The 55,114-nt window shown below is 34.3% G+C and overlaps 9 protein-coding genes and 1 non-coding gene across 16 annotated transcripts in view; 6 read left to right on the plus strand and 4 right to left on the minus strand.

Moving 5' to 3' along the window:
* The first annotated feature begins 7,147 nt into the window (after positions 1-7,147).
* On the plus strand, positions 7,148-13,316 carry LOC126664227 (cellulose synthase A catalytic subunit 5 [UDP-forming]-like). Its single transcript, XM_050356511.2, has 14 exons — positions 7,148-7,524; positions 8,073-8,268; positions 8,533-8,741; positions 8,869-8,965; positions 9,065-9,248; positions 9,411-9,677; positions 9,762-10,107; positions 10,299-10,436; positions 10,714-10,839; positions 10,924-11,136; positions 11,417-11,684; positions 11,778-11,974; positions 12,072-12,422; positions 12,526-13,316. The coding sequence occupies exons 1-14, from the start codon at positions 7,444-7,446 to the stop codon at positions 13,105-13,107; spliced, it is 3,255 nt and encodes a 1,084-aa protein (XP_050212468.1). The 5' UTR covers positions 7,148-7,443; the 3' UTR covers positions 13,108-13,316.
* Positions 13,317-13,331: 15 nt separating this feature from the next.
* On the minus strand, positions 13,332-23,431 carry LOC126664226 (uncharacterized). Of its 3 annotated transcripts, none has more exons than XM_050356509.2 (10): positions 23,073-23,430; positions 19,961-22,796; positions 19,389-19,874; positions 19,230-19,280; positions 18,936-18,971; positions 17,478-18,821; positions 16,122-16,580; positions 14,476-15,216; positions 13,929-14,297; positions 13,332-13,793 (listed from the first exon to the last, which is right to left on the minus strand). In XM_050356509.2, exons 1-10 carry the CDS (start codon positions 23,190-23,192, stop codon positions 13,495-13,497), a joined length of 6,741 nt encoding a protein of 2,246 aa, XP_050212466.1. In that variant the 5' UTR covers positions 23,193-23,430; the 3' UTR covers positions 13,332-13,494. The 3 variants fall into 3 exon arrangements, with proteins under 3 accessions (XP_050212466.1, XP_050212467.1, XP_055960340.1); XM_056104365.1 differs by having other exon boundaries at positions 13,757-13,797; positions 23,073-23,431; XM_050356510.2 differs by lacking the exon at positions 18,936-18,971.
* A 2,070-nt stretch (positions 23,432-25,501) lies between these two features.
* LOC126669679 (uncharacterized) lies at positions 25,502-26,407 on the minus strand. Its single transcript, XM_050363249.2, has 2 exons — positions 26,169-26,407; positions 25,502-25,967 (listed from the first exon to the last, which is right to left on the minus strand). Exons 1-2 carry the CDS (start codon positions 26,319-26,321, stop codon positions 25,680-25,682), a joined length of 441 nt encoding a protein of 146 aa, XP_050219206.1. The 5' UTR covers positions 26,322-26,407; the 3' UTR covers positions 25,502-25,679.
* Positions 26,408-28,762: 2,355 nt separating this feature from the next.
* On the plus strand, positions 28,763-31,478 carry LOC126657792 (60S ribosomal protein L3-1). Its single transcript, XM_050352571.2, has 6 exons — positions 28,763-28,871; positions 29,345-29,441; positions 29,661-29,771; positions 29,992-30,296; positions 30,497-30,906; positions 31,036-31,478. The coding sequence occupies exons 2-6, from the start codon at positions 29,357-29,359 to the stop codon at positions 31,292-31,294; spliced, it is 1,170 nt and encodes a 389-aa protein (XP_050208528.1). The 5' UTR covers positions 28,763-28,871; positions 29,345-29,356; the 3' UTR covers positions 31,295-31,478.
* Positions 31,479-32,476: 998 nt separating this feature from the next.
* Positions 32,477-38,340, plus strand: LOC126685484 (polypyrimidine tract-binding protein homolog 3). 4 transcript variants are annotated; one of them, XM_050379569.2, is made up of 15 exons: positions 32,477-32,619; positions 33,117-33,187; positions 33,916-33,987; positions 34,098-34,174; positions 34,323-34,404; positions 35,359-35,482; positions 35,810-35,874; positions 35,970-36,019; positions 36,252-36,293; positions 36,389-36,440; positions 36,563-36,608; positions 36,727-36,740; positions 37,073-37,180; positions 37,271-37,414; positions 37,580-38,340. In XM_050379569.2, the coding sequence occupies exons 2-15, from the start codon at positions 33,131-33,133 to the stop codon at positions 37,976-37,978; spliced, it is 1,332 nt and encodes a 443-aa protein (XP_050235526.1). In that variant the 5' UTR covers positions 32,477-32,619; positions 33,117-33,130; the 3' UTR covers positions 37,979-38,340. The 4 variants fall into 4 exon arrangements, with proteins under 4 accessions (XP_050235526.1, XP_050235525.1, XP_050235523.1 ...); XM_050379568.2 differs by lacking the exon at positions 32,477-32,619 and adding an exon at positions 32,668-32,795; XM_050379566.2 differs by lacking the exon at positions 32,477-32,619 and adding an exon at positions 32,844-33,025.
* A 709-nt stretch (positions 38,341-39,049) lies between these two features.
* On the plus strand, positions 39,050-41,604 carry LOC126685540 (5-formyltetrahydrofolate cyclo-ligase-like protein COG0212). The gene is made up of 6 exons (XM_050379571.2): positions 39,050-39,507; positions 39,631-39,721; positions 39,805-40,040; positions 40,350-40,425; positions 40,734-40,859; positions 41,143-41,604. Exons 1-6 carry the CDS (start codon positions 39,067-39,069, stop codon positions 41,292-41,294), a joined length of 1,122 nt encoding a protein of 373 aa, XP_050235528.1. The 5' UTR covers positions 39,050-39,066; the 3' UTR covers positions 41,295-41,604.
* TRNAN-GUU (transfer RNA asparagine (anticodon GUU)) lies at positions 41,442-41,515 on the plus strand. Its single transcript has one exon. It is a non-coding gene; the product is annotated as a tRNA-Asn (tRNA).
* A 735-nt stretch (positions 41,605-42,339) lies between the features above and the next one.
* Positions 42,340-45,901, minus strand: LOC126660045 (protein LIKE COV 2). 2 transcript variants are annotated; one of them, XM_050353373.2, is made up of 8 exons: positions 45,714-45,901; positions 45,534-45,586; positions 45,329-45,438; positions 45,062-45,229; positions 44,011-44,108; positions 42,856-42,982; positions 42,661-42,763; positions 42,340-42,619 (listed from the first exon to the last, which is right to left on the minus strand). In XM_050353373.2, the coding sequence occupies exons 1-7, from the start codon at positions 45,834-45,836 to the stop codon at positions 42,663-42,665; spliced, it is 780 nt and encodes a 259-aa protein (XP_050209330.1). In that variant the 5' UTR covers positions 45,837-45,901; the 3' UTR covers positions 42,340-42,619; positions 42,661-42,662. The 2 variants fall into 2 exon arrangements, with proteins under 2 accessions (XP_050209330.1, XP_055960342.1); XM_056104367.1 differs by having other exon boundaries at positions 42,340-42,763.
* Positions 45,902-52,493: 6,592 nt separating this feature from the next.
* LOC126660034 (protein SLOW WALKER 1) lies at positions 52,494-54,347 on the plus strand. The gene has a single exon (XM_050353364.2). It carries the CDS (start codon positions 52,530-52,532, stop codon positions 54,138-54,140), a length of 1,611 nt encoding a protein of 536 aa, XP_050209321.1. The 5' UTR covers positions 52,494-52,529; the 3' UTR covers positions 54,141-54,347.
* A 698-nt stretch (positions 54,348-55,045) lies between these two features.
* The window catches only part of LOC126679020 (abscisic stress-ripening protein 5-like), a 1,557-nt gene continuing 1,488 nt past the window's right edge, over positions 55,046-55,114 (minus strand). Inside the window, exon 2 of the mRNA XM_050373959.2 lies at positions 55,046-55,114. This exon is cut by the window's right edge and continues 274 nt beyond it. The gene's annotated coding sequence lies outside the window, so the exon portion shown is untranslated.

Genomic DNA, 55,114 nt, shown 5'->3' on the forward strand with positions numbered 1-55,114 from the left:
CCTGGTTACAAAATAAAATTCAAGTATATTATTGGTAAATTTAAAATTGTTTTCATTCAACTACGATCGAGATGATAAAAGTTTTAATTAAGTAAAATTGTATGCTTTCATTATCCTCTACATCCAAAGTCTCCTGATTAGGTTCCAAATAACATTTGATATCTCATTTGGTTTCCCGGCTGCTCTCTTTCAGTACACCACAAATCACAGCGTTCATCATCTTAAAATCGGTATCCTCTTTAACCAAAATTTCTTTGATTTTGTAATTCGAGTAATTGAAACTATCATCCCATACTCCATTGCAGTAAACAAGTATTTGCAACGTTGTCATTCCTGCAAAATAACAATTGTAAACATTTAATAAAATCAGTTAAAATCATTATTATTATTTACATGATCTGATAATTGTACTGGTATACTGGTAGAATACATTTCGACTATTAATAGTTAACTAATACTGTTTTAATAAACTATTTCAAATCAAAAAAATTACTGCTAATATATTCAATAAATAAAAAAGAGTCCATCATAAACCTGTTTCTAATGATAACCTTAAGTCAATGGTAAACCTTCAAATTGTAGTCAACAAAATATTAAAATATTGATTTATATTGATAATCTTAAGTAAACTATTAGTACAATATATATCAAGATTAACATTTTGATATTCCTCATTGAGGTTTTGATAAAATTTCCAATCAATTTTTATCATTGTTATTTAATAATGAGCTGAATATAAACTATATAGTGTTCATCAATATAAAAGATACAGTGTTCAATTTTTATCATTAAACAGTGTTCATCCATAAACAATTCATGATTCCAAATATATAATTGAATATCAGAACTAAATATTACACAATTCAATACAATAGCGATCATCATCGATTGTAACTTTTTTCTAATTTAAATCTCAATGCAAATATGATGATCTTCTTTAAATATGATGAGATGAATCTCGAATTACCTGATTTCAATTCTTCAAACCTGGTCTTCTTCTTCTTGGATGAGCTGATTTTTGAATTACCTAATTGCAATTGATTTCATGCGATAGAAACAGTTTCTTCTCTTTGATGAGATGATTTTTTCTATGATTTTTTGCTTTTGAAATTCGGAAGATCAAGAACATTGATTGAATGAAGATTTCATAAACTTGGAAAGATTTTCTTTGCATTTGAATTTGAGAGGAAATTTAGGAGATTCTCCTTTTTGAGCTGAATGTTTCTCTCATCATTAATAACCGTATAATTTTAAATATAAAAGCTTAGTTTTGCAAAACATAACCTCTTCATCGTATTTGTCAAAAACAAAACGCGGCACCGTAAGTTTGAAATTATTTATGGTAAAAATGGGTAATTGTCAATTTTTCTCTTGTTTGTAATTGATCTCATGTATTGTTTTTCCATTTATCACTCTGGAAAACGTTATAGCAAATGATATTTCATGTTGATGTAAAAATAAAAAATGATATGCACTTAAATTTATGAAGTATGTAAATTATTTTAATTTGATTGCATTTTATAAAAATTAGTAAATATATATTTTCTTCGGATTATAATATTTTTGCGTTTGAAAAAAAAACAGTACATAAAATTTGTCACTTCAAAATGTCAAGAGAGATTTATTATTATTTTTAAAATTTATTCCTACCAATAAATAATTTAATGAGACTAAAAAAACTACTCAAACATAAAAATAATACTAATTAATATGAATAATTTAGTAAAAGTGTATATAAATCAGAACATATTATTATTTTCTTAAGCTATTGTTAAATAGTTAAAAACGAAAAAATATTATAAATCAAAAGAAGTATCAACTAATGTTTTTTGATAAATGGGTCCATTGATCGAATATGCGGTGAAAATTGATGATGTGAAAGTCAAATTGGCCAAAGTCATTCGCATATTAAAATGTACTACCATTTTAAAAATTTGACTTTTATGTAATCCATTTTCACCGAATTTATAATTAGTATATCGATTATCAAAATGTAGGCGGTATCACGAGATTATTAATTTTTATAAAACGTTATTAAATTGTAAAAAGTTACAATATATACTAGCTTGTGATTATACCTTAAAACCCAGAAATAAAATGATCTCCATGTGCATGATCAAGCACTAAAAATTGTTCAGAAATTTTGTCGGTGTATTAATGGACAAATAAATTGTTGGTATATCTCGTCATTGGATTATCAAACTATTCATATCGTCAATAGTGATAATGAAATCTCATCTACTTGTAAAGTGAATGAATCCTAACTTGGTTAGTTGGTTTATATTTAATAAATTATTCAATAATCATGTTTGATTAAGTGTCCCAGCTCTATTGATAAATCGTCACTTGGTTTTTACTATATTTAAATCTTTTTATTATAATTAAAAGGAAAAATTAAACCGATGCCTGAATTTATTTTAAATTTATTATTTAAATATCTGAATTTTCATTATTTCAAAATTAGTATTTTAATTTTTAAAAATTTATCAAAAAAGTAACTTTAACCCTTTTTTCAGTCACCAAATAATAAAGGACAAAAATAAGCCTCATATTTATTTAAGTTTCACTATGCTATTAGCAAGGATTTGATGATAGTATGTGAAAATTATAAAAGGGTAAATGTCAAAAAAAATCACGAACTTTAAACGTTTTCTCATTTTAATCACTTAGTTTAAATTTTCTCATTTTTATGCACGAACTACCACTTTTTCTCAAATTCATGCATGGTGCTGAGGTGGCACTCATTTATTGGTGTAAAATGTCCTCCACCTCAGCAAATTATACCAATGGAGCTGTGACACCTCAGCACCGTGTATGAATTTGAGAAAAAAGTGATAGTTCGTGCATGAAAATGAGAAAATTTAAACTGCGTGATTAAAATGAGAAAACGTGTAAAGTTGGTGAATTTTTATGAGTGAAGGTTCAAAAAACCCCCTGAACTTGGCACGAAGTATCAAATAAGCCCAACCTCGCAAAAGTGGATCAAACCACCCCAGAACTATGCAAAAACGTATCAAATACCCCCTTCCCCACTCTCACCCTTGAGAGTGAACACACTCTCCGGTTTTAAATGACTTTATGTGGTTTTAGAGGGTTAAAAGATTAAAATAGTTCTTAATATTTAGATCATTCACAAAATTAACATTTAATATATTTTTATAACTTATTACATTTTAATACTTTAAAAATCAAATTGATTTCAAAATAAAATCAAAGGGATCTTTTTATGCTTTTTTTCAACTATCATCTTCTTCTCCGGCCACATATCCACCACCGCCGCTACTCCACCGTCGCCGCTACTCCGCCGCTACTTCCCCGGCGTCTCCGCTCCAGATCCCGTCTGGGATCTGTTTTCAGCTGAAGAACAGATCCCACCTGGGATTTGTCCTTCTTCGTGAAGGACAGATCCCACCTGGGATCTGTTCTTCATTTGATTATTCCGGAGGTGGGTCGGGGAGCGGTGGCCGGAACTATTCCGGAGGTGGTCGGCGGCTGGTTTAGTATTTTCAGTTTAGTAATTAGGATTAATTTTAGTTGATTATGAGAGTGATTAGAAAAAAGGTAGAAAAAGCCCCCAATTATATATTACTTAAATTTTAAATTAAATAAATCAATTAGTGTTTTAATTAAGATTAATTAGGGTTAATTTTTAAAATTAGCTTATTCCACTCTCTTTTTTGGTCAAAAGGGTGAAACCGATCCGGTTTTGACAAGTTGTGGGGTGGTTTGATCCGGTTTTGTGAGGTTGACCTTATTTGATACTTCGTGCCAAATTCAGGGGGTTTTTTTGAACCTTCACTCATTTTTATGATATTAACTCATTATAAAATTGTCTACATGTTAGTAAATTTAATATTATGTCTCGCTTGATTAAAAGTCTGGTGATCGAAAAAAATGGCTATACTTAGAGAAAGTTGAAACATTCATTTAAAAAAAAAATCAAAAACTCATATAACATATTCTAAATAATTAAAATTCTATTAATATTTGTTTTCCTAATTTAAAATAAGTTGAATAGTGTCAAAAGTCTAACATTTTGTATTTTTCTCAAATCTATCAAAAGTTTTTAAAATTTGCAAATCTGTCTCAATGTGATAATTTTACAAAAAAAATTCAATCAATATAATTGTTCAATTATCAATTGAATATCAATACTAACTCATTAGTTAACACAATTTGTTTTAGAATTGCAAAATTTAAGTTCCAATTCAAAATAAATTGAAAACAGCATTAAAATTCAATTTCAAACTCTCTGCTTTTATTGATTAAAGCCAAACAAAAATAAATAAATTAGAATTTCGAAATTAATGAAAAAGACAAATAGATACTACACTGATGTAAAAAAATTTTGAGAATATTAAATTGATTTTAAAAGTTGGATGGAATCGCAATAAAATTATCAAATTGTGATAAATTTACAAATTTTAATTTTTTAAATAAACTAAAAATAATACTTTTGAAATCATTAGACCTCAAAATAAATAGAGTCAAATTGAATTTTTTTATATTTAAGTATATCACTTTTATCGGTGAATTAATTAAGTGACAACCTATTGAATCTACTATATATAAGAAGTTAATAACTATAACTATTACTGTCATGTGTGTGTATCGGTCGGTTGACCGAATCGAGCTGAAACCAAAATAACCAAAACTAAAATTTAATGATTTTCATAATTGGATTGTGACTGAATTATTTTAAAACTGGATTGTTATCGAACCAAGATAAAAAAGATTTAAAATAATATTATAAATACATATAATTCGGTTAGTTTAAAAGTTTAATACCTAAAATCTAATCAAATCGAATTAACAAAAAAAATAAAAATTATTAACCGTAGCCGAATCAAACGTGGTCAAATAATTCGGTTATAACCGAATATTATATATCCTAATTTACTATCACATAGATGGGTTGTTGTATTCCAATTATGCTACATCTTTATTATATATCCTAATTTACTATCACATAGATCGGTTGTTGTATTCCAATTATGCTACATGTTTATTATATAGGTGATTAATTGAGGCAGCATATTTGTGTTTATTCATTTTTACTATAATTTGTGAAATTAAATAATAGCAGCCACTTGTTTTTGGCTATAAATGTATAACCCATTATGTGATAGAAATACACAAATCTTTAGTTGCTCAATCACTTTCATCACCATATAAGCATTGACAACAGATTTTGGATTATGTATTTCTGCCTTTTAATTGAGTTGTTAAGATACAAATTTATGTTGCTACCGACACTTTTTTGGTTAGTCATCCGATCATTATTATTGGCACTCTCTAATTCGGAGTTAACCAGTCCAATAATTATCTTGGCACTCACTAATTCGGATTTGATATGGGTTCTTAATATCAGTAAGAACCGACACTATTTTTTCATAATAACTTAGTGTTGACTAATTCAGATTTTGAGACGGATATTTTTTTTATATAATATATTAAAATTAAAATTTATTAAACTTAAGTTAAAGGGGTCATCATGCAATATTTACTAAAATAACACAATAAATTATAATTAATCTTATAATTTAAAGAAATTAAGGACGCACATATCCCCCTTATCCAATATGTGGCTACATCCAGGGGCGGATTTAAAAAGAGTTTATGGTGGTCAGTTGACTACCTTATTATTTTAAATTTTTGACAAAAATATGAATATACAAGTTAATATTATAGTTTTCCGCCTTGAAATTTGTTGCACTGTGCACCTTATAATTTATATTTTGTTAATTTTGTTCATCTTACAAACTTTCGATATAATCTTACCCACCTTATAAAAAAAAAAATTAGATCCGCCATTGGCTATGCCACTTGATACAACAGTAATTAAATATTTGAAAATGTAATTGTGTTTTGAAGAGTTTAAAAGAAAGTATATTTCTGAATCATTTTTAAAAAAAGTAAATGTCATTATATATTTAAACTATCTATTAAAATATTCTTAATATTCAGAATATAATAAATTAAAATAAAATATTATAATAGGAAAGAGAGAATCAAACTAAAGTTTTAGTTTGAATTATAATATTTGATATTTCTACTACTAAAAAGTAAAAATTATAACTGAAAAAACTGATAAAAAATAAGTTAACTAAAAGTGGTTTAATTGTATATTTAAACTCCAACTAATTTTCTTGTTAAACCATGAATTATAACATGTAGGCTTAAATTTATAATTACGTCATTTAGGAAAATTTAAATTTACCAAAAACAAGAAACATATACAGTATTCAAAATCCACGTTTGCTAAAATTGGATAGATAAAAATAAAACAAATGAGAAACCTGTCCATATGCACTCAAGTACATGAACTAATATATACTTTCTTCCCCACTATGGTATCCAAATAGAAAAGAACTCGTAATTAAATAAATAAAAAACTTTAATTAATTGTTTTTTGTTTACTACTGCTAAAATAGAAATGCATGCAATATGTATGTACGCATAGTTTTTTGGTCAATAAAATGAGTTCAGTTATTAGGGTTTTATCGGTTAGTAGCATCATTAAATTCAGCAAATTTTCTTAATAATAACATAAGAAACGTATACACAAGATAGAAAGCTGAGCTAATCGTCTCCTTTAAGCTTTGGTTTTTTGGTTATCAATCCACTCAGCGATTTGATTCAAATCCCATCACTAATGATTCATTTAAAACGACTATTCTATAATAGTAATTTTATTTTTTTTAAACTGTGTCATAAAGATAAAGTGAACAACTCTATTAGAACAGAGGTAGTAATATTTTAGGAATGAGAGAGTATAAAAAATAAATTGAAATAATTAAAGTGTTAGAAAATACTAATAAAAATCACATATTTTAATTTTTAAGTATAAGAGATAAATGGTAAATGTTAGAGGCATCAGGATAATTCGTTTAAAATAATATATTAATTTATTAAATTATACTAGAAAATTAAATGAATTAAAATGCTATATGAAAATGGAGAGTGTGGTTGGTTTGAAATGCTTTAATGAGGTAAAAACAGTAATAATAGTCTTTAATATCCTCCTATTGTTTTTCCCTTGTCACCCATCTGTTTTTACCTTGAGTTGAATTTTCTATTCTCTTTCAAGTCTCTAAAAATATTTTATTTTGCTTACAGTGCACATAGTAATTTTGAAGTCACACGACACAAAGAACCCACCTGGGTATTTGAAGAAAGCAACCAAAAATGCAAACGGAGCATTTTGTTTTTGTTATATATAACATGTCTTTGTTTAATCTCTAATTTTCATTTCTCAAATTCTCTTTTCTGCTCCTATATTTTATTCACTGTATAATGTGATGAGTGAAGGTTGGTAATGGCAGCTGGTTCTGGTGGTATAAATATATACACATAAACATTCATAAAGAGAGACAAAACTAAAGCTGTGTGCTTTGTGGGTATTCGAGCAATGAGAGTTTGGAGGGTTGTGGTGTAGTTTCCATGGAAACTAAAGGCAGACTCATTGCTGGTTCTCACAATAGAAATGAGTTTGTTCTTATCAATGCTGATGAAATTTACAGAGTAATTACTTCTTCTTCTACTTTTACTTCTCTTTTTTATTTTTAGTTTCATAACTCTGTTGTGAATTTTGATGTGTGGTGTTTTTGGTCTTTTTGAAGTTGTTTTCTTTACCTTATTTCTGTTGTTTCACAAATTCCATTTGCTCATTCTTAAGTTATTAACACAATAAAGCTAACTTTTGTGATCACTTCAGTTTAAAAGCTGCAAATATTGGATTTTGATTCTTTTCCTCTTCTTGCATTGCCACTTTGAAAGAAGAAAAAAAAGGGTTAAGCTTTTATTTGTCAACACTTGCTGTATTGTTGCCAAAAAAAAATCATTGATTAGTTAATTTTTATTTTTTCCTTTCTGGTTTCTAATTTTGGAGCTAGTTAATGCAAAAGATTGTAACTTTGACTTTGCATGAATAGTATCTGATTATCAGTTCTTTTTTCAGTGAAATGAACAGTTAAAATTCACTTAGTAGCTTCAATTTTGACATGTTGGTTTTCAGTTTGATGGTTTAGAATGTGATTGAGTTTACAAGTCCATTTGGTTGTTGTTTCCAGGTAAGTTGTGTTAAAGAACTGAGCGGGCAAATTTGCCAGATTTGTGGGGATGAGATAGAGATTAGAGTAGATGGGGAGCCATTTGTTGCTTGCAATGAATGTGCTTTCCCTGTATGTAGACATTGCTATGAGTATGAAAGAAGAGAGGGCAACCGAGCCTGCCCTCAATGCAAGACCATATATAAACGCATCAAAGGTTGGCATCTCCATTCCTTTTTTTTAATTTCTCACTTTATTTGTTGTTGTCCCTTATAACCTATGTTGCATGAAAATTTACCGAGTTACATATTTCCTAAAATGTTTCCGAAACACCGAAATTTCATATTTATGTCCATTCTTGTAGAAAATATTGTTTCGTCATTTTCCATTTTAGTGTTTTCTGTTCAAGCGTTTCCGTTCTCAAGCAACATAGCTTATAAAAATGGTTACTATTGTAACTGAGAAACCTGAGCTATTACAGGGAGTCCAAGAGTCGAATGGGATGAAGAAGAGGAGAATACAGATGATTTAGAGAATGAATTTGATATTTCTGGCCCTCACAGCTTTGCCGAATCTATGTTTAACGTTGGTCGGGATTGGCAAGCCAATGTTTCAGGGTTTACTGCACCATCTGAGTTACATTCTGCTCTTGTAGCTTCTGAGGTTCCTCTTCTGACTTACCATGAAGAGGTAAATTGAGTTTTTTTGGAAACTTTGATACCTTTTCCATTCCCTAAATATACCTGTATTTATAACTGCTTATAGCCACTCTGTGTTGGCCATTCATTCAATGTTATAGTGGCTCTTTTTGGTGTAGGATGTTGGGATTTCACCTGATAAGCATGCTCTTATTATACCCCCATCTCGCACTTCATGGATACAACCGATGACATATCTTGATTCTTCCATGTCTTGTAAGTTTGTTTAACCTGAATGACTGACGATTATATTCAACTTTAGAGGCTACTGTTCCGTCTACTTTGCTTAATGGTTGATTTTTCTTGATGCTGTAGTGCAACCCAGAGCTATGGACCCTAAGAAAGATTTGGCAGTGTATGGCTATGGAACAGTTGCATGGAAAGAGAAAATGGAAGAGTGGAAGAAAAAGCAAAATGAAAAACTTCAAGTTGTGAAGCACCAAGGTGGGAAGGATGGTGGATATAATGGAGATGAGTTGGATGATCCCGACTTGCCCATGTAATTAGCCTTCTTAACTAACTTCTTCATTACTGGACCTTCCTTCTCAACCTTTTGTTTCGTTTTGCGTTTTCTCAGAGCCATGAATGGTTTAGTCATTAAAAGAGTTAAAAAGAGACATTATTATACTTAGAGGAACTCACTAGGTACATACTTTGGCAGGATGGATGAAGGGAGGCAACCTCTTTCAAGGAAGTTACCAATTTCTTCGAGCAAGATAAGCCCATACAGATTGATAATTATAGTCCGACTTGTAATTCTTGGCCTCTTCTTCCACTATAGAATTCTTCATCCAGTCAACAATGCCTATGGATTATGGCTAACATCAACCATTTGTGAAATATGGTTTGCTGTATCATGGATATTTGATCAACTACCAAAGTGGTACCCAATTAAACGAGAAACATATCTCGATCGATTATCGTTGAGGTAATCTCTTTGTTCTCTCTGATAACTGTTTGTAATTTTCGGCAATTTCACATATTAATGTGCAGAATTTGTGAATACTTGTAGGTATGAGAAAGAGGGGAAGCCATCTGAATTAGCCGCTGTAGACATATTTGTTAGTACGGTTGATCCAATGAAAGAACCTCCACTTATCACAGCAAACACAGTTCTATCCATCCTTGCTGTAGATTATCCGGTCGAAAAAGTGGCATGCTATGTCTCAGATGATGGTGCTGCTATGCTCACTTTTGAAGCACTCTCAGAGACTTCTGAATTTGCAAGAAAGTGGGTCCCTTTCTGCAAGAAGTATAAAATTGAACCCCGGGCTCCAGAATGGTACTTTGGTGAAAAGGTTGATTATTTGAAAGACAAAGTAGATCCAGCATTTATCAGGGAGCGGCGCGCCATGAAGGTTTGTTGCTTTTCCCTGTTGCTTTAATGTTCTTTTGTTTGGTTATATGCAGATGAATATAAAACATCATCTTGCTTTGGAGTAGGGAAGTATCAAAAATCACATTAATGACAGTTTTCTCATGATAATTAAAATTTTGGCTTGGTTAGAAATAATAATGTACAGTATTCTTTTGTTGCATGCTGATAAAGAGAGAATACGAAGACTTCAAAGTTCGAATAAATGGACTGGTTGCCACCGCACAGAAGGTTCCCGAGGAGGGATGGACAATGCAGGATGGAACTCCATGGCCAGGGAACAATGTCAGAGATCATCCTGGAATGATTCAGGTAAAAGAAGTTATTTGGATGTATGAGTAGTATCATCACATGATGGTAGGGTTGTGCAAACTGAACCAAATTGAAATAATAATAAAAATCGGGTTGTCTGATTGGTTCCTTTTGAAAGTATGAAAACTTCAGCTCCTTTTTGGAGCAAACCGAACTGAAAAATCCCAAACATAGTTTAACAAGAACCTAATGCACACCCCTACACGTCATGTATCGTCTCACCCTTCTAAGGAGGTGAAAACTTAAGCGATTCTAAGCTTGTTATAAACTTGTTCAGGTTTTCCTGGGGCAACATGGTGTCCATGATGTTGAAGGGAACCAACTGCCTTGTCTAGTTTATGTGTCTCGTGAGAAGAGGCCAGGACATGATCACCACAAAAAAGCTGGTGCAATGAATGCTTTGGTATAGCTCCCTGTCTCCCAAGCTTCTCTGGTATTTTATTAGTTCTCCATTTTCTCACTGTTTTCTTTTTGCTGAATAAAAAAGGTGAGGGTATCTGCAATCTTAACAAATGCTCCATACCTGCTGAATGTCGATTGTGATCACTATATAAACAACTGTAAGGCACTTCGTGAAGCCATGTGTTTTATGATGGATACAACATCTGGAAAGAATATCTGTTACGTACAGTTTCCTCAAAGATTTGATGGGATTGATCGCCATGATAGATACTCCAATCGCAATGTTGTGTTCTTTGACGTAAGTGGATGTCTTAGTATTGTTTACGTGATAGTATAAGTTATGTTGCACGAAAACTTATCGACTCCTATATTTTCACATTTCATTTTATAGTTTCTAGAAATACTTCTGAAATTCCGATTTTTTTTTAAATGTTCATTTTACCATTTTTAGTTTCTACATTTTCAGTTCCGGCGTTTTCCCTTTCGATGGTTCCATTTTGTGCAACATAGCATACAAGCATATGCTTAATCTTTATCTGTATTGAAGAAGGGGGGAATCATGTTTCTTTCGATTGCAGGTTAACATGAAAGGATTGGATGGGATCCAAGGACCTATATATGTCGGCACTGGTTGTGTTTTCAGAAGGCAGGCACTTTATGGATATGATGCCCCCATCAAGAAGAAGCCACCAGGCAAGACATGCAACTGCTGGCCAAAATTGTGCTGCTTTTGTTGCAGATCTAGAAAGAAGAACAGGAAAGGAAAATCAAACGAGATTAAGAAGAAGAACAAGGAAGGTTCCAAGCAGATACATGCATTAGAGAATATTGAAGAGGGTATTGAAGGTAAGAAATTAAGAATCATGGATTTAGGTAATAGTAACAGGAGATTGTACGAAAAGTTGTCTGGTTGTTTGATTACCTGAACTCTGATTGCAGGTATAGATAATGAAAAAACAAAGTTAATACCCCAAATAAAATTTGAGAAAAGATTTGGGCAGTCACCGGTTTTTATAGCTACATTACTCATGGAAGAAGGTGGGATTCCAAAAGGAGCAACTTCTGCATCGCTTTTGAAAGAAGCCATTCATGTCATTAGCTGTGGTTATGAAGATAAAACCGAATGGGGTAAAGAGGTATGCTAGCCGCGTGTGACAATTTTATATTCTTAACTTGTCATTTTGTTTCCTTAACTTCAATGCTCTTCCTCGTATAAATCTCATTTTGCTATAGGTCGGGTGGATATATGGTTCTGTCACTGAGGACATATTGACAGGCTTCAAGATGCATTGTCATGGCTGGCGTTCAGTATATTGCATTCCGCAGAGGCCTGCATTTAAGGGTTCAGCTCCAATAAATCTTTCAGATCGTCTGCACCAGGTTCTTCGGTGGGCACTAGGATCTGTTGAGATTTTGTTGAGTAAGCACTGTCCTATATGGTATGGCTATGGCTGTGGATTGAAACCGTTGGAACGATTCTCTTATATAAACTCAGTTGTCTATCCTTTGACATCAATTCCCTTAGTCATTTACTGTACCTTGCCAGCTGTTTGTCTCCTTACAGGAAAATTCATTGTTCCTGAGGTATTTCCTTTGCTTTTATATATTATTCAGAATTAAATAAAGATAGCACTATCCTAATATCATTTATGTTATTTTAACGAATCTTGTTTACTTGCAATTTCAGCTTAGTAACTATGCAAGCATCATTTTCATGGCGCTCTTCATAACAATAGCACTTACGAGTGTCCTTGAAATGCAATGGGGAGGCGTAGGAATACATGACTGGTGGAGAAACGAGCAGTTTTGGGTGATTGGTGGCACGTCATCTCATCTGTTTGCACTTTTCCAGGGTCTGCTCAAGGTACTGGCAGGTGTTAGTACTAGTTTCACGGTTACTTCAAAAGCCGGGGATGACGGAGATTTTTCAGAACTCTACCTCTTCAAATGGACATCATTGTTGATCCCGCCTCTGACATTGCTTTTCATAAACATCATTGGAATTGTAGTTGGAGTCGCCAACGCTATCAACAACGGGTATGATTCTTGGGGTCCGTTCTTTGGTAGGCTATTCTTTGCAGGTTGGGTCATTCTCCATCTTTATCCATTCTTAAAGGGATTCTTGGGGAAACAAAATAGGCTTCCTACAATCATACTTGTCTGGTCGATACTTCTAGCTTCCATTTGCTCGCTGTTATGGGTCCGACTCAACCCATTCACATCGAGAGATGGTCTTGTATTAGAAATTTGTGGATTAGATTGCAATTAAGGAAACAGAATATTGCATAAACATGCTACTATTTCTCGTCGAAGAGGAAAGAAATCCCTATGACAGTGCTGAAGAAAATCCCGACGGGCAGGGATGTGTGTAAATATTATGGGCATTGACATATTGTCATCTAATTTGCCTAATTTTTATAAATTATTTGTGAAAAGTTAGTTTAGCAATAAAATGTCAATGAAACTGAATTTAAATCACTGCAAGAGGCAGTATTGTGAAAAACTCTGTACGTTCATATATTTCTTTAAGATAGTAATAATGACTAAATGGCATGAGATATGCTTACAATATATCAAACTCTAGAAGTCCATAATAAAATCCAAATGCATAAAATAAATACCTAACCTAGCTTAGAGAGCAAGCAATCTAATGAACCTAGTGATAATTCCTCACATCCTCTAGAGGACGCCTCTTAGTTAATGTTTTTGGTGCAGTCATATTACCAATTTGCTCCTCCTTATTGGTTGGTGCATTTTCTTTCATAGTATACCAGTCAGAAACTTTCTGTTGTATTGGATGAACTAAATCGATTTCAGCAGTTTTCATCTCTGAACTCAGTTCATCATTTTCCTCTACAGTTTTATCAGACTGTTCAGCTTCCTGACTTGTCAGATTGAGTTGGAATTCTTCTTCTCCCTCTCCAGAAACCAGACTCAGCTTGGAAGATTCACATTCTATCTTTCCACAAATAGCAATTTGTTATCGATTAGATAAGCGTTTCAGTTATATAAAACTAAAACATTAAAATTAATAATTATTTTCTAAAATGAAGACGAATTAACATTTCAGTCAAAGAATCAAGCACTAACCATGATCTGGAGAAGCGTCAATAGCAGACTTGATTGTATTATCAGATTCCAGCTTATGTTGGAGTTGAGAAATATCTTCGAAACTATGTGGTTCCTCGGTCTCTGCAGGAGGTGTCTTGCTTATGTTGTCAGGTGAGAATGTGTTGAGAGCAGCTAAACAGTCATTATCATCTTCAGAAACTCCTTCATTAACTGGATCTTGCTGCAAGTCAAGTTCCTCTTCAGTTACATCCTGATGTACACTTGCATTTTTTCCCAAGGTTGAACTCTCTGTAAACTTATTTAGTTCTCCACCAGCTTTCTGACCTACATCAGTTTGTTCTGCTGTAAGTACTTCATCATTCTTCATCAATTGTTCCTCAAGCTCTTCTGTGTTTTACAAGAAAAATGTTATCTACGAGTTATAACACTACAAAAATATCATGAATATTATGGCTGCATGAAGCTAAACATACAGCAGATATTGCTTATCATGTAATTAAAAACAATGGTTTGGTAAATAAGATCGAAAATTAAATATTAGATTCAGTATAATGGTGTCACTTACCATAATAAGCTTTTGTAATTTGTTGTATGGAAGAACTGCATAAATCATCTTCAGGTTTAGCACAATAGGTATCTGCAAGTGTTGAAAGTTCTGCTGGCATGTCGTCTTGCTGTTGGCTAGAACTTGAAATAACCTTATGTAGCTGATGAGTCTTTGAAATTTCAAGTAATGTATCTTCCCAAAAGTCTGATTGAACAGCCCCTCCATCTCCTTCCTCTTCTTGTATATCGATATTTTTGATGGGTATTTTCATGGAAGCACCATTGTCTTCTACACAAACATCTTCCCTGACGCCATGGCCACAATATGCAACTTCTGCTAAAACCCCTTCCTTTGCAGGAAAAACGGTATTTTCCACCTCCTTATCCTCAGGATTCTGAATATGAAGGAACTCTTGATTGATTACAGGTGCATTGTCAATTTTTTCATCAGAAACTATGTCATCTATGCCAAAATTCATTTCAGTTCCTTGTTCAACTTTTTCATCATTTACTAAATCTTGGTGTAACTGCACAAAACTCTCAGAATTATCACCTGTCAAATTGTCTTCCAAGACTTCACCAAGTTTTGCCGTTTGCTCTTGTTCTCCAGGTGTAACCTTCTCAGAGTTCTTGCTCATCAAATTCTCCTTAAAGTGTTCTTCATCAGATTTTCCAGCATCTTGTTCTCCTTTCTCATAAATCATATTCGCCTCCCAGTTGGAGTTAAGGGAAGATTCAACTTGACTTGATGATCTATTTTCTGTGAGATGCAAAAACATTAGAAACAAAAATTCAAATCAGCACACGGGAAATGAGAAAAAAGCATGGGAAAGAACTTCTTACACCAAATCAGAACTGTCTGAATAAACTACAGCAGTTTTTTTTTTCACAGGCAGGCAAAAGATTATTACACATTATGAGAATCATAAAACAATGACAGAATAAGGAATGCGTGCTCATGTTTATTTTATTTTTATTTTTTGCATCTCCCTACAACATATTTATTTATCATTTTAATCAAATTTCCAGTTCAAATTTAAATTCTTTTGAGATAGACATCTCTGAACACTTCAGTTTTAACATTTTGAGAAATCATAAAACAATGGTAGAATACAAAAAAAGAAATTCTTAAATAGCTACTTTCCCACAACTCGCGAGGTAAAACACATAAATGCTTCAACAAAGTGAGATGATAGAATAAAGCAAGAAATAAGTAAACAAAACAAAATCAAAGGCATGACACTAGATGCAATTCTAGCCTTAGATTTAACTGTCTCAGTTTTTCTGTATATACAGCAAAGGAAGAGACAAAAAGTACTAAAAAGTAACATCTTGAACTTATTTGTTTCTACAGTAGCTAGATTGAAATGAGAGGCAAAATATGTTCTATTGTTTTAATATCTTTATAGCTACATATCTATCTTCATAAATCAAAAAAATATTAATTAACCGGAAAACAAAATTCAGATTTCCAAACTGATCCCTAGAAATTGGCGAGAAAAGGAAAAAGTACTCAACTTGCTTCTTCATTAGCTACTGCTACGTACTTAAATAACATACATTTTGGTTGCAAAAGTAATTTATCAGACAATGTCTACCCAAAAATTTTAGTTCTTTCAGAATTCAAGAAAAAATTCTAATCATGCTCAAAGAAGAGAATGTCACCTGATTCCTTCTCAGCATCCTGGTTAGTACCCTTGCCTTCCAAATTATCTTCCATTTCTCCAGCACCTTTCTTTGTGTCTCCAGCTTTTGCATCTACGACACTTGTGTCCATATCTGGCACATGTTCCACACTAGGACTGTTAGGCTTAAACATCTTTATTTCAAATTGAATTTCAGCATGGTGAACTCCATCAGATGGATTCTTGAGGAATCTGGAATCAGTAAATCCAGCCTCAGACAAAGTAATCGGATCATCATTGCTCCTTTTTTGCAACCCATTTAAACAAATAGAAATCACTTTATCAGGCTTAACAGTGCTTTCTGATTGTGAAGTCCCTTCATATTGCTGCTGCTGAATATCCACTGCCATCATGCATTTTTCATCATCAGCTGCTTTTCTATTTCCAAAAGTACCGTCACAAATACTGGCAGATTCAACTTGATTCAATGATCTATTTTCTGTGAGATGGAAAAACATTAGAAGAAAAATCCATATCAGCACACAGCAAGTGACACAAAAGCATGTGAAAGAAGTTCTTATTCCAAATCAAAACTGTTAGAATAAACTACGACATTTTGTCTTCTTTTTACAGGCAGGCAAAAAAGCATTTCAGATTATGAGAACCATAAAACAATGACAATATATATAGGGTGCTCATGTGTCTTTGTTTTTGCATTGCCCTGGCAGCATAAGTAAATCATTTATATCAAATTTTCAATTGAAATATATTCCATTGCCATAGAGAACTCTGAACGCTTCAGTTTTAAAATTATGAGAAATCATAAGACAATGGTTGAAAACAGAAACAGAAATTCTTAAATAGCTACTTTCCCATGACTCGTGAGGTAGAAAACAAATGTGCTTTGACAAAAGTGATGATAGAATGAAGCAAGAAATAAGTATACCAAACAAAATAAGAGGCAGACTTCATGACACTCCATGCAACTCTAGCCTCAAATTTAATCGTCTAAGTTTTCTGTGTATCCAACAAAAGCAGTGACATCTTGAACTAGATACTAACATCTCGAACTTAGTTTTTTCGACCATTAGCTAGATTGAAATGAAAGGTTATGTTTTTCATTGTAACACCTTTATAGCTACATAACTGCCATCTTAAATAATCACCTACCATGATCGACTATTAAGAAAGCAAACAAGATTACGATTTCTTCACTGGTCCAAAGAAATTCAAAAGAAAAGGGAAAAGTACTCAACTTGCTACTTTATTAGGCTATTAGCTACAACTTCTTGATTAATTGCAAAGTAATTTATCACATAATGCCTACCCGGAAAAAAAATAGATCTTTCACGTTTCAAGCAAAAATGCTAATCATGCTGTGAGAAGAGAACGTCACCTGATTCCTGCTCAACACCCTGGTTAGTACCATTGCCATCCATATGATCTTCCAATTTTCCAGCTCCATCCTTGGCAACTTCAACTTTTGCATTTACATCACCTGTGTCCATATATGGCACATGCTCCTCATTAGGACTGTCAGGCTCAACCATCATCACTTCAAGTTGAATTGCAGCATTGTAAACTCCATCAGATGCACTACTGAGGCATCCAGAATTAGTCAATCCAGCCTCAGACAAAGTAACCAGCTCAACATTGCTACTTTTTGGTAAGCCATCGAAACAAACAGAAATTACTTCATCAGACTTAACTATGCTTGCCGTTTGTGAAGTCCCTTCATTTTGTTGTTGCTGAATATCCACTACCATCATGCATGTTTCACCAGCTGCTTTTCTATTTTCAAACATACCATCATAAATACTAGTATCAGGAACTTCTGGAGCTTCCTTAGCATCCGAGTGATCGCCCATGAAGTTTGTAGAAGAGTCAACTTCAGAATCACTTGCTTTAAATAGCATTCTTTCTTCCTCCACTCTATCGATACTATTAATGCTTTGGGTAGATTCTGAATTCAATTCAACATTCTTTGCCTCAAGAAAATTACTTTGTTGAGTGCTCTGCGGCAAAACAGTAGCTACTTCCTCGCAATCATCATAGAAGGAAAGGTTCATTATCGGATTACATTCTGCGGTTTCATTCCCTAAAACCTGACGAGACTGCTCAAACTTCAATTGTGCTTCCGCAAACTTACCAATAGTCATTCCCTTTATTGCCATTTGTGAATCACTAGATTCTTCACCTGCAGAGTTCACTTCTGCAACAACCTTTTGGGAACCACCATAATCCCCAAATTTTGCTACCAAATAATTCCCTGAAACCTCCTTATCTTCCACTTCAGGTTTTTTAATGTTTATCTCTTCATGCGTGCTTTGATTTTCAACCATATACCCCACAAGATTATAGTGAGCATCTGCCCCATCCACAACATCCTCTATACTGCTATTCTTATTGTCATATATCTCTTCAATACCGCAGTCCTTATCCTCAACCTTCTCAGAGGACAGGTCTCGGATCCTTTGAGCAGATGATGCTTCTGACAAGAATTGTTCACCGCCACTGTTGTTAAAACTATTTCCTCTTTCACTAACTATGCAATCTTGAAAATCTTCTTGGCACAAAATCTCATCACTGGAGTTTTTTGTTATTGCAGTGTTCCCAGCATTTTTATCACCCAGCTTCTCATGATTGAATTGGGGTAAAGCATCTGCTGGTACTTCTTCCAGAACTTCATTTGTGTCTTCATCAATAGAGTTAGTGGCGGTTGATGCTTTGTCTGCTACATCTACAAAAGTAGCAAAAGTTCACAGAATATGGTCAAGTTGATTCTCAGCTGGGTGTGGACATACAAGTGACAAACTAATATAAAAATATCACATGGTAGAAGTAGAAAACTGACTTTGATGTTGTTTACTGATCTTCAAAGACAAGTTACCTGAACAGCAGGATAATTTGGAGTTGGTTACAGCAGAAGAAAAAAAAATACGAGATGAAAATATCAGAAGGAAGACTGATATTAGTTACCGCCGACATGGTATTGGAAAAGGAAAAGCTTAGAATATCTTGCTTAAAGAGATCATTCAATCTCCATTTCAGAATCAGTAGTTAATTGCTTTTCCTCTTAAACAGAATTTTAATACCAGCCAAAGAACAAACACTTTAACCACAAAAAAAAAGCAACTAGTCTACTTACCTTGTTGACGTTCATCATTAATATCAGGAATGGTGCATGTAGAATGTGGGCCTGCATGAAATACAACATCCAGAATTTAGTAAAAGATGACTGAAACAAGACAATGACACATTGCAAAAGGTTCTGAATATATTGCAAGAGTTAGACATTGGTTCACACATGTTAAAGCAACTCTTGTAGAAAAGTAGTTTTGGCTCTCTTCGACAACACCACCACTTTCAAGGTGTATGTCTTTGACTTCCTCTATAAAAGTCTCAGCTTTAAAAGTGGGGGATGCTTGCGAATCATGAGGTACTCCTCCGTGCCTATTCACGTCTAGTGTATCTTCCTGTTCTTTCCTTTCCATACAATTGACGTCATCTTCTTGAACAGATGCACTTTTAACTTCAGTTGCAAAATCACTGCCACCGTCAGTTTCCTGGTCTACGTCATTGGTGCTATTCTTATTAAAAATCTCTAAACTGACTTCTTGTATTTTAATTTCAGTTTCAACATTTGTATCGTCCTGATCAGCCTCGTTTAGTTCACATCCACCCTTGTCAATAAATACAATGTCTTCACATGAATGAATACTGACATAATCATTCACTTCACATTCTTCTTCGCCTAATAACAATTCTTCCTCAGCAGGCACATTCTCCAATTCTACGAGATTAAAGCCGTCAGCTATAGATGATCAAAAACTCAGAAAGAAAAGGCCCAAAGCATTAAAAAAAATAGAAATTATTTACCTGCTGTTGACGGAGAAAGAGATGAGAAGGCATCAGAGAAAGACATCACATCACAAGTGTTTCCTTTAACCTCAGCTGAATCATGATTATCGAACTTTGCACTGACATCCAATGGCTGACATGGTGGGCTATCTACGCTGATACTGCCATCTCCAATAAGAAATTCCTCTAAAGTTGTTGAAGTATCCATTTCTACTCCAATGTCAGAAAGCAAAGCAGAAACATATACAGACTCTCCTGCAAGCTTTGATGTATCCTCTTTTGTGAAAGAATTTTTCAATGCAAGCGGTGCTGCTTCCAGAGTTTCCTCCAATTTTGATGTAATGTCCATCTGTACTCCAATGTCAGAATGTATAGTCAAAGCACCCACTGAAGCAATGTTTCTTTTTCCTCTACGTATGGTTTTGTATTTCCCTCCCTTCTCAGAGGTTTCAAAATCATTATGCCTGTTCGAGACTAAATAATTTCTTTCTCCTGAAGCTTCTTTCATAATTAATCCAGTTTCTTCAATTGGTGGTGAAGTGTTTGTTGGAATAGTTCGTTTGCTCACACTTGACATTCTTGATAAAATACTTTGTTGCTTCTTCCCAACAGATGCAAAAGGTCCAATTAAGCCAGATCTATGTACACGTCCAGTAGATTGACCTGGAGTTTTTTCAATGGAAAACTCATCAATAGCCACATCAATTTTGTTCCCTTGAACCATTTCACGAATTTTGTTCTCTAGCACAACCTTCCCACCACTTTCAGAAACCGTATTTATTTCACTGAAAGTTGCTGTCGAAAGCTGTCTAGAAGCACTCCTTGTGAACCTCCGTAGTTCATCGCTCATGCAAGAACCTTTTCCTGATATGTTTATTGGAGTAGTATCCTTCATTGTAACTGGCACTCTTATTATGCTTCTTTCCTTCTTCTCAACATGTTTACTAGATGCAGAAACTCTAACCGAGTCATTTTGTTGCTTCGTTTCAACAGATTTACTGGGTCCAAACGATCCAACCAAGTCATTGTTTAAGGCATGTTGTGTAAAATGCCTTGGAGTATTTCCAACCAACAACTCATCAATATTCACATCCATTAGTTCAGTTTTTTCATTTTGTTGCCCAAACTTCCCAACATCTATCAAATGTTGTCTAGAAGCACTTCTTGTGAATCTGTGGGGACCTTTTCCTGATATGTTTGTTGGAGTAGTTTCTTTAGTTGTAATTGGCACTGTTGATATGCTTTCTTGCTTCTTCTTCCCAACAGATTTAATGGGTGCAGAAGATCCAACCAAGTCATTTTCTGCTACATGACATGTAGAACGCTTTGGAGTATTTCCACTTAAAAACTCATCACCAGTCGAATCAATTTGTCTATCCTGAACTGTTTCAGCTTTTTCATTTTGTTGTTCAACCTTTCCAACAATATCAGCAATTTCCTCCATTTTATTAGAACTTGCTGTCATATGTAGTGCAATAGCATTTTTTTTGGACCTCCGAGGTTTATCAATCACGTGAGCACCTTTACCTGAAACAGTTTCATTCAATAGCTTCCCTTGTCCCACATCTTTACCTTTTCTTGTTGCAGCAGTATTTTTGCGTGGTTGCCCAACTTCTCCTACACACTCCACAGACTTCCTGGAAACTTTACTTCTAGTCCAGCTTGGTTCATGAGTCACATAAGCATCTTTGCCAGAAAGATGATCATTCAATCGCTTCTCCTTTAGCACAGCTTCACCTATCCCACATTCATCACTAACACCAACATTAGAGTTAAATACGGTAGTTTTGCGCCTGGACCTTCGTGGATGAACTGCAGGTATAGAAGCCTTCTCAACATCTTTTATAGTTTCTAAAGAACCTTTAGTTTCATCTTCAACCTCTCCATCTAAAACCCCTTTCCTCCTACGCTTCCTTGTCTCTTTTAACACCCCCTTTCCAATCAATTGTGTATCCTTTTGCACAGCTTCACTTATTCCTAACTCATCACTAACACCAACATTAGAGGTAGTAGCTCTATGCCTGGACCTTCGTGGATCAACTGCAGGTGTAGAAGCCTTCTGAACATCTTCTACACTTTCTAAAGAATCTTCCACTGCATCTTCAGCAACTCCCTGTAATACCCCTTTCCTCCCAGGCTTTTTAGTCTCTTGGAACACCCCTTTTCCATAACTTCCCGCCTCACCATCAAGCGGTGCACCATACTTTCCTTTAGATGCCTTTCTACCTAAGCCCTTTATGGACTCCTTTATCCCAACTTCATTTTGCCCTGTAACTGAAGAAGCTGAAGACCTTGTAACTCTACGAACTCCTTTAACGTTCATAACCTCAGAATCTTTAGAAACATCCATATTTCTTCTCGACCTCCTAACAACTTTCGGATCCTCTTTGATTTCTTCAACCACTGTTTCAGTTCTCTCCACTATGATAGAAACAGTGCCCTGGTTATCAACCACATTCCTTGACCGAGTAACCCTCCTTGAATCATTCTCACTTCTCATCTCTTCATCTCCCCTGCTTCGACCTCGTTTCTTTCTAGAAACACCATTGATTTCTTTAGATTCATTTGATAGAAGAGGATTAACTAGAGAAGTCCTCCTGGTTATTCGTTTTTCATCTTCCCCGTTTTGACCTCGTTTCTTTCCAGAAACAGCAATGGTTTCTTTAGATTCATTTGATACAGGAAAATTAACTAAAGTAGCCCCCCTGGTTATTCGACGGGCTCCCTTTCCATAAACGGAAAGCTCATACTCACGTGTTTCAACGTCAGGACTGAACTTTACTTTCTTCACTCTCTTTATCTCATCTACAGACTTTGTCTCACTAGCTTCTTCGGAAATTGAGTTTCCCTTTGCCTGCGTAAATAAATGATCAAAAAATTGCAGTTTAGAAATAAAATAAATTATACCATAATTTAAGAAAAGAAACTGAATTCGCGGTTAAATTCTCAGTTTTTGAACATCTCCAAGAAATTATGCAGACTACTCTTGAATCAACAATTTAATCAAATAAAAAACAAAAACATCAATCGAAACCCTAACTATCCAGGTCCCGCAACTCAGCAAAATAAAGTCTATAAACAGCTAAAGAAATTGAAAAGTTGTCAACAAAATTAATGATGAAAACAAAACCTGGAGAATTTGGGTCAAACGTGTCGCCATTTCGAAATTGGTTCGATTAGCAGGAAGGCCATGCTTTTTGCATAGTGCTTGCAACTCTTTTCTCTTCATACTATGATAACAATCCTCCATTGCATGTCAATTCTACTCAATTCATTTCACATCATCCAATCAATCTCGACTGTTTTTTGAATGGTTTTCACTCAGTGAAAAGATTACAAAAACATGAATGGAGGTTAAATAAAGATTATGTAAATTCAAATTCAAAAATCGCGGAGGTGTTTGGTTTTCCCGCTCATTGAATGTTTTCACCACTCGCTGTTTTTCAATGCCAAGTCGCCATTTTGAGGGAGAGAATGGTAAATTTTAGATGTTGACTGGTACAACTGCATTTTGATGGTGGTTATTTCAGAATTGGATAACAGGATAAGGCCTATTTTTTTAATGGTCTCCACCACGTGTAATACAAAACTTCTTCGGCACTCTGTTTGAAACTAAAAACTGAATTAAATCATCTTATAAATAAACGGCTTAATCACCAAAAAAAAAGAAAAAACACCTTTTAACTCTTTTTCAGTTGCACCATGACGTTGTAATTTTGTCAGTTACATCTAAATTCGCACCTTTGAGTTTCAATTCCACCCTCAAAATCAAATTGGACTTTTTTTCATTCGGAAAAAATTCATAAAAACACTTATAAAGTACTCGTTTGAACTCTTTTTCCATACAAAAAGTTAAAAATAAATGACTTATTTTAATTTTTTCCAAATGAAGAAGAGATCAATTTAGTACTTGAAGGTGGAATTGAAAACCAAAAGTGCAAATTAGGGTGTAGCTGACAAAATTGTAACGTCAGGGTGCATTTGAAAAGGGGCTAAAAGGTGGGTTTTTTTTTGTGATTAAGTTTAAATAAAAACTTCTTCGGCACTTTAGTGTATTGAATATATTAAAAAAAATCATCTTATAAATAAAGAATTATTCCACGTGGACAAGGCGTCTTTTGATGGTTTCCACGTGGAATACGAAACTTCTTTGATACTCTAGTTAATTGGACTCTATTTAAACTGTGTTAATAATCTGATTCATAATTAATTTTTTAGTACAAGGTCCATGAAGTTTCCTGAACGGGTCTCAACTATGAAACGACACCTTTAAACCTTCCACAATCACACTAATCCCCACTCGAATCATATATGTCTTTTATGAGAGGTAAACTCTGGCCCTAAGTTTTAAACGGCTGCATACATAATTACAGTTCGAACTCGCGACCTCACTCAAAATAGAATAGCGACTTACCAATTCAGATACGTCTTGGGGTTGATTTATAATTAATTTAATCTAATCTAATTAGCAGTTTAGGATAGTATGAATTTTCAGAATGGTAAAATTTGTTAGTAATCAGTTAACACTTTAAGATCGTTTTTTTTTTTTGTTGCCAAACTTTAAGATAGTATGAATATTCAGTTTTGTGGTTTTTAACCATATAAATAAAAAAAATAAAATTTAAAATAATTAAATTTTATAGAATCAAATTTTAGGTGTATTTGTTTTTTTTTTTTTTTTGAGGGGAGTGTATTTGTTTTTATAATAGTGTAGTTATATTTCATGTTTTTTAAATAACTAAGAAAATAAAATAGACAAGTATAATTAATATATACACACAATTTATAAATAAATATAAATTATTTATAAATCGATTATTCAGTTAACCACAGATTTTAAAATTTTAAATCCTAAACTAAACTATTAACCGTAAAATTTAAAAATACCAAACTAATTAAACCTAAATTATTAGACCAATTAGCCATTGTTGTCAAACCCGAACGGGACCGGCTAGTTTGACCGCAAAACCCATAAACTGGTTTCGATTTGCACTAAAAACCCGCAATCTTTCTATTAATCCGAACAGATAACTGCGGAGTTGGCATGATTAACTGAGAAACCCGAGTCCGATTCAATCAACTGTAGAAAAACCAACAAATGGCCTTACCAAGTATAAAATAATCAAACTAAACAGCCTTATAAGAATTCTAATCCTAATTTGTGTTCCTGTTTCTTATAATTATCGGTGGTTGTTAGCTCGGGTTTAACATTACTAGACCCCGGTTGAACTTTAAACCTTTAACCTTTCACCGTCAACGGTTCAAGCACCGAGCCGGGTCTAACAACATTACAATTAAAGTATATTTTTTGTTTAAGTTTTCAATTTTGATTCGTTAATTAGTTTGATAGATTTTTTATCCATCCCTAATTTGTTACTCCAAGGTACAGGACAAATACAAGGATTTTATGGAATTTTTAATAGAAATATTTGAGTTGTATTCTTCTACCCAAATCAGAATATAAATTCTTATTTAATTAATTAAAGACTAATAGATGGATATACTTATCACTTTAGAGTCCGACACAAATTAAGATATAATAGTACATGATATAAACGATCTAATATTTACAAAACTCACTTGGTGTGTAGAGCACATGACCTTTTGTGTGCTCTAATGCAATTCATTCTTCCAATTGCATTTTCTTCCGCTCAAACCTTATGAGCCAAAGATTGTAGATCACTGAAACGACATCCCTTCTATTTCCTCAACCTCTGTTTCAATTCTCTACAGTACACTATGCAGAAATCTTCTTCATTGAGCGAGTAAACCTCCTGGAATCAATGTCGTTTCTCATCTTTTCATCTCCCTCGCCTCGACGTCTTTTCGTTCCAGAAACAGCATTGCTCTGTTTAGAAGCAACAGGATTATCTAAAACGGAACTCCTGGTTAATCGTCTGTCTGCCTTTTTATAAACCGAAACCTCATATTCTCGCGTTTCAACCTCACGACTGAACCGCACTTTCTTAACATTCTTTACTTCACTTTTCTCACCAGCTTCTTCCGATTTTGAGAGTTCTTTTGCCTGTGTAAATTAATTACCAAAAAATTGCATTTTAGAAATAAAACAATTAATGAGGCATAAGCAGACTACTTTAACTACATAAAAAACAATCGAAACCCTAACTTCAAAGTCCTGCAAACCAGCTTTCCTCCATTTTCGAGGAATCATATTGCTTGTATATCCAACACAATCAGCCACAAAATGAATGATGAAAAGAAAAACCTTGAGAATTTCGGTCAAGCGTCTTGCCATTTCAATATTGGCTAAATTAGCAGGGACGCCATGCTTTTTACACAAAGCTCGTAACTTTCTTCTCTTCATAGAAAAATAATCCTCCATCATCAATTTCTCTCGATGCATTTCACTATCATCCATAAACTCAGTTTTTTTTCCAAAGATTTTGGTTTTTACTTGATACTGAGATAATAAGGGATCGAGTTGAAAATTGCGAAGAAGGTTGCTTAAAATGCAGGCGTTCGGTTTCCCGCTCATCGAGCATGGGAAGTTGAGACTCTATTATCTTTCAAAATCACCACTCGCTGTAATTATGGCCAAGCCGCTGGTTTAATACTCATCAGAGTAGTAGTAAGTAAGATGTCAGAAGAAAACGAGATAGGCAAACAGCTAATATTAAGTCTATTTCAGGGAGTGTTTATCTCATGTTAGGTCTGTCTGGCAGGTAGAAATATAGCCTGTAAATATGACGGATTATTATTTAAATCAATATCAAACCTTTGTTACTTGTATTTGTATCAAAATGGTACCTTTTTTTTGAACGTGTATATTTTATTTATGATCATTTTCTTTTTCTACAAATTCAGACTATTTTTATGACAACCGGAAATAGCTCCATATCTTAAAACAACATTCTTCCTCTGATAGTTACGTCATAGAAAAAAACATGAATTTATCAAAAAAATTGAGAAATTATGATACCAAAAAATACAAACTAAAGAAATGGTGTCATTTTAATACAAGGTACAAAAGTTTGGCAGCATTTTCGCTAATAACTCAAATATGGATATTATAATAATCAATGTTTTAAAAATTGAACCAATAGCTGAACCTGTAAAGCCACTATTTTCCTGTTCAACAGATTCAATAAATTTTTTGAAAAATTAAAAAATTAAAATTAGCGCTGGATTTTAAATTTTTAGCGACATATATTTCGTCACCAATTTTCTTCATTCGGCTTGACAGCAATCCAACCGATACGATTACCGGTTCATCCAGTTCAACCAAATGTTTAGTTTTTGGTGTTTTTATAAATCGGACCACTGGCTGGATTCCAGTATACCCAATCTGCTATGGTTAGATACTTTTCTGCAGGTGAACTGGGAATTTTTCCACTCACAGATTTGACTAAATGTGGAGTCCAAACCCTAATGAACTGGTTTCGTCGTTTCATCACACAATTAACCTCTGTTAAAATTACCGATTACATGCTTTAATTATAGCGAACTTATCTCAATTCAATCATTACCCATCTATGCCGACACAAAAATAAAACCAGCAATGGATAATTAATAATTCTCGTTTCTGTTTTTCTCAGGAAAGTAGAAGAAGAGTCAGAAATCTCGTGTGGAAAGTGCCGCTCATTGCGCCAAATAATTGGCGCTGCGTTTGCACAAAGAACAAAGACATTCATCACTCTCTTTTCTTCTTCTTCTTTGAAAACAGTATGATAATCTTATCAAAAACTTCTAAAATACTAGATCAGATACGAATCAGTTTTTGAACTTAAAAATAGTTACATAGACGAAAGCAGGGAGATCAATTCGGCGAAGAAGGAAAATCTGAATAAGGTGCGCATTTTATAGCAGCGGAGATTGGTGATGTTATTGTTAGGGTTTGTTTTTGCCCTAATTACCAGAAGTAGGGCTGCGGCCCGTTGTAAACGACGTCGTCTCGTCGTTGAGACGCAAAAGTATTGGATTTAGTGAATTTGACGCACAAAAATAAAATTATTAAAATTATATAATAAATTTAATAGTAGAAAATATTACTGTAATATAATTGTTTTAATATTATAATATAGCTTTGTAATATTTTAATTACCAAAATTTTTAATAAGTTGAAGAAAAAGATATGAAAATATGACGCTCCCTACATTTATTTACAAACTACTCCTCTATGAAATTGAAGCAGCTTTACTCTATGAAATAAATTATCCTCTAGAACATTGAAGCAGCTTATTCTATGAAATTGAGGCAAAAGGCAAAATTAGGGGTGTATATGGGCCGGGCCGAGTTTCTGTTAGGCCAAACTCGAGTTTGAGTTCGAATTTGCTATAGAAGTTCGAGCTTGAGCCCAAATTTTAAAGTTCGAGCTCAATCTTGACCAATAACTGAGCTACTCGAGCTCGAGTTCGATTCAAATTCAATAAAAAATATAGTTAATAATTAAAATTTATAATATTTGACGTACTTTTAATTATTTTGCTATTAAATATAATATTTAATAAACAAAGATGATATACATTTAAACATTAAAATATAAAAAAACCAATAGAATAAAAAAAAATTAATATTATATATATGTGGGTTCATTAAGACCCGTTTAAGCTGGCGAGCCTCACGAGCATCCTTAGTTGATGCTCAAACTCGGTTCAAGATGAAGTTTGAGTAGATCGAGCTCGAATTCGGCTCGAATTTTTCGATTGGATTTCGAGTAGCGCAACTTGTTTATGCTCATAGACAAAATTAAATTTATAAATTTTGAGTCGTATAGATTCATTAAAGAATGGTACAATACAGGCCCATTGCAAAATTAAAAGAAAATAGAGGACCTAAAGGTGGACTGTTATGCAAATAAAGAAAGTTGAGGCCGAGTTTTATAAAGTAATAAAAATACTATATAATGCTGTAGTTAGGGTTTATTGAGGGTCTCTGGAGCTAACAGACCAGTAGTAGCCGCACACACGAGGTAAGCTAGCACCTCTTCTCTTTCCGTCTTCCTTTCAATCTCACCGTATCAGTTTGGCTGCTGAAAAAAATCGAAATCTAAAGTTTTCTTTTAGATCTCTACATTGGAGTTTCGTGTTTTTATCAGTCTTCTGTTATGGAAATGGATTGCAAATATTAAAAAAAATATTTTTTTTATCTGTTTTACTTGTTATTTAGTAAATTAAAATTATATTTTCCGCGATTCATATTCATTTAGCTATCTGATGTGTTTCTGTGTCCTGTATATGGAATTATGAAGAGTGTATTCTTTAGTTTAATTTTCCGATTATTGAATTTTTAAGTAAAATATGTTTTTAGTAGTGGATCTCTTAAAATGTTGTACTGGTTGTTTAGAATCATTTAGGGAATTGTTATTATTGGGTTTTGATATTTTTATTAATTTTGAATTTGTTACTATTTTTTACAAATTTTGATTTTCTGGTGGTGAAGCAGATAAGAAGAAGAATGTCTCACAGGAAGTTTGAGCACCCAAGACACGGTTCCCTTGGATTTCTGCCAAGGAAACGAGCAGCTCGCCACAGAGGAAAAGGTAGCTCTTACTTCATTGTCATTATAGTGGATTGATAAACATTCCTTTCCTCTATTTTGCATATGTTATTTATTATATGGAGTGATGAAACGCTGTAGTGTACTGTTCAGTGTGTGTTATTTGTTTAGTTTGCCTCTTGTTTGCTTTTAGTGTAACTGTGTTTTATCTTGTATTGGAGACATTCATTGTCTAATTGTTTATTTGTTTTGGACCATACAGTGAAGGCTTTCCCAAAAGATGACCCTACCAAGCCTTGCAAGCTGACTGCCTTCTTGGGATACAAGGCTGGTATGACTCACATCATGAGAGAGGTGGAGAAACCCGGATCAAGTAAGGATTGTTAAGTACAATGTTTTTAGTTTTTGAATTTGATAGAATCCAGAATATCTGAATATAGTTTTAACTAAGAACTGAAAAATTCAGTTATATTTGCCTTTGAAGAATCCAATTTTACTTTAACTTAATTAATAGGAATCTAAATTGCAGATATGCATGAACCTTGTTATGTAGTTATATATTCTTTCTTATGTTTATCAATTGTTTTGTATAGAGCTTCACAAGAAGGAGACATGCGAGGCTGTTACCATTGTCGAAACTCCTCCTATGGTGATTGTTGGAGTTGTCGGATATGTGAGGACACCACGTGGTCTCCGTTCTTTGAACACTATCTGGGCTCAACATCTTAGTGAGGAGCTGAAAAGAAGGTTCTACAAGAATTGGTGCAAGTCTAAGAAGAAGGCTTTTGGCAAGTACTCGAAGCAGTTCGACACTGAAGAGGGAAAGAAAAGTATGCAAGTTCAGCTTGAGAAATTGAAGAAATATGCAACTGTTATTCGTGTCCTAGCTCACACTCAGGTATTATCTATTTGCTGTTCTAGATGTGTTATGCTTTTTGCTAGTAATATTTTTTTATGCTACAGTCACCTAGCACTTGTTAGTAATCAGTTGACCTAGCTTCGCTGTGTTCACTTTATGGCTTCATATGATCTTCAATTTGTTGTGGTTCTACTTTTGAAGATGGTTATAATATCTTCTGTTGTGTTATTCTGTATCAGATCAGGAAAATGAAGGGGCTGAAGCAAAAGAAAGCACACCTGATGGAGATCCAGGTCAATGGTGGCTCTATTGCCCAGAAGGTAGACTTTGCCTATGGCTTCTTTGAGAAGCAAGTCCCAATTGATGCTGTTTTCTCTAAGGATGAAATGGTTGACATCATTGGTGTGACCAAGGGAAAGGGTTACGAGGGTGTGGTCACTCGTTGGGGTGTCACCCGTCTTCCTCGCAAGACCCATAGGGGTCTTCGTAAGGTTGCTTGTATTGGTGCTTGGCATCCTGCAAGAGTCTCATTCACTGTCGCCAGGGCTGGTCAGAATGGGTATCACCATCGTACTGAAATGAACAAGAAGATTTACAAGCTTGGCAAAGCTGGCCAGGAGTCTCACACTTCTTCAACTGAGTATGACAGGTAATCTTCGTGTTTATACAGCATCTTTTTGCTAATTTTGATTTCTTTAATTTCAGTGATCATAAATTTGTTAATTTTGAAGTTTATATGTTGTGATTAATTGAAACTCTTATCTGAATAATCGGACAGGACTGATAAGGATATCACTCCAATGGGTGGTTTCCCTCACTACGGTGTGGTGAATGATGATTATCTGATGATTAAGGGATGCTGTGTTGGACCTAAGAAGAGGGTTGTTACACTCCGTCAGTCTCTGCTTAAGCAGACTTCTCGTGTGGCTCTTGAGGAAATCAAACTCAAGTTCATCGACACCTCTTCCAAATTTGGTCATGGACGCTTCCAGACTACCCAGGAGAAACAGAAGTTCTACGGTCGTCTCAAGGCATAGTCACTCCGACAAATATCAAATTTTGCTTTACTTTAGTAAATTAGTTGATAATTATTTTTATGTTGGAGGTGTTTCCTTTGGAAAGACCATGGATTACTTTGTTAGTTTGGTTGTTTGAACTTCCAAGAGTTCTAAACGGTTGTTTAATTTTATGTTTCAGTGGAATCTTACCTATTTGGAGTCATTATATGGTTTGTTTGCGATCTATTTGTAGATGCTGTAGTGTTCTGTATGCTTTTTGATTATTTTGTTCTTTCCTCGTCAAAAATGTTTTTGCTCCTATTATATCAGGCTACCTTTCACTTTTTTTTTAAAAAAATAGCACTTAAATTTATAAAACGGTCAATTTTATCCTATTTTTTAATTTTGACTTTCTAACCCTATATTAGAACAATTAAATGACTTTATTATTATAAAGATTAAAATATTTAAAGCAACTAAATGTAAGGCTCATTTATACTTTTATTAAAAAAACATTACATAGATATATAATAAATTATTTTTTTATTAAAAAATAAATAAACAAAAACCAATAGGACGAACGTAAAAATTTCATCCCTCCTAATTTGGAGTCATGATTCCGCCATTGTGTCCAGTCTATTGCCAATTTGTTCTTTCTTGGGTCTGCCGTTCTCAGTCGTAGAAAAACTGTTCGTCGCAGTAGTTCATTCAATCCTAGCTAGGTTCATATGCCGTTTATCTATATTGCCGCAACTAACGAAACGACGTACAAAACGTCGGAGCAGTTGCAACAAACAACGAATGGACGTTAGTGCAACAACAAGTAGTGGTGGTTTGAAGAGCATAGGCATCCGTGGTGAGGAGAAGGTGCGACGACTGTTGTTGCAGATTATATTTATTTTGATTTTTTTATATTAAGCTTAAATTAGATTTAATAAATTTTTTAACTAATTAGGTTCTTTGAGTTAAATATTAATTAAAATTTTAATTAGAATCAATTGTGTTTAATTAAGAAACTCGGTCTCTTTTTCGTGTGAGGGGTAATTTTGATCCGGTTCTACCAACTTATAAATTGAAATAATGTGGTTCACTTGAGAATGACTTTTTTTTGCCAAGTGACCCTTTGTTCTCCAAAAAAAAAACAAACAGAAAAAACCGAACTACAAGTATGAAACATCAAAACGACAACATGTGTGTGTGTGGAAAAGAGAGAGGAAAAGAAAGATAGGGTTAAATAAATAAAAAGAAAAAAGAAGCTGCAATAAATATACTACATAGACATACATACATGCGTACCACACGATCTCTGCTACTACCTCTACTCCGTCTCTGATATTCTCCCTCGCCCTCTATCTTCATTTCAGGCAACTTCTTCCTCCTCTCCATTTTTATCCATCTTCTCACTTCAAGATTCCTCTCGTCAAATACCTAGGGCTTTCTTTTTCACTAATTTTAATTTTTCTTGCTCTTAATCAAATCAAATCAATTCAATTTTTTTTTCTGCGATTTCCGCGCCTTATTCAGTAAAGGTTTATTTGAGGTTCTCATTACTTTCGTATTAGCTCATGGATTAGTTAATTAGTGTATTATCATTAGAAAATTGCTAACTTGTTTTTATAGCTTTTTTAGGGTGGCGTAAACTGTAATTAGATTTGTCTATTAGCTGCTGGTCCACTTGTTAAGTGTTGGTGTTGATGTTGATTTGAGCAAGTAATACTTATTTTTTTCTTAAATATTCTGTTTGGTATATTTAAATGTCTGTGAGTTTAGGTATTTAATTGCTTTGCTTCCACTTTGTGCTATTTCTATTATTTTTTTAGAAATTATGGATTTATAACTGTGATATATGTTTTTGTTACAGCGTGTTTGTTCGAAATGGCGGAACCTTCCAAAGTTATCCATGTTCGTAATGTCGGCCATGAAATTTCTGAAGTAAATTCTCTCTTTATATTCTATCCCTTTCCTTTTCTTGCTGTTTTAGGCACACAAACACATGCCGAACATTCCATGTGCCTGCATATGAACACGCGGTTATGCAATTAAATCCAAGTGTTATCTATGTCTTCAATAGGTTTTTATGAGTCCATTTTCTTTCACTTTGATTCGATGTTTGTTTTGAAATTTCTCTATAGAAGTCATGTTAAATTTATCAATGCTAGCTATGGCTTATAGGTCAATCTTTGGAATTCATTAATTAATGCAATAGTAGAATTCGAAGTTTACAAATATGAATCCAAGAAACTGAATTTATTCTGCTCAAGTCTGTAACCTGTATGGAAAATAAAATAAGTCTTTTTCTAGAAGAACAGATGTGTAGCATTATCTAGCTATCGGTTATTTAGCCTGAGCCAATTACTTTAATACTAATATTTATGGCCAAGCTCAATCCAATCCATTAGACAGAAAGGATCGCAGATAACTTGCATTTAGATAAATACCATCTTTAGTAAAGTAATTTCTTTTTTTGACAGACTCTGAGTGAAATCATTGAAAAAGGCTAGGGGTTGTTTCGTAATGGATAAGAGCTATTTTCCATTTTTAATAATTTTGTGTAACTGTGGTAAAAGGAAGTTACTGTTTCTGATTACTTAAGTCATTCTAATTCAAAATGCCTTCCTAAATATGTTTATGTCTGATGCACTAGTAACCATCTCTTGCAGAATGACTTGCTTCAGCTATTCCAACCATTTGGGGTGATAGGCAAGCTTGTTATGCTCCGTGCCAAAAATCAGGTGCTACCTTTTTATCCTATCCTCTTCTATTTGATCAGAATAGACATTATCTTCATAATCTGTGGAAACAGCATTCCAGCATTTTCATGTTATCTTTACTGTATGTGCAGGCTCTCCTCCAAATGCAAGATGTTCCTTCTGCCATAAATGCTTTGCAATTCTACACAAATGTTCAACCAACCATAAGGTATGTCAAAACTGGATATGGCTGTTGCTGGGAATATATAAGTGACCGTATGTGATTCTGTCTGACCGCTCTAGCTAACTATTGAGAAATTTCTCATTTCTTTTTCTCGAATAGTAGTAATGTTTACGAGTTTACTTTCTTCTTTCAGGGGTAGGAACGTTTATATCCAATTTTCATCACACCAGGAATTAACCACAATGGATCAAAATTCTCAAGGACGAGCAGATGAGGTTGGTGCTTCTTAGCCTAATATGTTAGAAGAGAAATTATGTTTTTAAAATTGGTGCATAAACAATTTTCATGGACCAACCATTTTTTAGTGTGGCTTTTCAACTGCTTTATGTTGGTTGATATTGCCCTAAAGTGTTGAAAATTTGAGGCTCTTATTCACAATAAAAAAACAAAATTTAAGGATCGATATTAACTATGTGCTTGGCTTATAAAAGCAAAAAAAAACATTTAGTCAGCTGTATAATTTCAGAAGCTTTTATTTGCCAAGTGTTCTTACTAGGAACAAGATTTTGGTACTCTTATAGTTTGCTATTGGTGTTATTGGGTGAGAGATAGTTACAATACTCAGTTCCAAATGTCGTTTAATCTACAGGATTTCTTTTAACTGTAAATATTTTTGGATGACTAGCCTATCAAACTGCATATTGTATTCAGATATCCTGCATTATGACAATCTGTGATGCCTTGAGATTTATTTTGTTCAACTATAAAAGTGAAATGGACTAAGGGCTTTAAAGTGCTTGTATTTTACAAACTCTTTTTATTGTGTAAATTAAAAAGAAAATTTAATTTGATCACCTTTAACTTGTACTTTTGAACTTGATGGATTCATATGATATGTTGCAATATCAAAATTTCACACGTACATGATATGATGCGTCATAGCAGCATCAATGTGAAAATTAATTTATAATGTGCAGTGATTAGTAAATTTGGCTGTATTGTTTTTATTTTTTGCTCTGATCTTGAACTTATCTTTTCTTGCTATTCAATTTTGACCATATTATATGTTTTCTGTATGTTAAATTGTTACTTATTTGGTTTTGCTTGTTCTTCTTTTATCTGACTATAATTCTCTATATTAATCTCTTCCCCTTCCTATGCTTCTCTATTTATTCTCTTCTCTCTCTTCTGTCTCTATGCTGGTTTGCTGTTGGACTCTGGATGCACAGCCGAATCGAATTCTTTTAGTTACAATTCATCACATGCTATATCCTATTACTGTGGATGTGCTACAGCAAGTTTTTTCTCCTCATGGATTTGTGGAGAAGATCGTCACATTTCAGAAGTCGGCTGGTCAGCTTCTACAAGTTTTCTTCTCTCTCTCCCTCTCTTTCTTTGTGTCTGTCAAACTTTAATATTTCACCTAGATAAGTCTGATATTTTTGATTGCTTATGTTGTCGTTATGAGTTCTCAAATGGTCACTCCATGAATCTTTATATTTATGAATAGACATTTTTTTTTTGTTTTTCTAATTTTTGCTCTTTTGAGAGCATTTCTGATTTCTCTTATGCATTTTAACGTTTTACAAAGAGGCATCATGATTTTAAAAGAGTTGCAAATCATAGTTTTGTAGTTTCTAATTGTTCCTTTCCCCTCCACTATTCCTTCACACTATTAAGGTTTTCAAGCCCTCATTCAGTATCAGTCACGCCAGAGCGCTATTGGAGCTAGGACTGCTCTTCAGGTATTTTTCCTACTTCTGTCAATTTTTCAGGATATCTGTTGAGTCTAGCAAGTTGCTTGATTTTAGATGTGTTTTAATGCCTGGCCTTCTCTTAGGGACGTAATATATATGATGGTTGCTGTCAGCTGGACATCCAGTTTTCAAAGTAAGTAACAACAACGTATTGGCTATTTAATTGCTCCTCCTTCACCTTTTATTTTTCCTAATTCTTTCTTCAAATTTTTTCAATTTTCCTCTCTTTTCTCTTATGGGTTTTGGATCACAACAAGTACGCGTAATGGTTGTTTGATTGCCTATTTCTTAGACCATTCACACTAAACAAATGCTAATTTTGCTCATCCTTTTCATACTAATGGAATTTTGTATTTGTTTTCCAGCTTGGATGAGTTGCAAGTGAACTTCAATAATGATCGCTCAAGGTACAATAGTTGAATGCATCTTACTTTAAATGCTGTTTATCTTTCTAAAATTACTATATCAGTGTTACTGAATACTGTCATCCCTCTTTCGTCAGGGATTTCACCAACCCACACCTGCCTGCAGAACAGAAAGGCAGACCGTCACAAGTATGCTCCATTTCTGTGGCTTAATTTGTATTGCCTTGCAGTGCTTGTTATTTTATAAGTAGTTGATTTTTCTTTTAGTATGTAGTTTGAGTTGCTAAAATTCCGTCTTTTCCCTTGTCCAGGGTGGATATGGCGATGGAGGAGGTATGTATGCCCTTCAGGCTACTGGTACAAGGGCAAGTTTTGAATTTGAAACCTACATAATGATCTGCTACTTTCAGCTTATTCTTTGTCTGTTATCTGGACACTAACTAAAATCTTTTTGTTTTTTGTTTTTTGTTTGCAGCTGCGTATCCACAAGTGAGTATTTTATTTTTATTATCTATGTGTTAGGATTTACCCTGCTAACTTCTATCATTTTTTACTTCTACTTTTTTCCTTTTACTTTATCTGTCCTCCCGTTTAGATATCAACATGAGGTACAATTGTACGATTGTCCAACTGATGTCATCTGTTAGCTTGTGTTGCCAATTTTATTATTTGGTTTAGTATTACGAATGAAAGTCATCTTGACATTACTGGATGGGTGTTAGAAATGTCAAAATTAAACTTAAATATCGCAATCTCTTCTTTGGTTGAAATTAGTTGTCTTAAATGCAATCCGCATTGTGATTGATTACCTTTATATATAGATGGCCAATTCGGCTGCAATTGCTGCTGCCTTTGGTGGCAGCCTGCCTCCTGGAATCAGTGGAACAAATGATAGGTCTACAGTTCTTGTATCCAATTTGAATCCTGATGTAAGTCATTCTACTGTCTATCCTTGTAATTATTATCACTTTTTGGTTGGTTTATTTGTCATTTAAGATGAGGATTTTTCTTGTGTTCAGAGAATAGACGAGGATAAACTCTTCAACTTGTTTTCCCTCTACGGGAACATTGTGAGGATTAAACTTCTCCGCAATAAACCTGATCACGCACTTGTTCAGATGGGGGATGGTTTTCAGGCTGAATTGGCTGTGCACTTTTTGAAGGTTTGATTCAGAAAAGCTTCTCAAACTACGTTACCTTTTTATTCATTGGGATTTTTTAAGTAACTTGAACAGTGATAGCTTTTTTTTGGTTGCTTGAATTTTGACGGCAACCTGAAATTGTATATAAATTATTCTGATGCTCTTGTACTTTTGGATGTAAAACAGGGTGCAATGCTATTTGGTAAGCGATTGGAGGTGAACTTTTCAAAGCATCCAAACATAACACAAGGTGCTGACACGCACGAGTATGCTAACTCCAATCTCAATCGCTTCAACCGCAACGCTGCAAAGAACTACAGATACTGCTGCTCACCTACAAAGATGATCCACCTATCCACACTGCCTCAGGACATCACAGAAGAAGAGATTGTGAGCCACTTAGAGGAGCATGGAACCATTGTCAACACCAAACTCTTTGAGATGAACGGGAAAAAGCAGGCCCTTGTTCTGTTTGAAACTGAAGAGGAGGCCACCGAAGCCCTTGTGTGCAAGCACGCCATCTCGATTTCTGGGTCAATTATCCGGATTTCCTTCTCCCAGCTACAATCAATTAGAGAGTCCTAATAAAAGGGATTTGCTTTGGAAAATCGAGTTTTAAGGATTGGTACTTGGCAAAGGATAATTTATGTGTTGGTGATGCTGGTTTTGCGATGCTTCTCTGGTCTTGTAACATTTAATTTCTTCTTGAAACTGATGGATTGTGATCTTTTATCTTCGTTCTCCTTGGTCCTATCTTTATAGCTACTAGTTCACTAGAATATCTGATAGAGAATCCTTGTTTGCAGCAGAATTGCTTAGTTTTCAAGAGTAGGAGGGGAGAGGAGGGAGTGTATCATCTTGTTTTTTATTTAATAATCCGGCTTTTGTATCGTTTTGATTCTAATTTTTGGTACATTTTTGCTTAAATTTTACTGGTCAGTTGGGTATTTTTGTGGCATTTTCTTAAATAAGCTCTCAACTTGTTCTACCTTTTGTACAAAGGAACTACTTTCTCGGCTTTCATTACCGGTTTGTTCTTCCTCTCCTTTTGTTCCTCGTAATGCTAATCTGCTCTCTCCCTTTGCTGCAAGCTAGTTAGTATAGATATTTCAATCAACCTTTTTTGTTTCGGTGTAGGAAATTTAGCGTCTCGGAGATAAATTTTATTTTCAATGTAAAAAATCTTAAAACAACACTGTTTTATTGTGTTCAAATGTTCTGTGTTTCCGTATTTGTTAGTACCTTTTAGTGTCACTTTGTATTTTGTCTTTGTTTTTGTTTTTTCCACCAGAGTAACATTGATGATTGATGTTGAAGAAAAAAGAAAACGTTCCATAGAGATGATAACAGGAAACAGCGTTTCTTGTAGAGATTTATATATCCAGGTAGCTTCCGCATAGGAGATGGAAGTCGTTCCTCAGGAATTTGAGTTTGATTTGCTCAGTCCAATTTATGTAGTTTATTTGATTTGGTTCCAAATATGTTATACTTGGGTTGTTTGATTAAACGAATGCATTTAATTTTTAGTTTTAAAGAAAATAAAATTGATGATTCTGTTATCAAAGTATCAAACTATGGAACTGAATAAAATCAAGAAAATAATCAAATAAATCTAAGCCGTTCATTTCTTATCACATCTTCTGCCTTTGTATATAAACTTAAAACATTTGAAAATGAGGAAGAGGAAGAGGTCAATGGATTCAAGTCTGACCCGAATATCAGCCCCATTTATGCTTAAACACAAAAACGTTTCTCATAATCTTTGTTTTCTCTCCTCAAGTAAAACAATTACCGTAAAGAGGCCATTATCATCATCATCTTCATCTTCTAATCCAAACCTGGAAACTAAAGGAGGCGCTGCGAATGGCGCCGTTTTCAATGAGTCGGCTTTTGAGGCTGAGAGATTGCGGTTGGATGCAGAGGCTCGAGAGTCTATGGCAGAGACTTCAAAGAGAGACATGCAAATGGAGAATGACGGTGACCCTAAAGCCTGGAAATGGGTTATCCGGAAAAGTATTTGGGATTTCATGGAGGCCTCTAATGTTGCCCAGAACCCCCGACCCGTTCACCACCGAATCCCCAATTTTGTTGGCGCCTCCGCTGCAGCTCTAAATGTATTAGTATTTATTTATGGATTACAAAACCAGGGTTGTTTCAGTAGTTAATCCTTTTCAATTCGCTTACTTTTTAGTTCAAATGATTTTCATAATGCTTAAATGGGTCCACTCATATGGCAGTTAGCTGAATTGGAAGTGTTTCAAAGTGCGGGTTGTGTCAAGGTAAACCCGGATTCTCCTCAAAAGCAAGTCAGATTTCTTACTCTCTCCGGTCAGTTAGCTATTCTTGTTCTTAGTTGTTTAATAGCATGTGGCAAAATGTTATACCTGTACGCATAATTTTCTTGTGTACAGGTGGAAAGAAGCTGTTGACTCCACAACCTCGCCTGAGAACAGGGTTTTTCTCTGTCCTTGAAGCCCATATGTTGCCCGGTAATGATAATAAGAGCATTCTTGAAGCATGCAACTCTGTTGGGGTTGCCAAATATGGTAGGCCTATTGGCTTGGATGAAAAGATTAAGGTCGACCTAATTGTCATTGGCTCTGTTGCTGTTCACCCCAAGACTGGTGCTAGGCTTGGCAAGGGAGAGGTAATCGCATTTCCCGTCTTCTTGGTTTTAACTTACTTTTACATTTTCATCATGCACTTAATTAATTACCTTTGGACAATGTTGCACGGAAATTTCTTGAGTTTTACATGTTTGTCTCCATCTTAGTTTCCGAAAATGCATTTAAAACTATGGAACTCTACATGTATAGCCTATGTACTCGACCATGGTTAGTGTTGGTCGAGTTTTTAATTGCGATTCTGTTTTGATTTTTACAGCGCATTTTAAACTATAATATGATCATGGCAAGAGAATTTCTGTGATGATTGTTTATGAAATTGTTGGGTGCAGGGATTTGCAGAACTTGAATATGGGATGCTGCGGTACATGGGAGCCATCGATGACTCAACACTAGTCGTTACTTCTGGTAAGTGAAATAATTGATCCTGATCCTGATTCCCATATGTCCATTATAACTCCTACTTCAAGCTGACTCTTTGTTAAGCTGTGTACAGCTAGATTTAGTCTTGTATTTAGGTTGAGCAACAGACTACGTTTCTATAAAGCCCAAGCTTCTCATTCTGAATTATCTTAATAGGTTTATTTCAGTGATTTTGTTAGACAAGTCAAGCATGGTTTTTTTTTTCCCTTAGACTATCAACATATTAATTCATTGATATGTTTAATTAGTTTTATGTTAAGTACTTCTTGTTCTCTGCTTAATTGCTCTTGCAGTGCATGATTGCCAATTGGTAGATGATTTTCCAGTCGAGAAATTGCTGATTCATGATGTTCCGGTTGACATCATATGTACTCCTACGCAAGTCATATTCACCAAAACGACCATCCCTAAGCCTCAAGGTGTGTGAAGAACTTAAGTTAGTAGTTCAATTCTATAATTGCCACCATCATTATTTCCTTTATTAAGGGTAGGTTAGTTTCTCGATTAATGCGAATTCACCTTAAGAAACATAGTGGTATGGTGATGTTATCATAATATCATTAGCATCCTAGAATGAAAATCTTGACGCGGACAATGTTACCCGAGTATTTTCCTGATTTTCTGGCAAAATCTTAGTAAGAACTATTTACTGTGGTTGCATAGGGTAGTAGTCTTAGTCTATCTTTCTTGTATGCATTGTAGGGATCTACTGGGAGAAATTGTCACCGGAGAAGCTTGGCCAAATTCGGATATTGAGAGAGCTGAAGAGAAGAATAGAACGGGATATGGGGCAGAAACTTCCGACTGGACCGTCTGAGAAACTACCACCTACAGCTCAAAGAGGAAAGAAATGACTTCATATTTGATGTTCGGTGTAATGGAAATAAAAGGACTTGGAGGACTATTAAAATGACTTCATATGGCTTTGGTGCAAGAGACTGTCTCTATACGAGTATATTACTATTGCTATATAATAAAGATTTTGAACATTTGATCAAAAAGCTGGAATAGCTCAGTTGGTTAGAGCGTGTGGCTGTTAACCACAAGGTCGAAGGTTCAACCCCTTCTTCTAGCGATTTTCTTTCCTTTTTACCTTAATTTTTCTTTTTTAACATTCCCTTTTCCTTTAATTAATTATATTTACATTTAATTTTACTTTTTAAATTGGAACTATACTTACATTCTTGTTTTCTAGAAATAATAGCAACTCAGTCCATTTCCAGAAATAAGACTTATTTTAATAGAATTTTTTTTTTATAAACATTAACTTATTGATATATTCTTAAAACAATTTCATCATTAATACTCGAAAAACAATTAACATACAGTTCATAATTAACTTAAATGTTATTTTTAATTAATTATTCCCAATAAATAAATGAGGATATTTAATAATCGGTAAATAAGAGAATTTTGATCATAGTGAAACCAAATCTTTTGGGTTTTCAAATTTAAAACTTTAATCATTTTAAGTATTTGAGAGCCTTTTTTTTTTCTCTTAAAAAAAGGAATGGAAAAAATCACCAAAATCAATTTACAGATTCCAAATCTACTAATTAAACTAAAGTTTGCAATTAAATTTAGCATTATAATTTTCTGCTTAAATATAGGATAATTATAAATATAAATAAATATAATTAACCAATATATATATTATTTATTTTTATTTGTGCATTATTATTTATAATGTAAGCTACGGACCAATTAATCAGTTGATGCTAGTTTTAGGACAGGAGTAAAGTTGATAGCTATTTTTATTTTGTTACTTTACAGAAATAATAAAACGTGCGATATGTGCATATAAACTCGCACATAATACAAAATTGACAAAAAAAAGCATTTGGCATTTTCTGTAAATTTTTGTGATGAGTACTAAACTACTAATTCACTTCCTATCAATAGCAGAAAAACAGTTTATTTTTGAACTGCCTTTACATTAGCTAGCTTCAAGCTACTGTGAAATATACATATTGGTTTCACCTTTCCATGAGGAAGTATACTCTTTAATCATCTATTTCTATGAAATTATAAGCCTGGCTTCCGATAGTCGACGAAGATAAAAAAAAACATTTCAACTATTCAAATGACGAAACAAAAATGCTTCAGTTTATGAAGCAATCGAAAACGGCCGAAATTCTGTAATATATCAATGATTGCAAGAGTATTTGCTGTTCAGTACCTTCATATGATTCTGTTCATAGAGTATTTGCTGTTCAGTACCTTCATATGATTCTGTTCATAGGGATTCTAATGCTGTGATGAGGGTTCCTTTGTATAGAAGATATCAACTGTGGCATTGTCATACCTACTGAAACAATGATCTCTGCATAACAAAATTCAAGAACTCAACAGTTTGCCAAAAAAGAAAAGAGACGTATTAAAGGCAGGAAATTAAAGGCAGGAATCGGAACCAACCTATGCCCTCACGAATAGACAAGTTTGGTCTTATAATCTCATCTGAATTTACCAGAAATATGTCACCAATGTACAAATGGTTTGTCGGGACATAAACACTGCATAGCTCTTCGTCTCCATCATCTCTCTGGAATCAACCAATCATAAATACAGCATCACAAGGGAAGAAGCTAACGACAACCAGTATTCGACTGTAATTCAACAACTATCCAGATTTCATGTTTCATGATTAAAAAATGAAAATATATTTTCTATCAATTTGAGATTTAGATGACTGATACAGAAGGGATATTATATTCGTTTTATTTGATTGAACGCAACATTTTAAAGATAAATGATTTTCTCGGAATCGCCCAACGGAACTTGTTGATGATGGTTATGCTGTCACCCTCCATTTATGAGAAAGTCATCATGGCAGCTAATGAACTCATTATATTTGAATAACACTTCATTTATTTTACATTTTTCCCTCTACTGTCTCCATTTCTGCATCTTTTATTCAGTTTAACTGTGAAGGTAAAATTTCTGTCGGTTAAGTACTACAATGCACGGAAACTTTTCGACTTCTAAGTTTCGGCATTTCATTTCTGTTTTCAAAAATAACGTCTGTAACTCCTAAACTCTATATGTATAACCTACCCTTATAAATGTATAGTTTCTCATTTCCCATTGCGGCATTTTGGTTAACATTTATGTTTTGTACTACATAGTCTAAGCATGAATAGAATTGTTTAAGTGTCGAGAAATCCAAGTTTCCATGACAAGAAACTTCTAAAATTCTTTAATCATAAAATAGAACATAATTCCTCAAAGACTACATTAAGCTATCACAATCTCTTCTAAGCCGCTCCCTACTTCTAAGACAAAGGCTTATGGACACATTTATCTTTTTTTACCCAACAAAACAACTTTACAAATAGTACAACTGCAGCTGAAGCCTCTGAATTGAGTTATTTCTTTCATCCTAATTTTCATTCTGTATAGCCAGATAAGCTCAGCAGGTCGCTTTAGTTTTTCCTTCAATATTCCTACTTTTGGATCTCTAGTGTGAAACATACAAATATCTTTTTGATCACTCTTCAAATGGTTCCAAAAGCAAGTATGAGCAAATTATTAAAAAGGGATGCATACTAAATTTAAATGAGTAGAACTAACCTGAAGGACAACAGATGATGTGATGAAACCAAATGCATATTCACCATGACGAGGATGACGAATAATGGCAACCTCCTTGAAAGCAGTAGTATTTTGGTCTGCAAGAGAAATGAAGATTTATAACAGCAATAAAGTATATGAAAGTCTAAGTCATCAACTTCTGATTCATTCCATGTCATGTCATAAATTCATTATACAGCCAACCCAGGTGTTGCATCAACATCAAATATAACTTCAATGATCAGAAAAAATAAATTGGGTTATTAAAGGTTTCAAAATTATAAAATCATTTGATAAAACTTTACCCCTGTATAATCACGTTAAAACCTAAAGAAACGTTTAAACACATCCACGTAGGAACTAGGAACTCTGTAAAACTTTCAATTTCTTAGGAGTTAGACATAAAAAAACATGTGCACTTTTTGGGGATGATTAAGACATATAAGACCTGGTTACTACTGATTTAATTTAAAACTTGCCAAGAAGAAAATTAAAGCCAGTGATAATTTTTATGGCAATGCTCATTGTAGCACTTGTAGTAAAAACATAAACTAACCGGGTATGGATATGCATTAAAGAAGCAACGTATAAAGTAAGAAGACTTTAACAGAAAACCCAACACTCAAGACAAAGGAGTAACCCTGCTTCAGATAATAAAGAATAATCATTTCTGATGATGCCAATGGAGACTGACCCCATAGAAGTCTGTCTAATAATAATGTTCTTGTGCTACAATTGCTTGTGATCTAACTGAACGAAAGTACTAGAAGGATTGAAAATGGAAATTTACATGCGACAATGCTCATTGTAGTAATTCAACCAACAGAAAGCCTCTTATTTGGAAAGATAATATCAAATTTTTTGCTAGTAACACATAAAATTATGGGTTGTTTGCATATTCCACTCTATTTTCTGGAAAACAATTATTTTTTCATAATCATTTCTTGAGAAATTTTAGTAATTTCTATCAAAAACAAATGGTGCAACACATTTGACTAGTTTCATTTGTAAGAAAAAAACAAACTAATCATAAGGAAATAAAAGGAATTACCTGGAGAAACAGCAGAACTTATTTGCTTGGAAGCAGAGTATATGTGCTTCATAAACGGCATTCGCTTAATAAACCATTCACCAATCCAGAAAACAGTAGCACCCATCCATGAAGAAGCAAATACACCCACAAAAAATATAAAAAGTAGTGAAGTAATAAACCCGAGACCTGCATCGAAACAACATAAATTGATATCACAAAAATCATCAACTAATACGTGAATCAAACAATTAGACGAACTGAATAAACCACCATGTTAATTCATACCAAATATGTCAATGCCAAGTTTAGCATATATTGGACTGAAGAAACCATCAACAAACTGAATAAACCACCATGTCAGCAGAAAAGTTACAGCAACTGGAAACAGAACCACACTGCACAAAATGCACAAAATTCTAATTTTTTTTAACATTCATCTTGATATCTTGAAAAAAAATTCAAGAAAAGTCAAAAAAGAAGAAGACTTTACCATCCAGTCATGAACTTTTTCGATACCCAACTCTGAAGAACAGCATAACAAGCCTGAATTAAAACAATTAAAGCATTCACCAATTTTCAAAATTATGTTCTTTTTTACTAATTAAACTCAAGAAACAATATTTAATATTCAAGAACTCCGAGAAACAAACAAATTAATGAAATTGAATACCTTGCGAGTAGAGGAATTAGGGGAACTAGGAGGAGACTTTGGAATGTCATCTGGGTCGGACTCATGATGCCGAGTTAGACCTTGACTCAGTGAAGTTGATGTTGATTCTTTGTTCTCTCCCATTAAGTTTTCCAATTTCGCATATAAATTCAGTTCAGTTTAATCTTTCTTTTCATTTTAGTTTCACGTTGGTCTTTTATTTACTTTTTGCTTTCAAACCTTTGGATCCGTTTGGTTGCTCGGATAACTGTATTCCCCACCTCGAATAAAAGGATTAATTACATTAGATTTAGCGGTGTAAACAGACCGGGCCGAGCCCAAGTTAGGCCAAACTCGAGTTTGAGCTCAAGTATATTATACAGGCTCAAACTCGAAGTCAACTGGGTTTAAATCTTAAACTCGAGCTCGACTTGAGTTTAATAAATATAAATATCTTTCATGTACTTTATTTTATTTTTCACTATAAATATATAGTTTTAACTAATTTATATGATACATATTTAGATTTAAAAGTTTTAAAAGCTAATATAATGGCCACACAACGCCGTCCTCTCCAACAACAGCCACCGGCCGGCAACAACTCAAGCCCCTCTGTGATTTACTTTGAGAATTTTCCGGACCACTGGTTTTATACTGATTTACAAAGAGCGTTTTTGAAGTTTAACGTTAAGGGACGAGTCACAATTGCTCGTAAGAGGAACGTAAAGAATATGAGATTCGGTTTTCTTCATCTTGATGATCATAGTGAGATTGGTGATACTCTCTATCGCATGAATAAGATTAACATTGGCTCATATGCTATACGTGCCTTTATTTCAAGGTTTTCTAAACCTAATTCAGTCTCCATGCAGACCAAGAGTGTTAAACCTAAACAAGGTGTAGCGGTATTGAAAAGACCTGTTTTTCCTTCACTCAGGGATTCCAGATCTTATGTTCAGGTGGTGGACCCAAAACCAATCGTTTTCACTTCTGTTTCAGACCATTCCCAAACTGCAGTAATAGCTTCCATCAGATGTCTTCCTGACCTTTTAAACGTTAAAGGATTTCTGCAGAATCGAGGGATTATTTATGAATCGTTCTCTTTACTTGGAGGAATGTATGTCCTCATTAATTTTTATTCTGCAGAAGACAAGGCTCTTTTCGAACGAATTTTCAATTCTCTATCAGGATTCTTTTCCAGCTACAAGCCATGGGATGGTCAGTTTTCGTCAGGTGAGCGATTTGTTTGGATCACTATTTCAGGGACTCCTATCAAGGCATGGGATGAGAAATTCTTTTTACTTATTGGTGATAGTTTGGGCAGCTCGATTTCTGTTTCACCGTGGGTCTTGAATAAGGAAAGAATGGATTCAGGATCTGTTCTTATTTCAACAACCAAACTCAGGATTGATTGCGATTTACCAGTGATTATTGACGGAAAAGAATTCACAGTTCATACACAAGAATCTGATATCCCAGTCATTATGGATATTACTAATGAAGATTCAAGCTCAAATTCTGACAGTGAAGAATCTTATCCTACAACTGATAATGATCAGCATGAAAACTCTGCTTTACCAGAAATTCATCATGTGGTTCCTTCCAAGATTCAAAGTGTTCATTCCTCAGAGGACGTTTCAATTAACTCGATTAATTCGAAAGCTACATTCCCCGACCCGGACTCATTTTTTATCACTAAACGTAAAAAATACAGATCAGGAAGTCCTCCACTAAACACAACTCCTAAGGGTACAGGTTCTATACAGGAAGATGGGAACACTACAAATATAAGCAAAGACAATGCAAGCTCACACAAAACAAGTAAGGAGAACGCAGGATCACACAACACAGTAATTTCATCAGAAGCGAAGAAAACGTGGGATATTGGGATGCAGCTGGGATTATTTTCTATCGAAAATCAAGATGAAATTCTGAGGCTACTAATTCAGGCTCTAGATAAGGAGTCACCAATTGTGGTTTGACAGATTTCTTTTTCTCAAGGTTTTTAATCTTTTTAATGATTAGTAACTTTAATTGCATAGCTTGGAATTGTCGTGGGGGTTTATCGTTTGCTAGAAAACAACGTATCATTAGATCTTTGGTTTCTAAAAATCATCTTTCTATTATTGGTTTGATTGAAACTAAGAGGGAGTTAATGGATGAGTTCATGATTAGTCGATTGTGGAATTCAAATGATTACGGTTTCTGTTTTTCTCCTTCCTCTGGAGCTTCAGGAGGGCTTGCTTGTATTTGGGATTCTAAAACAGTACTTCCTTCTCGTATTGTTACTCATTCAAGATGGATTGTTATAGATTTCGAGTTTTCTTCTTTAAAATTCAGATTTATACTGATCTATGGTTGTTCTTTATCGGTTGATAGGAGTGTTTTATGGGACAATATTAAATCTGAGTTTCAAACAGATAGATATTGTTTCATGATGGGAGACTTTAATGAGATATTGCATCCTGCAGAGAGGCTTAATTTTACGGGATATACTTCAGGAATGAAGCTTTTTCAGGATTTCATTCAATATTCTAATCTGATGGAGGTAACTTTAAGTGGCCGTTTATTTACCTGGCAGAATAGCTCTTCTAGATCGAGGATTGACCGATGTTTCGTGTCTTCTTCAGTTCTATCTCTTTGGCCCAATCTGATCTTAAAAGGACTTCCAAGGAACTTCTCGGACCATGTCCCTCTTCTCTTCTGTTCAGCTATGATAGAAAATTGGGGTCCTAAACCCTTCAGATCAATTAACGCTTGGTGGGAAGATTCTTCGTTTGCTTCTTTAATTAGTGATTCGTGGTTTCAGATTTCTTCTAATTTGCCGGGTGCAGATCTTGTCATCAAGTTGAGGGAGCTGCGTACTATTATTAAAGATTGGAATAAGAATTCTTTTGGTAACTTAAACACTAAGTTTGACAAACTTCAGCTCGAAATTCATTCTCTTGAAGGCGAAATGGATAGCGGGTTAATCACAGAGGAGAATTCTAATAGATGGGCATCTCTCCATTCTGATTTTACTTTGGTTTCTAATCAACTTGAATCTCTTTGGCATCAGAAATCAAGAGTGAATTGGAACCTTCTTGGAGATAGGAATACGAAATTTTTCCACACGATAGCTTCGGTTCATTCCCGCTCTAATTTGATTAGCGAGATCAGAGTTGATAATTGTTCTTATTCTAATCCGGAAGACATTCGGCAGAACATTCATCTTTTTTTCAAGAAGTTATACAGACCGAGCCATTTGGTGAGTTTCTCTCTTGATGCTTTGTCTTTTCGTCGTCTTACAGCAGCACATTCGGCAGATTTGGTTAAGATTTTTACCGAAGAGGAGATATGGGGAGCTTTATCTTGCTTTGATGATAATAAGGCTCCAGGTCCTGATGGTTTCAATTTCTTTTTTTATAAGCGTGCTTGGCGTTTCATTAAACAAGATTTCCTGGATCTTTTTGGCAGCTTTTTTAATAATGGGTCTTTTCCTCCGGGCTTAAACACTGCATTCTTGGTTCTTATACCGAAGCTAGTAGGGGCATCGGACATTAAGGATTTTCGCCCTATCAGTCTCATCAATGGGGTTTTTAAACTTCTGTCCAAAGTGCTAGCCAACAGATTATCCCCTATCCTTCCTCAGATTATCTCTGAAAACCAATTTGGTTTTATTAAGGGTAGGAATATTCACGACTGCCACATGATTGCTTCTGAGTTGATTCACCTTACAAATAGACGGAAAGACCAATACTTCCTTTTAAAGCTTGATTTCAAAAAAGCTTTCGACTGTATCTCTTGGGATTTCATTATTCAAATGTTGAGTAAGCTAAACTTTGATAGTATTTGGATCAAATGGATATCTTCATTCTTTGATTCTTCTCAGTTGTCTGTCCTTATCAATGGGAGTCCTTCTAAGAATTTCAATATGGGTAGAGGAGTCAGGCAAGGAGATCCTCTTTCTCCGATGTTATTTGTCATGGCAGTTGAAGGATTAAAGGCTCTTATTTCTAAAGCAACAAGTTTGGGTTTAATAGACGGTATTCATGTGGATGGCTATGAAGAGCCGATCTCTATTCTGCAATTCGCAGACGACACCCTTCTGTTTGTTCCAAATGACCTTGATATGGTTAGAAACTTATTACGTATTCTACGATGTTTTGAATTGGTTTCGGGCTTGCGGATTAATTTCAGTAAATCTTCTATCATTGGCTTGAATGTAGACGACGCTTCTTTGATTGCGGCATCTGAGATTCTCAGCTGCAAAATAGAGTATTTACCTATCATGTATTTGGGCTTACCCCTGTCTTCTAAGGCAGTAAAGGCTAATCAATGGAATCCTATTGTTAACAACTTTTCTTCTCAGCTTGCGTCTTGGAAGGGAAAACTGCTTTCTCCTGCCGGTCGCCTAACCTTGATAAAATCTGTTTTGAGTAGCCTCCCGGTCTATTATTTGTGCTCCTTTTCAATTCCTGCAGCGGTGATTAAGTCTCTTGAGCGTTCCATGAGATGTTTCTTGTGGACTGGATCTGCAGACCATGTGGGGTTTAGTAAGGTTTCTTGGAACGATGTCTGTCTTCCGATAGAACATGGAGGTTTGAACATTACTCCTTTGCGAATCAAAAATCAGTCTCTTCTTTTAAAATGGATTTGGAAGCTAAGAATGGGTAACAATTCGACCCTTTGGTTTACCGTTATTTCTTGCAGTTCAGGCATCTCGAATTGGCGTGATATTGAAACGATTAACTGGTCAAAGCTATCTCACCTTTGGCGTGGGATTTATTCGACTTGTGTTAAAAACGTAGATGTTTGGGATGGATTTAAAGGCGGCATATCAGTTCGATTAGGCAGTGGTGATAATATAGATTTTTGGAATGATTGTTGGGTTGGAGAGCGTTCATTAGCTTCTTGCTATCCAAGATTATTTCAATTAGCTTCAGAAAAGAGAGTTTCAGTTAAGCATTATTTTGATTTAGCTTCTCAATCTTATAATCTGAACTGGAGCCGCAGTCTTCGTGTTGGTGATCGTGACCTGCTCGCCTGTCTTCAAGCTCAGATTTGTCATCTTCAACCAAGAGAGGGAGTTGTTGATTTAATCTGCTGGGGAAAATCTGATGGTTATACTCCGGCAGCTCTAAGGTCAGTGTTGAACTCTTCTACAGTGGTAGTTCAACAGGATGCGTTTTTATCTTTCACTAAGTTATGGAAAATTAAACTCCCGCCTCGTATCATTTTCTTTTTCTGGTTGCTGTCAAGAAGCAGAATTTCCTCTCTTGTTAGTTTAGCTCACAGAGGCGTAATCTTATGGAACAATACGGGCTGCACTTATTGTTCTTTAGAGGAAAATAATTTGCATATTATCATGCATTGTCCTTTTGCATGGGAGGTTTGGAACAAGCTTCTTCATATGTGCAACATTAGTTCTGCTATGCCAAACTCTTTGCTTCATTTTTACAATTTCTGGGAATCACTTTCAGATAGAAGACATATTGCTTTATGGAGGACAATTTGGTTCTATTGTGTTTGGGATTTATGGAAGGCACGAAATAGACGAGTTTTTGATGATGAGACTATTGAGGCGGATTCTGTGGTTTATATGACGATTTGCAAAGCGGTGGAATTTTACAAAGCGACTAATCATGGATTTACTTATTCCGGGAATGATGTTTATCGCAATTTAGTATTTTTTTGTAATCATTCTTGATTTTCTTTGCCTTTTTTAGGCTTTTGCCAATCACGGCTTTGTGATTGAGCTAATAAACCCATCATTTATCTAAAAAAAAAACAATAAAAAAAATTATTATAATTTTTAACTATAGAAAGTTTGTTTAGGCTCGTTAAGACCCACGAGCTTTACGAGCCTTAATAATTAATACTCGAATTCAGCTCATTTGCTCATTTTTTTGAATTGATCTCGAGTTTTTTTCCCGAATAGATCTTGAATAACTCGCGAGTAGCCCAATTCGTTTACACCTTGATATAGATTCTATAAAACTTAGTTGGTACTCCCTCGAATCCATAATATTTGTCGCATCTGACTTTAACACAAGAACTAAGAAAACAATTAATATGTCTTAATTTATAAACACTTTTACTAAATTAACCCTATGTTGAAACTTGTTTATATTTATGACTATTGTTTTTATTTATTTATTTATTATATTCTTTCAATAAATTAATAAGAGGCAAACATGAAAAATTAGCAAATACTCTCTTAATATTTTAAAGTAACAAATATAACCAACAAAATTTCTCAAATGTGACAAATATTATGAATCAGAGGAAGTAATTACTAATTGCTCCTAATTTTTGAAACGGACTTTTTTTTTGTTAAAATAAATTTGTTGATGATCAGTTAATTTTATCAGTCAACTTAGTTACAAAAATATTATCAAAAATATAATTTAAATGACCATGAGTTCATTTTTTTGAATCATAGAATCATAAAAATGCAATAAATATTAAAAAACAATTTATCATTTTCTTTATAAAATTATAATTTAAATTCAATAATTTGTATAAAATTTATTATGTTTTTGTAGTATAATTTATTATGAATACGAAGTATTTGAATTTTCTAACTTAATAATTGTAATAAAATCAATTTTTTTTACTTTGCATTTCCTCCAGGACAACATTTTCTGGAATAAATAAATTAATGGAATGCGGTTATTTAATTTAATTCTTTTAAAAATCAAAGTCCTTACTTAATAGAAAAGTTTGAGCCCCGAAATTGAAATATGTGACAAGTATAGGTATTAATTTATTAATTGTTCCAAATTAACAATTGAAGAAAGCTGCCAGTATAAACCTAAAACCCTAAACCTTTCATTCGCATTTCAATCTTCATCTATGGCGGACAATGAAAACCAAACCCAACAAAAGAAAGACATGATCTTCCCAGTAAAACCAAAGCTTAAACCGAAATCAAGAACCCCATCAAAATCCCCAGAATCCAAATACTGGGCATCTTACAAATCCACTCAAATCCCTAAATTAATCTCTTCAATCCCTTCTATTTCCTTTTCTCCAACTTCTCCCATTTTCGCCTCCGCAGTTTCAGCTTCCCTCACACTCTTCTCCTCTCAAACCTTCACTCAGACCTCCTCCGTCTCCTCTTTCTCCGACGTCGTTTCCTCCTGCTCTTTTCGCTCGGATGGTTCCCTCATCGCCGCCTCCGATCTCTCTGGGCTTGTTCAGGTCTTCGATGTCAAAACACGAACCCCGCTTCGTCGTCTTAGGTCCCACGCTCGTCCTGTCAGGTTTGTTAAATACCCAGTCCTTGATAAGCTGCATTTAGTGTCTGGTGGTGATGATGCTGTTGTTAAGTATTGGGATGTTGCTAATGAAACTGTGGTTATTGACTTGTTGGGTCATAAAGATTATGTTAGGTGCGGTGATTGTAGTCCGACTAATGGCGAAATGTTTGTTACTGGGTCTTATGATCATACAGTTAAGTTATGGGATGTTAGAGTTGAGAGTAAAAAGTCTGTTCTTCAAGTAAATCATGGAAAACCTATTGAGGATGTTATGTTTTTGCCTTCTGGTGGTATGGTTGTTACTGCCGGAGGAAATTCTGTAAAGATTTGGGATTTGATTGGTGGTGGAAAGATGTTGCATTCAATCGAGAGTCATAATAAGACGGTTACTTCTATTTGTGTTGGGAAATTAATTGAGAAAGAGAATGGCGAAGAAGGAATGTGGCAATATAGGATTATGAGTGTTGGTTTAGATGGGTATATGAAGGTGTTTGACTATGCGAAAATGAAAATTACTCATTCAATGAGGTTTCCTGCTCCGCTTATGTCAATCGCAGTTTCTCCAGATTGTATGGCTAGGGCGATTGGTACGTCTAATGGGATTATATTTGGTGGGAGAAGGAAAGTGAAGGAAAATGAGGTTCAGGGTGGAAGAGGGTTTGGGGACTTTATAGGCTTAGGGAGTGTAGAGGAGCCGAAGAGGCGGGCTTTGAGGCCTAGTAATTTTAGGTACTTCCACAGGGGTCAAGCTGAGAAGCCAAATGAAAGTGATTATTTGATTATGAGAACGAAGAAGGTGAAATTGACTGAGCATGATAAGTTGTTGAAGAAATTTAGGCACAAGGAAGCTTTTGTTTCAGTGTTGAATGGGAAGAATCCTGAGAATGTAGTAGCTGTAATTGAGGAATTGGTGGCGAGGAGGAAGTTGATTAAATGTGTATCAAATTTGAGTGAAGAAGAACTTGGATTGTTATTGGGGTTCTTGTATAAGTACTCAACTATGCCAAGGCATTCTAGTCTTTTAATAGGTTTGACCAGGAAAGTACTTGAGATGAAGGGTGATGATATTAGAGCTTCTGATGCATTGAAGGGTCATATTAGAAATCTGAAGCGTGCAATTGAAGAAGAGATCAGAATACAACAATCACTACAGGAGATACAAGGTGTAATTTCTCCATTGTTAAGGATTGCTGGGAGGAGATGAAAGTCCTAGCTTTTCTGGTATTAGGTACTCTTTGCTGCTATACATGTTACAAGAAAGATTTTACTATTTATCTTGGCAAAAAACGGTTTGTGCTTTAGTCCAATTATTTGTTTTTAATGTTTCAAGAATATTCCTGGATATTTTTCCAAGTTTTGTATCAGAAAGATGTGTGGAACTTTTTAATTCTAATTGAGTTTTGGCCTTCAATTTCTTGTTCTCCATTTGCAAGTTTAGCCATATATGATCTATGGATGTTGTTTTATGCTATGATAAGCAGTTTTTAATCTCTATTTAGATAATTTGTTATTCTCCTTATTTAGCTAGTTATATTTTTCTAATTAAAGTTTCGATTAGTCTATTCCTAATTAAGGTAGGATTAGTTTAGCCCGTCTTACTTTATTTTCTATATAAACATTATTTCATATGGAATAAAATAGGTAAAATTTTACTAAAAGGGTTCTATCCTAGGAGCCCTAAATTCATAAATTCAATTCAATATAGGTTGGAAAAATAGTGAATCAAAGACCCATAAGTCGACCGAAAGCAGGTTTATAACACAATGACTACCAATTGCAAGTCGCATTACCAATATGAATCCGTCCCTACGCAGAAAATAGAATTAGAACACAACTTGAAATAGAAATCATCAATGTCTATACTCCTAACAAAACAATTATTTGCACAAACAAACCATCAAAACTGACTGCAAAACTTAGAAATCATAATAACGTCTTGTATTGAAAGAAATGAACGAACACCGAAATTTACCAGATTGGGTAATCTTCGAAGAATTACGGCACCAAAAAACTAACAATCCTTCTCATAAATTCAAAGAATGAATGTGAAATATTCATAAAAGTTTAGTGAATGCATTATTATGTCAAAAATTAGAATCAAACAGAAAGTCACTCAAAATATAGTTTATTTAGAGAATTGACATAGATACAATATGATAACAAATCGGTACTAACACA

This window comes from Mercurialis annua, linkage group LG1-X, assembly GCF_937616625.2.
Source record: "Mercurialis annua linkage group LG1-X, ddMerAnnu1.2, whole genome shotgun sequence".
Classification (NCBI taxonomy): Eukaryota; Viridiplantae; Streptophyta; class Magnoliopsida; order Malpighiales; family Euphorbiaceae; genus Mercurialis; species Mercurialis annua.

Excerpts from the sequence above, each read along its gene's own strand:
- LOC126664227 (XM_050356511.2), top strand. The coding sequence starts at position 7,444 with ATGGAAACTAAAGGCAGACTCATTGCTGGTTCTCACAATAGAAATGAG. Across the intron at positions 8,269-8,532 it reads CATATATAAACGCATCAAAG|GGAGTCCAAGAGTCGAATGG; the intron begins GTTGGCATCTCC and ends GAGCTATTACAG. Across the intron at positions 11,137-11,416 it reads GCAATGTTGTGTTCTTTGAC|GTTAACATGAAAGGATTGGA; the intron begins GTAAGTGGATGT and ends TTTCGATTGCAG.
- LOC126664226 (XM_050356509.2), bottom strand. The coding sequence starts at position 23,192 with ATGGAGGATTGTTATCATAGTATGAAGAGAAAAGAGTTGCAAGCACTA. Across the intron at positions 18,972-19,229 it reads TAATGATGAACGTCAACAAG|GTAACTTGTCTTTGAAGATC; the intron begins GTAAGTAGACTA and ends CCTGCTGTTCAG. Across the intron at positions 16,581-17,477 it reads GGGTGTTGAGCAGGAATCAG|AAAATAGATCATTGAATCAA; the intron begins GTGACGTTCTCT and ends TCCATCTCACAG.
- LOC126669679 (XM_050363249.2), bottom strand. The coding sequence starts at position 26,321 with ATGGATGATAGTGAAATGCATCGAGAGAAATTGATGATGGAGGATTAT. Across the intron at positions 25,968-26,168 it reads GCTTGACCGAAATTCTCAAG|GCAAAAGAACTCTCAAAATC; the intron begins GTTTTTCTTTTC and ends TAATTTACACAG.
- LOC126657792 (XM_050352571.2), top strand. The coding sequence starts at position 29,357 with ATGTCTCACAGGAAGTTTGAGCACCCAAGACACGGTTCCCTTGGATTT. Across the intron at positions 29,442-29,660 it reads AGCTCGCCACAGAGGAAAAG|TGAAGGCTTTCCCAAAAGAT; the intron begins GTAGCTCTTACT and ends TGGACCATACAG. Across the intron at positions 29,772-29,991 it reads GGTGGAGAAACCCGGATCAA|AGCTTCACAAGAAGGAGACA; the intron begins GTAAGGATTGTT and ends TGTTTTGTATAG.
- LOC126685484 (XM_050379566.2), top strand. Across the intron at positions 34,175-34,322 it reads AATGTTCAACCAACCATAAG|GGGTAGGAACGTTTATATCC; the intron begins GTATGTCAAAAC and ends TTCTTCTTTCAG. Across the intron at positions 37,415-37,579 it reads TGGCTGTGCACTTTTTGAAG|GGTGCAATGCTATTTGGTAA; the intron begins GTTTGATTCAGA and ends GATGTAAAACAG.
- LOC126685540 (XM_050379571.2), top strand. The coding sequence starts at position 39,067 with ATGAGGAAGAGGAAGAGGTCAATGGATTCAAGTCTGACCCGAATATCA. Across the intron at positions 39,508-39,630 it reads CCTCCGCTGCAGCTCTAAAT|TTAGCTGAATTGGAAGTGTT; the intron begins GTATTAGTATTT and ends CTCATATGGCAG. Across the intron at positions 40,426-40,733 it reads AACACTAGTCGTTACTTCTG|TGCATGATTGCCAATTGGTA; the intron begins GTAAGTGAAATA and ends TTGCTCTTGCAG.
- LOC126660045 (XM_050353373.2), bottom strand. The coding sequence starts at position 45,836 with ATGGGAGAGAACAAAGAATCAACATCAACTTCACTGAGTCAAGGTCTA. Across the intron at positions 44,109-45,061 it reads AAGTTCTGCTGTTTCTCCAG|ACCAAAATACTACTGCTTTC; the intron begins GTAATTCCTTTT and ends TTTCTCTTGCAG. Across the intron at positions 42,764-42,855 it reads GTCTATTCGTGAGGGCATAG|AGATCATTGTTTCAGTAGGT; the intron begins GTTGGTTCCGAT and ends TTTGTTATGCAG.
- LOC126660034 (XM_050353364.2), top strand. The coding sequence starts at position 52,530 with ATGGCGGACAATGAAAACCAAACCCAACAAAAGAAAGACATGATCTTC.